The sequence below is a fragment of the Amphiprion ocellaris genome, chromosome 7 (genome assembly GCF_022539595.1).
Source record: "Amphiprion ocellaris isolate individual 3 ecotype Okinawa chromosome 7, ASM2253959v1, whole genome shotgun sequence".
Classification (NCBI taxonomy): Eukaryota; Metazoa; Chordata; class Actinopteri; family Pomacentridae; genus Amphiprion; species Amphiprion ocellaris.
Genome location: NC_072772.1, coordinates 6,371,903 through 6,432,850, shown reverse-complemented (window position 1 = coordinate 6,432,850; position 60,948 = coordinate 6,371,903). Strand labels below are relative to the sequence as shown.

Below are 60,948 nucleotides of genomic sequence, written 5' to 3'. Positions count from 1 at the left end.
CTCCCTCAGCCTGTGTTGCTCATTCCACACTTCAATTACACGTTCAACATTTGCCAGAATGTCTGTTGGCCCTGGAGTACGTCTCTAAACTTGTTGCGTCCAGGTGGAGTTCCATGTGAGGAAATACAACAGTAATATCATGTAACGTTTTGGGCTTTTTATAGCATTTGAGAAAGGGAAAACACAACACTCAGAACACAGTAAAGCTGGCAATTATGTGGCATTAAAGGGGAAACATGGGTACATAATTTGTGTGGAGTGCTCCAGAATGTTTGTTTTATATGACAGCAATACTATGAAAAAGGTCCTTTAGATTCATAAAAAGTGACATAAAGATTCAAGGTGTTTTTACTGTGAAACTATTTTTCTTATTGCACCTAAAATATTTTAACAAGATGTCATGTTTTACAGATGAAGACCATAAATTGCCATATAATAGAAAAGATTTGGTATTGCCATTTAAACATGTTTCACCATAAATAACAATGCAGCATTCAGAATATTAAAAAGTGCAGTAAACTGCTCCTAAGCATAAGAGTGCATTATGACAAATGAAAATGAACATTACTTGAATACTGCAGGTAATTTAGATGTAACTGCTGCATGCTGTTATGGCTTACTTTGCTTCCTCTCAGTCAATGTACATCTATGCCTACAGTCTGCAATTAATATTTAATTTCACTTTCAAATGAATTACATATTTTTGCCATATCAGCAAGGTTGTGCTTAGAGACAAAGTGCTTTAACTTTTTGGGCAGGAATCTGCATAAGAAGCTCTATGGGTTAGGTTCACTTCAACCATGTTTCTATCCAGGACTTCCTTTGCAATTTCAGACTTAAAAAAGAGACAGGGAACAAGTATTTACACTCTTCTGCCTACTTTAGGACAACTTCTGTGAGCTGAAATTGGATCCTGATGCAAGATTATTGTATTATTAATCAAAATGCTTTTGCTGTGGTTTGCAGGCTGCTTGTCTTCATGGACAGACTCAGGCGAGCAGGTTGTGAGTAATTTGAGTTGAATGCATATCAAATCTGCAGGTCAAAATAAATCTCAGCCATGTGAAATTCCTAGCACATGTTTTTTGGGTTTTTTTCTCTCAGTGCTTGTCCTCAGGGCACAAAAAAACTGCTGGCTCTCCGTCCTTCCAGTTAGTTAATTGCAATCACAAAGCATTCCATGTGCAAATTTGCTTATGATTTCATAGCAGGAATAAAAGCAGAGTTCTGAGAACTGCGAGGTCGGTTATTAAAAGTGAGGACACAGTTTTGTAATGGAGGAAAAAAAGCATAAAAGAATACCATTTTTGCTTTTATAAGGCAGAAAGCGACAGCGGGGGTGAGTGAGACACATAATTTTGTGGATCCACATGCACTGTGCGCCCCACTTATTTCTTTAATTTTCCACCATTTTCCAAGTCTTGCGCTGATCTACAAAATCTGTCACACTCAAGAATGGATGCATTTTCAATTATAAACAAACTATTTCTCTTTCATGTCTCCTGCATTCTACCATCAACAACTGAAATGCTTTAATTCGCACTGTGCCTCTTTTCGACACTTAATAGAAAGAGGTGTAGAGGTGTGGAGGTGTAATCCGTGGCGCAAAATGAAAAGTGCTATGTGGAAAATATGAGGTAAACAGAAGGGAATAAGGTGTCACCCATGCCGGTAACATTACTGTGAAGGAAGCATGCGTCTCTGCGAGGGATTAAGCAGATGTAACCCCGCCTTTATTTTCCACAGTTCTTTACCGTCGCCGAGTCTCCTGCCTCCGTCAGTACCGAAGGTAACTCCGCTCCGTGCGTAAAGCTCCTGGACACCACAAGGACACCGCGCAGTTTCATCCTCTGCTTCATTCTCTGAGATCCAAACTGATGAAAGGTTTTCATTGAGGATCTGGGGAACAGTTAGTGATTTTAGGTGTTTTTCTCTCATTTATGTGTAGGCTGTTTTGGCTCCCCGTAGTGCATTTTTCCCCTCACCACTTTGAACTAATGCCTCGCACCCAAGCCGCCGCACCGACTCGGTTAATTTACAGAGTAAACAATGTGCAAAGCAAATAAAGGATATAGTGGGAGCTAACTGTGGATGCTCTTGGATTTAACAGCCGGTGGGTGTAAAAAACAAAGATTCAGTCAAACTTATGGCGTGAAGGTAAGACAGTTAATTTTTGTGTGTGTGATGTATACAATTAGACAAAAACAAGACAATATAGATTATAGTTTCTGTCTAGTAGCTGCATAATGTTACTCAAAGCATCCTGCATGCATATGGTGTGTTTATTTCTGTGAATGAGTGAGTGCGCACAGGTCAGCGCACGGACAGTGTAGGTGCCACACGGTCAGCTTATAAGAAAGATTTACTTGCATGACAAGCCGCTGGTTTACATTATTGATCACGGTTGTAGGATAATACAAAACAGCTGAAAGCAAACCTTTACTCCCGCGGATAACCCAGCCCTGGAAAAGTGCTCCAAGTGAGTTATACCCCAGGTTAAGCTCTCCTTCCCACCCAGAGAAGCGTTGATTTAAGATCTGTTTGTGCTTTCCAGTTTGCAATTAGTGCTGGGTTCACTCCAGGCAGCCACACAGCGCTTCGTGCAGGGCAGGTGACTGCTGCCTTTCTGTACAACCTGTCCTGTATCAATACTGAGAAGCTTTCACAAGTTAACAGCTGGCAGAATACACGGGGTGAAGGAAAAAAGGAGAGGTTTCAACAGCAAGTCCTGTCATAAACCAGTTAGAGTCCACCTTTGCTTGTTGTGACCTTTTGTGATTTGCATGTTTTAATTGCCTGGTTATATTTGGAGATGTTGCTTCATCTGGATACAGATTTACTTCACTCCACACTTGACAACATATTGACAGTCGCTTATTGCTTTTTTCCTTTTGGGATCCTTATGCAAATGTACCCTTAGATTTGCCAATATATAAATAACATATGACAGAGTGATGATCATGATGATGGGGCAGTCAGCAGAAAGAAAAGGAGATGAACATAGTGATCATAAAAGATGCTTTGACTTTTGCTCAGCAGCTGCTCTCTAAACCAGCAGGTATGAATCTCTGGATTAGTCTTGAGAAAATAACACCTGGGTGGCAAATTGGTGCTGTCATTAAAAATGACACTGTCAGGCTTTATTTGACAATTAGGAGAATTGGTCATGCAATGCCACTTGGGCTGAATTAACTATTTGAATGCTGTGTGAGTGGAAGAAAGTGAGCAGCTAGTCCCAAGTAATAGCTTTAGTTAAATACCGGAAGATCTGCTGAGTGTGGATGTTGTGTCCATTTGGTGTGTTTCCAAGGCACATATTGAATTCTAAACCCTCTTGTCTCTGATCTGTCGCACCTCCTTGTGCTTAAAGCGCATCTCCACAGCTGCCTGATGCAACACTTGTCGAACCCAGCTGTTTGGCTTAGGCAGTTTCATTGTGTTTTTTATGCTGACGAGTAAGATTTGACGCACACATCCATCATTTGATTATTTTCCTGTATTACTGGGACTCAGATTCCATAACATGCAAAATACAGATCTGCTACTGCATTATATTGTGAGAGATCGGCTTACAAAAGGATATTTACATAAAGGTGGTTTACAGTCTTTAAGTGGATAAGGCACGTTATTTGCACAGTTGTTAAAGGGTTTAAAGCCAAGTCGCTTGATGCGGCTGGTCCGTCAATACAGACATTTAAATTCCACGCACTGCTCCCAAGAGAAATGACACACTGTGGAAAAGAAAAACAAAAAAACTACACTGTGTCATAGCTTAAATCCAATTATTCATGTGTTTACAAGGTTCTCCTGCTTGATCCAGTCTGTGAAATTACAACCTCATTTATTACACAGGCGCATTTGAAAGGCATTCACCAGGGAAATCTCACTTGCATGGAACTAGGGTGGTACAGCTGTGGACAGGATTTGAAAAGTGGAAACTAAGAGGCTTTTTTTCTATGCTAAATGAGTGCTACCTGTTTTCTAAAACACTACTATAGTTGACAGTATAAAATACTACAAAAAACGTACAATACGATAAATACAACCCATGTCATCTGTAAATCTTTCTATTTAATTATCTGTAGAGTAGAATTAAAGCACTGCTCTTTTGGGAAAGGAATAAACTCTGAAAAGTGAAGTTATGTTTGTTAATTAAATCCTACATGCAGGTAAAATGCTGTCTTGCACATTATGAAAATGACATAATTATGTGTGATAGTTACACTTTCACAAGAGATAAACCATATAAGTGTCAAGGTCCACAAACACTTTCTAATCACGGTGCTTGTATAACACGGCTCTTATCAGACCCAGAATGTTATAAAGCACTGGAAGCAGAAGAAAAACCACTTTGGAAGAACATTATTTACATGAGAATAAACAAGAAAAAAAAGGAAAGAAAAATAAAGTAGCACAAAGGGGCTTCAGTGACCTTGTGTTTGGTTCTGTCCGTAACACAGGCGAGCTAAGATTAAATATAAATAGTTTAGATTTTCAGCAGAGCCTTAAGTATACCATCTGTTCAAGATAACCTCCATGTTGCAGAGAATGTAAACATGTACTCCTCTGGAATTGTTGTGTATCACGGGCAATATTGCATGAGGCCCACGTGACATCCACCTAATGCAACACAGTCGCTCATGTCTATCTTACAACATATGCATAGTGGTCATGCAGCTCAAGCAGCCCTATTGTGTTTTGACAACTAAATCATTTATTTGTATTGGATCCCTGTGAATCTATCCAACTGGCCTACATTCTCTCTCTCCTGAAACCCATTCCCCGGCACATCAAATACGTCAACACTCTTGGGACTCGCAGCATCACTGAAGGGATGGAGGAGCCAATTAGGTCCAAAAGCCAATAGGAGATCTATCATGATCTGTTTATACTCCAGGTTACAGTTAGATGCTGACAAAGTTATGTCAGCCGGTTCGTTGGTTCGTACATTAATACTTGTCCACATTACATATTGATCTGCATAGTGTATACTGTATAAGCAGTATGATGCATTAGGAATATCTGGTGGTAGTGATTTGTTACAATGGGTAAGCTCTATCTGTTGTTGTATTTCATTGAATATAGACGTTTTTAACACATATTATATGTGCTATCACATTTATTTTGTTTTTAAGTACCTTCCACAGCCACATGGTGAGCTGTATATGCACAGCGCAGTATGTGTTTGCACTTAATTGCAGTTTAGAACATTTGACTATCACTAGCACCTTCACAAGTGCATATTTAGATTTAGAACACATGCACACCCAAATACACAAAGTTGCGGAAGTGACTGCTGTTTAAAAACAGGCAAAAATAACTTACACAGTCCCAATGCTTTGCTAGATACAAATGCATCATCACATATTTCTAATTTGAAAAACAACCTATTGGTCATGTGTTTTTTTCACACCTAGCAAACAGGCAGTCAGTATTAAATCTTACCTTGACTCTCGATCACACTGATCCACTGCAAACGTAGATGGTCACACAATTTCCCCTTGAGAGGTGTGAAGATGCTTTAGCTACTGTTAGGCTACACTGTCTGAGGACATCAGGACCCCCTTTTATGACCACATACGATATGTGTGCATGAATGCACATGTATGGTGAGCATCACTGGACAGGGAATGCCCTAACTGGTTGTAGCCCCTATAGAGCTTCATAAAATATCTGTAGTAAATGGCTTAAAAAGTACTTCCACACCCACAGGGAAATTCTTTGAGCGAACAATCTGGACCAATGGGATGAGAGACATTGTGCAGCGATTGACAGGACCATTAGAAGAAAGGGAAAGGATTCAAGATCAATAAAAAAACTAGAAAGAAAGAATTGAATTTCCCAGGAGAAATGAAATTTCTTCCCAGTTATCTTGCTGTGAGGTGTGTTTGGTCTTAATAGCCTCAAACAGGTATATGTGGTCCACTCAAAGATGTCTCTCTGTAGACTTTGAATTAGTAGCACTCATTCCAGATTGTTCTAACTCCAGCAGATGGTGCCTGACACATGCAAACCCTCAAGGTTGTGTGGAAAGAAAAATTATTTACCAAAATTCTTTTAAAAGCTCCTCTTTGGCTCTGAATCACAGCAGTTAAATGGACACAAATTAAAAGGTGAAAGTAACATGGAGTAGAGTGATGTGTCAGATTTGAAATTGGCATGATATGAGTCATGCATCATTTTTTCAGCCTCTTCTGTCAAGTGCTAAATAAAAGCCGACCTTGTACTAAACAGCCTTTCAGTGGCAGCTTGCTTGACATTTTCCTCAAAAGTCTGGTTGTCTTCTGTTTGGCGAACAGAGCAAGCGTAGATCCTGTATGACCTTTTAGTCTTAGCCTTGATCAATTGTCGTACAATCAAACGCTTCCTTTGCAACTGCTACTATCTGAATACAGCAAAGCCTTTAATATCACATAAGCCACAATCAGGAACATGGTCCTCAACAAATATGTAAAAGTACATGACTGGGCTGCAGAAAACATAACAGATTGATTTGTCCTGGTTATGTAAAAGATCTATTGTTGCCTTTCTCACTGAGATCAACCAACCTTAGAGTTTCATTATGCTTGGAGTAACTTGGATCTCATTGTTTGTACTTTCTGGTATAGACTTACTGGTTGCTTGCCAGTGGCTCTCAACAACCCCAAATGCAAAACTATAGGCATCTATTTGTAGCAGATTCAGATTAGTGAAAATTTGTGAAACAGCAGAAAAACAAAGGTAACAAGTGGCAAAGAAAGGAACTGTTCAAACATTGAGCTTCTTGGGATTTTCCTCAACAATCTGTAAGTTAAAGCAGGGATTTAATAAATGGAATATAAACACAAGGCTTAGGCTTGGAAAAATAATTGTCGTGGGCTGCTGAAGTGTCAGCAATAGGCAGTTGTTTGCTAACAAAATTGGATTATTGTTTGTTAGTTTACAGGCCCTTTTCAGATTTTCAGAGGGCTCTATGCAAAATTTTGTCTGCTTAAGAAACCTAGCTGTCAAACCAATAGTGCAAATTATTGAAAATGGACCAATAAAACACCATATTTCCTACACAGTTTTTAAGTGACATAATGAAACGATTGACCTCCCTGCACTCAGCGCTGTCTGAATATCCAGGGCGCTAACACCCTTGAGCACAACATCGTGCTTTATGCTGTGAAAAGGGTGGACGAGTGATGCACGAATACAAGGCAAAAAAGCACCCTAATTGATGTCGAGACTGTGGGAAAACAATCATTGGTAAAGAAACAGGGATCAAACTGGCGACCTCAACATTAGTGTCACACTCTAACCAAGTGAGCCAGCGGGGCACTGCTGTGAAATCACACATGAGCAGACTTGCACGATGTTTGGAGGGCAGAGGAACAATTGTTACTCACTGTGACAGTCCTGAGGTCCTTAATTACCAAATCTGTCAATTTCTGTGGGGAGAAGACAAAAGTATGTTGGCACAGTGAGGCCCCTTGGTCGTCATGGGACCCTTCACACATGCATAGCCCCTATATAGCAAGAAATGACTGTGACTACATAGATGTGGACAATTAAATTTGAATAGTTAGTGTGCAGCTGCTGTCAGACCTTTAGTACACCTCATACCCCTCCTCTTTCTCCCATATTTCCCGTGTTTCACTGTCTGTTAAAAGCAAAAATGTCAGCAAAACCTAAGAAGCAGATATGTAATTTCTAATGAAATTGCTCTGTATCATGTGATGCCATAAACAGTTCAAAGATAAACTGCTGCCAGAGGAATTTGAGGATTTTGTGCAGTAACTTAGCGCTATTCTCAGATGTTTTACCAGAAATCAGTTGAAGCCACTCTCCCAGCTTGAGTTCTGCAGTTCCAAATACTCCTTTTACCACTGGGACCACTTTGGACTTCCCCTCCCACATGTGTTTCAGTTGTTCCTTCGGCCACTGGTACGTCTCTCTGCCTTCTCATGCTCCCTCTTTACTGTCAGCTGGGATTGCCACATCTATCACAACTGCCCTCTTCTCCTCTTTGTCAACCACCACTGTGTCTGGTTGGTTAGCCAGCAGCTGCTTGTCAGTGTGGAAGTTGAAGTCCCACAGGATCGTGGCTCTGCTGCTCTCAGTCACTTTCGGTGGTGTGCCTTACTGGTACTTGGTGACTTCTTTTCATGCATTTTGTGTCCTATTATCTGTGGTAGATGCCTTCCTCTGTGGATCTGGTACTCATGGCCTGTTCTCGTGCTGCCATTATCAGGGCCACTGTGCTCTCCTTTAGACTAGTTCTTCCTAACCGCTAGGATTTCTTGCTGTTGGCCACCTCACTGTTCAGTGCTTCATCCTGAGTGCCTGAGGTACTTGCTCAGCTGTTCATCCCTGGGGGCCACCTTCCTGACTGGTTCATGGATACTGTATGGTTTCTGTTTTCACAACTACTCCATCTGGCCACATGACCTTTGGCAGGCTGGGTACACTGTGTGCAGGAAATTTGACAAAATTCCATTTTTAACTAGAAAAAGGAGTGAATTTTTATTGCTTGTGTTACGTAATAAAAGTTTATGAAGTGTGTTCCAGCTTCCGCATGTGATAGTAGTGATACTCAGACAACAAAAATTTTTAATCATTTGAACTTCAGTGCTTTCAAAGAAGTTTTCACCTAATGTAAATTACTGGTGCACTTTAGGAATCAGCTGATATTATAGGCTCCCTCTAATAATAACTTACTAATAATTGACATTTGTTTGGATCACACTGAGGCTTCCCACTCAGTCGTGTATGTCCACAACTAATGAAAGCAGTACAACTTTGCTGAAAGTGTCACAGTTGAATGTACTTTTCATTAAAGAATAAGAAAAGGGATCAAATTGTAGTGTTTTCACTCAAATATCACAAGGAATGAAGGCTAAAAGGTCACAGTTCAACGGAAAATAACTTGAATAGACTGTACCACTGTGCAAAAACACATGTTGTTTATATTTAGCTTGTAATATACTATTGCTATAAAAATCAATTAGAGAGATACACAGGTGTTGCAGTATTTATACTTTCAATATTGATCTGCTAATTACTAATGCAAACGTCCCCGGCTCAGTGCATCTCTGGCCTCGGCATGAACAACAGCACCCTCAGGGTTGCTGCAGGGACACACAGGACGATAAACTGCTCAAGATGAGTGCGCAGTAAAGTGAGCCATGGATCACACTGTAAAATCTCAGTTTTATTTACATGACTGATTTTATAAACAAGACAGCTGTTGCAGACATGAACAGTGGGGCCTGCAGGAGGACTTGATTTACCTGGAGCTTACAAGCCTCCGTTGAGCAGGCAACGTGTGTCAGGAAAAAGCAGAAATAGTGTGTGGATATTTGCATGTACACACACACCTGCATCCGTCTGCGCCTGAGAGTCTTTGTGTTTCGTGGTGTGTAATGGAAAGGTAGAGAGGGATGCGTGTGTGTATGTGTGTGTGTGTATGTGTGTGTGTGTGTGTGTGTGTGTGTGCGCGCGCACCATGCAACCCCACAAGAGAATAGACCAGTTGTTAGGTTAGAGCTTCCCTACAACTTAATGAGGTCGATGGAGGCTTGTTACCATCCTCCCTCTCCTCTCCTTGCAGTGGGTGGATGCCCTACCATTTTTACCCTCATGTCTTCATTTGAGTAGGTAATGGCTTAAATCGCCACTACAATAACCTTTATGTCTTACTGCATCAACAACATTGATGCATAGGTGGAACTTTGTTCCCTCGGGGCTTTTGTCTTTGTGCTTAATGCATTTGTGGATTTTATTTAGCTCTTTGTCTCCGTCTTCTTTTCTCTCAATGTCACTTGTCTTTAAGATTCCTTGAAGGTTTCCAATATATCATTTGTCTTCAACTCATTGTGACAACATCTGCACAGTGAAAACTCTCTTGTCAGCTTTAAAATTGGACTTGACTGCCATTTCCTATAGTATCTGTTATTGCGTATGTCAATCAAATAAATGGCTGAGTGGTCTCTATTGTACTTCTTTTTATATATGAGCCGAGAAGGGACTGCCACATCCTAAAACAATGTCCTGAGTGTTTCTTTTCTTCATCTGTTTAAACAGAGATGTTAATGAGGTGCATACTGTATCAAAAGATGGATGTGATTTATAATCACAGTCAGATATTAACCATAGACCGTATAATAAAGATGGACGTAGCGCCTGGCTCCAAAAATGAAGCCTACCCGGAAGTGTCAAAAACTTGCAATATCACATTGTACTGTTCTGTCTACGTGTTATATACAGCTTGTATGTCAACGCAGTTAAACAGCCAGCCAAACTTGGTTTTCACGAGCCAGGACGCGAGCGCCTTGCCCCTTTATTAAAATGTATGGATGACAGGTGAAAACTTGGGAGTGAAACTGCAAATGTACAAACAGAAAAGAGGAAAGGGTATTTTTAGCTTGGTTATAAAGTTGTCAGGTTGATATAAACTGCTAGCAAAGTGCTACCATCAGCCATTAAACATCAGACTAATGAATGAATGCTATGCTAACATGCTACATAACTTATCACGTAACGCCATTGATACGCTGATGTGCTCATTCACATGCTAACATAGTCGGACATTAGCTTAACACATTTCTGAGATCAAAACGGACTAAACCACAATAAATGCTTCTCTACTAATAAACAACAGCCAAATTAAGTATTTTATAGTAATCCTCAACACTAAACAGTGAAAACAGCCATTGCTTTCGCAGGAGGAACGCTATCACCATGTGTCTGCTTCTCTCTGCGTGTGTACATAATGCAAAGCACATCCTTTTTGTTTGTTTGTTTATTTCATTCATTCACCAAAAACAAATATAACATAAATACATATACATAAAAAGAAAACCTTTCACAATAAAATACTGATGAAATAGTTTTAACTTGCTTTTTAAACTGTATATTATTTAATTATAAATGATGAACTGTTATCTGCGGGCAGAACACACACTGTCCGCTAGGGCTGGCTCCAAAAAGCTCTGGCTCCATAGACCTCAATTCATCACGGGAAAAACTAAAATTTAATACACTGCTTTTCTACAGCTCAGGATTTTTTTCCCCTGTTAGCTGTTATGGTCAAAACGAGAGATCAGGTCGCCGATCTTAAAAGAAATCAATACTGAATTTTATACAGAGCATTCAAGTTTTGTGGAGTCAGGGGGCGGGGCTACTTGACTGACAGTCCGGTCTGGAATGATTGACAGGTCATATGGAGGAGGCAGCCCAGACGCTCATTCACCGTAAACTCTGTTCTCGTTTGGATTAACTCTGATGTGATCACTGTTGGTTTATTTATCGGTGAAGCAGCAGAACATTTTTCCACAGATAGTTTTTCTGCCTGTTGGCTTGTTTTAACCAGTTTTCTAGATTCGGCTGATTCTACCAGCAGACACTGAATGGAGTCTGATAGTTCTGTAAGTGTTTATTTTCTCAAGGGTGCTGGTTTTACTGCACTTTATATGCAACTTTAGCGTCACATATAATGTGTGCCATGCACTCCAGATGTTGGTGGAGTTTATTTCTGTGTGTATTGACCAGAGAAGAAAGTTTGCATAGTAAATATTAGCTTTAATGTTAGCGATGCTAACCGAGCTAGCTGCTCAGTCGTAGGTTTAGCTCGACTTTTGGATGCTACCGTTGTTAGCAGCAGAGCCAGTAAACAGCAGGTCCGAAAGATGTGGGCGGGACAGAGAAGCCTCGGCTCTCAGTCAGTCTGACCAATCACTGCTCTCCGGTTCCGCCCTTGTTGTCGTCACTGGCTTCAAAAGTCCAAGATGTCAACCAGGAAGTAGCAAAATCCAGGCTTCATTTTCTCAGTGCAGAAACCAACGGGTGACGTCACGGGTGCTACGTCTATCTTTATATACAGTCTATGATATTAACACATCTTTCAAACTGCAACGCTTCATCTTTCATTGGTACAAGAAGATACTTTATCTTCAAAAACACAGCAGATTGTGCTTTTGAAAATGGCTTGTCCTCTTTCATATAAAGATGAAATGCAGCCAGCAAATAATTTTATTAAGCAGTTATTTCCTTTTTCCACCATTGGCATAATAACTTTTACAGTGTGCCAATCCAATCAAACCTTTTGCACCTTTGCGGACGTTAACAGGAAAACTTTTGTAATGGTTAGTGCTAAAGAAACGGGGCATAATTTCAATGGCAAGGCAATGACATGGTAATTGCTCCTCTGAATGAGGAGGTTTATTTCCAGCACAGTGAAAGTCGTACCAGCTACCACCTACACAGCCAGAGTGTAGAAAGGGGCTTTACAATTGCAATCAGTTGCTTCTTTGCTCATGAAGCAACAAAAGGGAGCTATTTTCTGAGAAAGGGACTTCACAAGATAGTCATTGACTTTGCCAGCATTAGTCGGTTTGACCTGGCAACTAAGAGCGCTGTGGCAGATAGAAAACTAATTAGGATGAAGGCTATCACAACGTAAAATCAAACACAGTATTGACAGCGTGGTATCAGTTTGAGGTTTTTCTTGCCCTTTGCATGAGTGGATACTGGAAATTAGAAAAAAGATTTAATGATGCAGCAGGGTGGTGAAACTAAATGTTCCCGATTTGAATCTACAAATGCGTATTACCTTTCTTCATGAACAATTCTTTGAGAAAAAAATTGGCATCATGAATTTACAAAAGACAATTACCTTGACATGATATCAACAAATGAGTTTCATGCAAATTTAACTGGCACTTTCAGTTGGTCTCGGTTTCGAAAATTACTCTTTCAAATGGGTTTAAATGCAACATTTGGACATTTCAGACAATGTCAGGCAATGTTAAATTATAGCTCAGACTCACAGCAGTGCTTAGAATAATCGCATTCATTAATCTGTTGATTTGGATACATGGACACAAATTTTCTGGTATTTTCGTGTACATGGACATGAAAGACATGAAATTTACATAATTGGCTGGTGATTCAGCCTGGTATGATGAAATGACGTGTGATCAGTTATCTCCAACAAACAGTGAAGTGGGAGAACGTTTCATGTCAGAGTGGGTTTTTTTCTGTCAAGAGTCAACTACAAATAACCATAACCATTACACCTAACCATAACCTTCGAGTTGATAGCGTCCTAAATGTAAAATAGAACATTTAAAGGCTAAATTCTATCATTTCTCCAAGACCATGTGCTGATCTGAAGTGGCCACTGCGTGCTGAGACTGTATCCATCTGGTTGCAGGATGAGTGCTCAACCGCCTGAGCCATAGCCGCCGTAATGTTAATATTGTCAGTGTTGGTTATTTTGGTCTATCTTTTCACATTGGCAACAAAATGACATGAAATTTCATGCAAAAAAAAAAAACATTAGAAAGCATTGTTACACAAAGGTTCCTCAAAAGTGACATGCTATGGTTTAAAAGTCATGTTCAGTGTTAATCATTAGCACTAAACCAAAATCCAAAGCAATAGTATCTGTGGTTTTTGTGTCCATGTACACAAAATGTAAAATTCATGTCCATGTTCACAAAATGTAAAACTCACGTCCATGTTCACAAAATGTAAAATTCATGTCCATGTTCACAAAATGTAAAATTCATGTCCATGTACACAAATCAAAAGATTTCTCATATTGTTGTCAGTGTGATTTGGGCAGAACTGGCACATCAACACCAACAAGGTCTATTTTGTGTTGCAGAAAGCTGATGAAGGCATTAAATATTCTGTTGCAGATGTATCGGGCATGTGTATGCATTTATATGTGCGCTTCTATGCGTTTGAAGACTTTCAACAATCAAATTTAAGGGCTCTATAGAATAGCAGCAATTCAGTAAAACCAAATTACTAATTAAATGGGGTTTATTGTAAGATTATCAGCTCAGTTGGCTGTGTGGTTTTATAAACTGATGATGCAGCACTGCTGCATGACTGGATGAGATTAGTAGTCAGTATCAACAAGGAATCAGCCGTACTTTATTGGTTTTTCTCTGCTTGATGCCAGTTCAAAAACTATTGAAAATGTTGTCAGAGAAGTTTTTTTTGAATGAAGAGTATAAAGAAAGCTACTATTAACACACCATCGCTGTTGCATAGAGGTATGTTATATAACCATAGCAAGGTGACCACCCCAAAATAATGCTGTGTTTTTTTTCTAAAATAATTTGGGGCACAATGATGTATTGTAATTACAGACAATGTGTGTATGTATGAGGGAATTAAAAAGTTATTATGGTTAAACTGTTCTGAAATTTTTATAATTAGAGTGTAAAGTCATGCTTGTTTTGCTCCCTGTGATTAAATTATTGCACCTTGTAATTGTTTTGTAAGTGTCCCATTATTAAAAAATAATTGCAACATAATTTGCTGGCTGAAGCAATAACTGGGGAGCTGGAAAATTGTAACAAATGACACGTATATTCGTACTGTTGTTCGTATTCATATGTACAAATCAGTAGATTCAAGCTATTAATTAGCTTTTATTATAAGCTGTCAGTGTCTGTGTGAGATATGGCAAATGTCTGCAGTTTCATCCAGGAATAAAATTCTGCACTTTATCTGATGAAAGGAAGAAAGAATGCAGTCAAAGCGTACATAGAAGATATGCAGTAACTGGGTATAAGAGAAACATCCCCACTTGTGCTTATCTGATTTTTTTGGACAGTTGATGGCATGGAGTTCACAAGTCTGCAGAGAAAAGCCTTGTCACTACTGTGGAAAGCCAGGATAGTCAGATAATGCTTCTTGCTTCCATAGATCAGTAGTGGAGTCACTTGGGAATAAGGCGATGCTGTTAGATGCAAGACTGAGGGAATGCGGGTAGAAAGTGAGTTCAGGCTATTTAAGGATCATATCCAGGACAGGTCAACTGCTCACGATTCAGAGGTCACCCGGCTGGCTGCATTACTGTTTAGCCTGTTTAATGATGAGATGCACTCTAACTGCTGCTCTGTGACTAGCCTGTTTAAAAATGCAAACGCCCCATACGATTAAGAGTATGCAGGAAACAATATGTTATAGCACAGACGGCTCTCAGTACATCTGTAGTACTGAATTATACTGAATTATATAGTGTTTGCAGTGTGTGAGGATCTAAAAGTTTTTTTTTTCAAAATTATAGTGCTTCAAGTGCATAACAAAAATTGTCTCCATAATAGTTTTGTAAGTGCATTTTTATTCATCACTTTGAGGAACGTTCAACTGCCTTTAGTTTGCTAACGACAGCAGAGCATTTAAATGAGTAACATTTTTTTTCACTTTTGAGAGAACTTAACTGCTTTCTTCTTTGACAAAACAGCCTCAACTCAAGGTTCACTTGTAGAGTTTCTGACCGTATAAAACAGTCTTTATCAGCAAATTGATGTTGCTCAGCTGTTGTACACTTATTTTACAATATTGCCTTGTTTATACTCTAAGATTAAAAAAGATGAGTTGGCCTTAAGCATGTATCCTGCTTCCAATGTCAGGGATAAGATAGGCTACAAATGGATCTACAATGTATTTGAACAGTTACACATTTTTCTTCTTAAGGATTTGCACTTCAGCACAAAATTTGATACTACACTTTGTCATGGCTCAGCTTTAGTTTGAGCAGGTTTGCATAGAGCTGTGCAGGATATACAGCTCTTTTAACACAGAAGCTCCAAATTGCAAGGATTCAGAAGTAATTGGACGCTTGGCGACAACATGCCTTTGGGCAGCTGTGTGTTTTTGATTGTGCAAGTGAAGAAGATGATAATGAGGTTCAAATAAAGCAAAAATCTAAGAAACATCAAAGATGGGTGGTTTGCAAAGTCAACTGTTTTGTTCATTCAAAAAAAAAGCAGATACACAGAAAATTAACTGGATTAGGAGGCAGGTAGACTTCAGAGCAAAAGTCTTTTGATCGTCAACCATGAAACATGTACATGATGTTCTTGAGTAGCCGTACAATCATAAAGAGGTTTCTGTGTAAGCTTTTTTTTTTGGTGATGCTCCTTAGTCCACCAGTTCATTGGCTTTCTTGAGCCTTATTATTATCTCCTTTACTTGCATGGTGCATTGCCCTCTTTAATGACCTTGTACAAGACTTTCCATCATTCTAAACATTGTTGTGTTTTCTTAGAGCACTGTGATGTTTTCATACAGTTTCTCTGAAAAAGACCACGGCTTTATCTTTTACACAAAATCCTGCAGTCTTACTTTCTCCAAGAACAAGAGCCAGACACATCTTTGCAAACTTTCAATCAGTCTGTCAGTTATGCTTAAATAGAAACCAATAATTGAGGCTGTGGCATTTCAATTTGATTTGGTTTTTCAAGTGAGCATTTAAATGCAAGCACATTCTGTAGCTGCTGCTTTGACATTAACAAACATTAGTTGTGCTGTGCCTGATCAGTGAATGCACATATAATTTTGTGCAAGTGTACAAACCTTTATGTTTGTACATATATACTGGCGAGCATAAAGTTAAGCCATTATTTCAGCTGCAAAGTGGATTTCTTGGATTTAGTTTAACATTTTATGGCTGTGCAAGGCGTCTCAGTTCACCAGGTTACTGGCAGCACTGATCATCCAACAGAATGCAGCAATGCATGAAAAGGTCCAGCAGTTGACGTCAAAGCACACTCACAGCTGCAGTACACATTTAAGACTAATAACTGATGCAACTGCCGCAACATTTTTCATAGAATTTCATCTACAATGGGCTTTTTATCATTGTTTACGCACTTTGTTTACTTCTCCGGCTGCTAGGTTGGTTTAATAAGACTCCTGCTGGGCTATTTCAGCTTCTATCCGTGTTTGTAAACTGCACTTTGAAGTTAAAGCTCCTGGTCACACCCTGGTCGCTTAATGCATCTGAGTTCATGTGTGAGACCTTTCATACCAACAGCTTATTGACTGCTGTTCTTATTTACACTCCACAGGACACACAGCAGCCTCTGAGCCGAGAGGATGATAATGCGGAAGAATACAACACCGCTGACAGATATCAGGCAGTGCTTGCTGTGGCTCCAAATAAACATTACTTAAACAAAAGACATAAATATAAGACTCAAAAAAGCAAAGGCAGTTAGACAGAAGGCAAATTACTGGTGCACCTCAAACAATTAAACACCCCAATGCACTAGAAAAATAACGACGCTGTGTGCTTGCTTTTAGCCTTATCTCCTTTGTCTGAGAATCACAAAGTGTATATGTTTGCTGGGAAACAGAGCACAGACTAAAAGGTGTGTTTTTCAAACTGGAAAATAATGCAACCTGCAAAAACAATTACTGAGAAACTGATATTGATCAGCAGCACAGTTTGCAGATATGGAAACGCCAATTTGTACTCTAGGGGAGTAAACCTTATTATTCATTGCAAGTTTGCCATTAAAAGTGTATAAAAATAGTATATTAATTACACTTATAATTGAATTAACCTCATTTGTGTAGCATTAAAGACTTTATTTTACTAATGACATCAACAAGCCTTACAGGGAGGTTTCTAGTCATGTATTTATGCAGTTGTGGTTGTCTACTCCACAGTGAAAGACCTGCACAAACAAAAACTAATATAAATATCTTGAAGTGTGTTGACTCTAAAGAAAGCTTACATTTGATTTTTTTTTCTAAAACTGTGTGCTACAATATATTAAACATTGTCAACTAATAGCATGTAATACAACGTCCTGCAGCGCCTTGAAGACCAGGTTTGACACCCCTGCAATTATGTGAGGCAGCTTATTTTGCTCCATCTGCTTTGACATACACATGGAAAATGACTCACACCGGTCTTAAATCTATAAATGTTCTGAGTCGCTTCTCTGCCTCTGACATGAACTGTTCATGTACCTGTAGACTTTGGTGCGCCTGAATGGGGTCCGTTTAACCTGTAAGCTATAGTTCAACTCTAATCAGTTGCCTTTGTGCGACTTGAAGTTTTGGTATCAAGCCTTTATTCTTGGCTCAGGGTCATGAACTAATCACAGAAAAAATGACACCAGATTGGGCAGTAGGCTGAATGCTCAGGTATCCAAGAGTTTTGCTTCCTGTGACAGCTGTCAATTTCAAGCTTTTTCTTCCACAGCATCTGCAAAACTAAGCACATCCCTGTGCTTGGCATCAAAAGGCATAAATGGTTTCCTTCCCAACTTAATGTCCATATCAAAGTCCTCACTGATCCCAGTCATAACTTGTTCTTTGATGAAGACTGACACCATTCTGCAGTGTGGCAGGAGGCTGATATTCAGAACAAAACTCTTATCCTGTTCTTTGCCCATCCCAATCAGCTTGTCAGTTTGACAGTATTTTAGTTGAGAGTTTTTGAGCACGTAGCTTGATGACTGCCAAGACTATGGAGAAAACATGTTTTTCGGAATATGCTTTTAATGAGCAAAACCATTAGCAACTCTTTCATTTTCACTATGCACTTTGAGCTGGGTGACTTTCCAGCTCAGCCTCTCACTTTCTTTTCCGAAATGCTGTATCAAGGCAATCAAAGGTGAAACAATAACAAAACACTGAGACCTCATACTCTATTTGCTCAAGGAATACAGGCTTCCACTTGGTAAATTTTCCAGAACCCATGGAGACGACAGCAAAAACATTTTCTTTCTGTAGAAAAGCCCTCAGGTGCTTGCTGCTCCGTTCTGTGTACTGTTGTAAGATTTGTTATTTCCGTCCATCCTTTTATAAGAACTGTGTAGATTGATTGAATTCTGGGTTCTCTGAGCTGTTTGTTAAGATGCTTAACTTTAGTCCTGGGAAGCTGACTGGTTCTTACCCAACCAAGAAAGCAGCTATAACAGTTTGGTTAAAATTTGAGCTATCGGCAGTGATTCTGAGCTACTGAAAGAGGCAAGGAGAATAATAATCAGGTCTTTACATCATTCAACATGTAGTAGTTCATGAATCATATGTTTGTCCTTGTGTAACACTAAAAAGATCTAATAATGTAAAAGCAATTACACAAAGAAAACCATAGGTAGCCGGGACTGTGGACAGTACCCAGAGGAACCCCACAGCTGACAGCATTTAGCGAGGTGGAAGTGATTTTGGTTACAATACGCACAGAATTTGAAGTAGTCGTAGTAGTAGTCAGTTTCACCAAATGAACTAAAGCTCAAAAACAACTATCCAATCATCCATCCATTACACTGCTTAACCCTCATTAGGGTCGTGGGGTCGCTGAAGCCTATCCCAGCTAACTTAGGGCGAAGGCAGGAGACAACCTGGACAGGCTGACAAAGATCCCAGACCCAGGCTGGGACACAAAGTGGGAATCTTCTAGCTGTGAGGCGACTGTGCTAACCCCCAAGGCACTGTGTAGCCTCTAAAACAACCAAATAACCATTAATTTCACCTCTCTAGCAATGCTTATCACCTGAGTACGATTTGCAGAAATACTGCAGGACTGTAGCATTTCCATATTGACACTGCCTTTAAATAAGACACCCTGATTTATGTTTGTGCATTTGACAGGATTAATCTGCCAGAAGGACATAATTTTACAGAATTTCTAACAAAATGTAAAGAATATAAGATATTTAAAGCCACTGGGAGAAAGCAGAGATTGCTGTTTATAACCAAGCACCAGTGATCAGGCCAACAGTGAAAACGGTCTCACATACTGTAACTAAGGAAGTAGAGCGGGCAAATAAATAAGATTAGACAGCACAGGGCATCTGCAGGGTGCACACACAGACCGATGCCCCAGAGCTATGCTTACACATCCTAACGGGAGCACACTTCCCTCACTCCAATTCTCTTTATTCTCACTTAATCCTTCTTCCCCCTCTCCCTGCTCTGAAGCCTTCCTGTGCCCTTCTCTGCTAACTTTTCTTATTAATTTAGTTAGCTGCTGGGCATGAGAAAAGAAAAAATATGCTCAGTCTTTGGTGTTGTGCTGAACTGTACTTTACTGGTTGCATGAACGCATCACACTCAATATGGACACAACATACCGTCGATTCCTCTCCACTAGTCATATATTTATAGTCAAGGCCAGAACAAGGTGTGAACCTTTTAAAAGTATAAGTAATCTCATCAGTGCAGTGACATTCAGAAGTACTCTAGGTTAGATGTACCAGACCCTATTAAAAATTCACAAATTGCTCACAGTCTGTCCTTTGCAATGTCGTGATCAACAGAGGTTTTCAAGGACCTCAGCATAAGAATACCTGGGGCTCATATAAGGCTGCAAAGGACAAGGAAGAATCTCAAAGAAAGGTGTCTTATTCAAGTTAATAGTTCGGTCAATAGATGTAACCTATGGGGATAAACAACACTGCTGCTGAAGTGAATTGAAGAGCTGAATATTATGCACAAGCAGGTGTCAAAAGGCTGTTGAGTGTTTTCAGAAATCTGCAATGACAAGAATCCAGATGAAGACTTGGTGTTTAATAATGAACAGTGCCTAAAAACATAAAACATAGGTTATTATGTTAAATTTGGTACAGCTAACCTTCTTGTATGTTCCACATTGCCTTTGGCACTATTTTAAAGGTCCCATATTGTCTCCCTTTCCATCCAGTTAGTGAGTTAATAAGTGTCACATGTATAATTTGTCTTCCATTTTTTCCATACGAAATACTTCAAAGATGGTTGATTTTACCATGACTCCGTATACAGGGCTATTGTTTTAGTCCTGTATATGGACTATTTTGGTGGCTGTAGTTTTAATCCAGCCGACCTGCTACTGTCCATGCTCCTTCCGGGAAAAAGACTCTCTCTGTGACTGTGATATACTTAAAATGGTCCTTGGATCACAATATCAACATTGACAAATTTGCCTTAAAAGAAACCAGTAACTGCAACTGTAAAATAATGTAGCTGAGCAAAAAGCACAATATTCTCTCCTAAAATGTAGCCATGTAGAAGTATAAATCAGGACTTCAAGTATTCATGTCCTTTTCTTTGCAAAAATACATTTTAAACACAGGAATCTTTCCCCAAAAAAAAAAAAAACTAAACGAAAGAAGCTAAACTCTAATAACAAGATTTTGCTGCACTTCTTTTAGGTACAGGCAGGGAGTGACAGTGGCGGATAACAGTCATAACCTACCAACAAGATAAAGACAGAAACATTCTGTAGAAACAGTTACAAGGATAAGACGATAATTGTTCAGTTTTCCAAACGAAATTAGGCGCAGAGAGAAAAATTGTCAGATGCGAAGGATTCTGAGTAAATTCTAGTCAGCAGGAGTGTGAAAGTCTGTAGAACCAATTAGAGTGTGACTGATCGGGAAGGAGGGAATGAAAATGGAGCTTAGCAAGTGGAGGATAACATCAACATTAATCTAGACAGGTATGAGGAAACTGCACTGCTAAGAGAACTGTAAATTGGATGTGTCTGGGGTTTTTTTTATTCTAAAAAGATGTCATGCAATTTTATTGAGTTAGCAGTGTTCCAAATCTTTGTGTGACAATAGTTCAAATCTGAGAACAGGAGGATATTAAGTGTGAAATTTACTGACAAGAAGTTACGTATTCAGGCAAAGACATAATAATTATATCCAAGTAATCAGCCTTTTTTTTTATCATGTCCCATACAGTATAATGCAGTTTAATTTATAGCAAAAGCTCAGTAAATCTGTTCTATCCGTAGTATTACATAAGGAAACTGTAACATATAAGGTGATACTCCGTTGGACTGACTGTCACAGCGTTATTCCAGGACTTGCAGTGGTGACAGACGATGATGCCTTGTGGCTGGTTTGTCACACAGTTCCAAACCCCATCTTCATGATGTGTTCTATCTAATAAACCAAGGAACTGAAAAGTAGTCTGTTTGGTTTCAAAATCATCGATTTTTAGTGAGTTCTAATGAGTATAAGCGTTTTTATGTGTAGTGATACCCGTCATTTTGATAAAGCAAAACACACAGTGTAATGGAATGTGTTTTTCCAGCACAATACCATTAATAGTGCTTCCTAGTGTGATTTGTCAAGATATATCATCATATCTTGACACATGACATTGATGTTTTAATAGTAGTTAGTAGTTTATATTTGCAACACTGTGCAAACTGGGCAAAGGTTTTAGGCACTTTAGACGTTACATTCCTTCATTCCAGATGCATCACTAGCTATGGTTATTGATAGGATTTTTAATTGCTACCCCTGCTGGTAGTATTTGTACTACTGATATCTTTCCTTAATTTAATGGGAGTCAAAATGCTAACAAAGCACACAAGTGATCAGTTTTGTGCTTAATTGTATCTTCCTGTTAACCGATTCTCAGTGGGAGGGGAAGAAAATTGCTTATATATGGTTGTTGGGGATTTATTTGCTAAGTGTGAGAACTACAGATGACAACCTCCAGACTAAGTCTGATGTGTTCAGAGCAGTGAGTTCATTTGTGCACTGGTAGTTTATGTGCTTTTAAACAGGTGATATATCAGACGTGAGGAAGCATATGAAATGCATTTTTTACATTTTAGAACACAGACTTGCTTAATGTTGACAGGAGAATGGAACCGCTATGGTCAATCATGCAGAAATTAGCAGTATGCAAACTTTAGCTGCTGTTGTAACTTTATATTACATTATATTGTCATATACCATGGCCTCCAGAGAGCCTTCATCACAACATTGTCAGATCACTTAAAGAGACAAAACTGAGATATTGTAAACCGGTTAAAGAAATGGATTTTTGGAACTGCCAACTACTCCAAAAAAACAAGTAGAATTGGTGCTGTCGCACCAAATATTGATTTGTTTCTTTTTCCTTTATAGATTTTTGTATAAAATTGAACAAAAAAATACTCATGGAGTTATTTTTGAAAGTGGTTCCACTTTGAGTGCCCAAATCTTTTGCAGAGTTTCTTTGTTTGAAGTGAAGCTCTTGTGCTTGCAAACAGTTATGTTTTAGTCCTGCTTTCTTATTTGTGATACATCAAAATTCTTGCTCTTGCTTTTAGATGTTTGACCACTAATAGTCACATGGAGCAATATCTGAATTTTTTTGTATAATATGTTCTGCTAGCCTGTACATTAGGATCGATATGTATATATACACTCACAAACACATGATTGACATGACTGAAATTTGTGCCAACAGCAGGAATCATGAAGGAAAAGGTGTAGTTCATGCAAGCAGTACTTTTCTATTGATCAGCAGTTGGTGGGTGTCATGTACCAAAAGGGAAACTGCGAAGGGCAAAGAAGAGGAAGGTTGCTACCAAATCTGAACCTGCACAAACAGTACAACTTAAAAATGTTTTTGCAGATTTTCATGAGCAAATCAAAGCATTCATACTGTTTGCTAAGTCTCAAGGACATACACAGTATGTTTTGAAATGAAACCCAAAACTATTTACTTACCAAAAAATACCAACATTTCTCAATAAATATCCCTTTCCCTTCAAAAAGAATAAAGGTCATAATACTTTTTATAACAATACTGGCCAAGCAAATGCAGTGAAAAAGGTATTTTTGTGCTACGATGTTACAGTAGTTGTACAAAATAGTTCAGATTTCTGAAGAAAATCTTTCTCAACTGGGTTAAACACAGATCACAACATAATGTGGGGAATGGAAACTTGAAGGTTTGTGTCCTTTAGTGTTTGGATTTTTCTCTTTAAGTTCAGTTAAGACACCAGGGTTTTTATAAAGTTATAATCAGATCAGATGGAATGTAACGGAGACCTTTGACATTGTTTTATACACATTTGGAAGCTGCACTATAGTTTATGGCAATGATTGATCCATTGCCGAGTGCAGCACGGTTTAAGAGATCAATAGACAAACTGCTTGTCCAAACAATTACTGCAGGAGTACATATTATCCCAAAGAAATAACCTGTAACCATTTTTTCTGTTTGCAAACATGCAAGCAACAATATTAACGCGCTGTTTTCTTGTGTTTTGCAGGGCCTGTTCTTGGCCTTCGTCACTCACAGCTAATGGATGTCTTTACCCAGTATGCCTACAACGACAGCTTCTATGACAACGGAACATGGAGCTTCAACGAGACAGAGCAAGAGCAGAAGCACCCGTACAACTACTACGCCATGCTGCTCACTCTGCTCATCTTCGTCATTGTCTTCGGCAACGTGCTGGTGTGTATGGCTGTGTCCAGGGAGAAGGCTCTGCAGACCACCACCAACTACCTGATCGTCAGCCTGGCTGTCGCTGACCTTCTGGTGGCCACGCTGGTGATGCCCTGGGTCGTCTACTTAGAGGTAGGATATCAGCGATGTACACACACACACACACACACTCTTTACACACACGTAGAGTCTTTTTACAGATTCGAAGAGACATAAATAGCCTGACATGCCCTATACAGCAGACATGCCTTGTTATCTCTGTGCCTTCTTAAGTCTCTTCCCTCTGTGCTTTAGAAAACAGAGGAAATAGAAAAGTGATGAAGAGATGATTTGCTGGTGCAACAATTGTCTTTGTATTTCTTTTTCTGATATCACAAATGTGCATACTATGAACAAAACATCAAACGGTAGCCTCTGAAAGCAATTACTACTTCAGTTTTCCAAAGAAAATTACAAGACAAAACTTAAAACAGACAGTATTCCTGTATGGCGGGGATTTATGTAAATTTAATGCTAGTAAAATACTAGGATTTGAGCGAAGCAGGCTGCCCACAGTTATCTGCAGGTCAGAGGCTCAAGGTGAAACAAGGGTGAAGGCTAATGTGTTCACATCTGCCTTGTAAACATCAGTCCTGCGGTGGTTAAAAGCCCGAATTGTAGCCCGGCGTTGTGACAGCGCCAAAATGTCAGAGCAGTCCATTTCATCTGAGGTCAGTTGTTTATGAATAATTCCTCCTAATTCTGAGATACCTCATTTTGCATTCACTCCTGTGTGGGATAATGCAGTGCTATTTATTTTTTAAAAATAGTTATGACACATCGGCGCTGACCAACAAACCTAAAGGAGCGCCCAGACTTTGGGTCAAGCATAAAATCGCGTCTAATTTATCAAATCAATAGGAAGCAGGATGTGGACTATCTTTCTGAAAAATATCTCTCTGCTGCATCTCTCTCATCTCTTGTATCTGTCTTCTCTGTCCTGGGGTTATTTCTGACCATCAGGCTTTAGGTCACGCTGTCTGATGTAGAGAAAGGCAATCTAAGACTACAGGGACTCTAATCCCCCCGTGTCTCTCAGTGAGTCATGATGATTATCACTGTGATCAGATTACAGTGCATCCATAGAATGTCATAGTTCGTAGGTTTGTTTGTACAGGAGGCCCAGTGGTGACTGTAAATGTCTCACCCTGTATCAGTAATGTTATATCCACAGACAGTATAATAATCTACTGGAGGTGTATTTTGTCCAAACAAAGAAACAAAAAGAGAAATCATCATTGGCACTAATTGTCAGACTGAAGTTTGCAACCTGATACTGTTTGTTTTTACCAGAATGAGTTAACTGCTTTCTCTGATGATGTGTGCAGCTGGGTGCTCGCAGAGGAGCCCCACATCAAAGCAGATTGGATATGCGGGAGTTGAATTGTTATCGGCCATGTATCAAAGCCCCAAACTGGAGCATGAAACTTTCTTAATAAAATATTGAAATTGATATCATAGCAGAAAAGTGAGTCTTTGATGGTGTGAAGCAGTTTAATTGCACAGGTGCGTGCTGTGAACCGTGTTTGTGTTTGGATGACACATTTGGAGTGCAATGAGCGCTGGAGCCGCTTTGAAACTTCCGCGAGTCACAGCATGTCTCTGGACACAAAACTGACAGTTGTGTTGCCTGCAACTCTGAATAAATTTAGCATCAGATTACAAGTCCACTGACTCAGTTGTTTCTGCTGGCACCCTCGGCTTCTTTCTGTTTCTGTTGATCACAGTTTGTGTGGCAAATTTATTCTTGTGAGCTGTAGGTATTAAACTCTAGATGAAAGATTTTAAAAAAGTACTATTTTATTATTTACATTTGGGTTAAGACCTGATTACAATTTTATGTCTGTCTGGACACATATCTGGGGGTGTATGAAGTGATTTACATCCACTGCTGTGTTTATTGTTTCCCGTTAAAGCTCATTCTGCAACAATGAAGGGAAAATCAGTCCCATTTAAGCAGTTTTGTACACAGACAAAGCCTTAAATCTCTGAATCCCATAACGGTGGGTTTGAAATACATTTTTTCTGAATCACCAAAACTACACAGTTTATCAGTGTCAGAAACTGTAACAACAAAAAGAATAGTCGGATTTACGACTTTCTGACAGTCCTCGAAAAACTAATCTGTGATCTGCTGTTCCATTGGAAAACCATGATATTTAATTAAAAGCTGCTTTATTTTAGATGTCATATTTCAAATTTGGCAAAAATAAACATGCATGAACAGGATTTTTATAAAAACTAATAAATTCTGTGCTCCTCAGTACAACCATGAAGCTGTTTGTGGCTCAGCTGTAGCAGCAGTCAAGTGACTAAAATGTAGCTACTACTCAGCTGAACGACTACTATTTACATGGAGCATATAGGAGACAAGTATGGAAATAAATTAAAAATGTATGTAGTAGCCTAAGATATATGTAAAATATAGAGAATTGCCTTTTTTTTTTTTACAGCATTGGCAACACCTGTGGGTCTTTGGAAAACTACTGATTTCAGATTTAGTTTTTTTTTTCTTTCATTTTTGTAAACAAAATAATTAAAGGAAATAAACTTTTATTTAGTATGATTTATAGCATTATAACTGTGCCATACGTCACAAAAGAAATATTTGAGTTCTCTCTACGTCTAGCAATGGTTGTGCTTTTTCCATCGAGGTGCAGAAGTTTAAATTACGGTGAAAAGTGAGCACACAGTTAATAAAAATATAACTGGATCAGAAAACACCCAGAAACTGTTTGTTTCTCCAGTTTTTCCATGTTTTACAGATATTGTAGCCAAATTGATTAATATCAGCAGTTCTTGGAGGGGCAGAATAACATGCTGAGAAGTAAGTACTGGCTCTTTGTCAAAATCAGAATGGATTACACAGCATGTGTTTAGAGTGGGATGCTCGTCGTATTTTGGCGTCTCCCTCTCAGAATGTCAGGCAAATGGGAACAGTAGCAGTTGGAGTTGCATAAATCCATGCAAATCAGAAATGACTTGCTAGGAGTCTGAATGTTCATACAGCATTTTGGATTGCCATGCGGTTGACATCATTCTGAGGTAAACACCAGGCAGTTTCATAATAACCTCTATATTTGTTTGTAGAGTGATGACGTTTTAGGAACCACCGCTTACAACAGCCGAGCTTTGCCTGGAACGATTTTAAATTATTCACTTCTTCAAACATGCTTTTTCCATCAGAGACATTATTTAAAAGTATGCCTGTCTTTAGATAATGACTACAAACTTCACTTTGGTGTTTGGTAACAGTGTTGTGATTGTCTGTGATTCACTGGAGCTAGAATAGGCTTTCTATCCCACCTCATAAACCACACACTGCCCATTTTTCTTCATCTACATACAGACACTTTTATAGTTTAAATTCTGGTGTCACTGACCGTGACTGCGACTGACTTTCTTGTGTTAATAATGTATTAGCATGACGTACAGTGGCAGATTAGTCACAGAGTGCGGGCAGGGCATTCAACGTGCCCTTTATTATTAAATGCTAAATTTGCATTAATTACCACGATTTTCACTTTCTGCCAAGTGTGACTGATTTAGTGAGCATATGCAGGCAACATTCTGCATGATTTAAGGTTAAGAGTTTGTTTAAATTTGGTGTTTTTGTCTCAAATGCACATCTTGACCTGAAATTTGGGTCATTGAGTGAGACACAAAGCAAACCTGCGAAAATACACTGTTAATGTCAGTTTATTTTCTACATAGGTCATTAACTGCTTAATACATTAAACAATGTATTACATTTACCTTTCAAATGACCCTTTTAGCAGTTTAGATGCTAAGTACTACTACTAACAACACACCATTTAAGCTGTTGCCAATAACACATGAAATCCTAACCCCACTATAATTCTTCGTTTACTTTTTGCAATAAGAACAAGTCACAAAACATTTAAAAACACATTATTTTGACTATAAAAGGATAATTAAAGGTGATTTCAGTCGGAGACTGATTCATTCTCTATTTAGCAGGCTTCTGAATAACAAATAACATCAAGAGATCTCATTAATATTTACTACACTCAAAATATGATATTCTTGGAGTATTCAAACTGTAATGTAATAAATGTATTATACTCTTACTGCCATCTCATTGAGATAACAAGAGACCAAAGAAAAAAACATACAGTAGTGCAAATCCATAAGACTAATGTAAGGTTTGTAGATAAATAACATGGTGATCAGTAGTCAAATCCAGCGCTGTGAATGCAAAGATAAACTAAATTATAGTCTTTGTTATTTGTAATTATAGTGCTGACATGCAATATGTGCAAATGATGTATACTATGTTCTTCTTAATGACTTTTTTTTTTTTAAAGTGTCTTAATTTTTATAACATTGGTGTTTCTGCGATGAATGTTCCTGTATTAATAATTGCTGTTACTACGGCTAGTAGTATTTGTGCTATTGTTCTTATTATTAATGCCATAAAGACTGATTTGCTTGGGCTGGTAAAGTTTAGTTTCATTCTATTCTCTGATTCTAAGAGACTACTTTCCCCAGCCCTCTTACTGTATTTTCAATTTCCCAACACCTTGTTTTTTTGCAAATTAAATCAGAATGCTGATACATTCTAAATTATGATATGCCACGCACATATCCACAATCTGAATTATACATTAGGTTGGAAAGGTACTTTCTAGTCAATTTGTCATCATACTTATCCTTTTTAAAAGCATGTATTTGTTTTGATTTCATTGCCTTTGACATTATGCAGTAAAAAGCAGTTTAATAACCACAGAATGTGTCTGTCTGCACTGATATGAAAAGACCTCTGCTGCAGCCATTAGGACTAGTAATGGCTTTCAGCTGTTGTGAGCCTCTTAAATTTTAAACTTTAACTTTGTTTTGGGCTGCAGCACTAATGCGGATTTTAAATTGTACAGTTGTGTCTGAACAGTTTTGAGAGGAGCATCCTGTTTACTGGTAATGAAGGTGCAAGAAACTGAGGGAAGGCAGCAAAAGAGAGAAACAGACAGAATGAATGTAGAGAACAGTGTGGTGTTGTGGAGACACAGAGAAGACAAGTGTCAAGGTAAAAGGTTGAAAATTTGCAAAAAGAGCAGAGAGGAACAGGAGAGAGGCACTCATTCTGCAGTCACCGTTAGTGTTGTAGACACCAGCAATAACATACAGCTCTTTAATGATGGTGCTTTATTTTATGGAGACACGGCCTAAGGACAAAGATTAATCAGCTTCAGAGAGGCGGGAGTTGCACCTCAACACACACATCTCCTTTACCCTTGACAGCGCTGTGGGAGGAAGCAGTGAGGCTGCAGTGTCAGGCAAGGTGGGCGGCATCAGACCTGTCAGAACATCACTGATGATGTTCGTTTCATCATGGGATTTGACCATGTAACAGAGAGCAACAGCCGGATGAATACAAATAGGCTTGATCATGTCGTTGATCGAAAGGCACCTGGAGCTATAAGTTCAGGACGCATGCTAAAAGATAATTACCTCACTGATACTGAGGATGTCTATAGTTTTGAAATATTCCATAATATTTCATTCTTACTGCAGGCATTGAAAAGATCATCTGTCAGTTTGTCAGGTGTAGCATTCTTTTGACAACATGGATGTGACAAGCCACTGGAATTTCGTGTCTACTATAAAATATATAGTCTAGTTTATATTTAATCTCTTCATATGAGACCAGTCATGGGCTTTAATGTGAATTGATTTTACACTCCTGTTATGGTTCAGTTTTGCCCCTTATTACCTTGCTTGTGTTACCAGAGAGGAAATAAAATGAAGAGATATAAAGGAAAGCTTTGACTGTCAGGGCTTTTTTTCCTGCGGGGGTGCAACATATTATTTCTGCTAGGGAGCTGTCTTTGTTAGGAAAGTGTAGTGCCTTTGTTCTGTTGACTGCTCCTGTAAACTGTCATTTGTTGATGTTTTTCTCTTCCAGGTAGTGGGAGAGTGGCGCTTTAGCAAGATCCACTGTGACATCTTTGTCACTCTGGATGTGATGATGTGTACAGCCAGCATCCTCAATCTCTGTGCCATCAGCATTGATCGGTGAGTTTGCCACTGCACGGATTGTTTGGTCCTGCCTGTCATGGTTCCAGCATGGATTTTAATGGAAATCTTTACCTCCTGGATAACAGAAGAGAAGTGCTACCTTTTAAACACATGAGCACCAAAGCATACATTCATCTATTTACAAACTAAATTACTTTTTTTCACCATCCAGAACATGTTTATTTTCTGTATGTCTCTCATAAAGAGTAGCACTTTTCCTCATTACTGGCCACCAGATGTTCTGGGGTTATAAATGTGAATCTCTCAATATTACAAATTGGAGCAATTTTGGGACTGAAAAGTGTAAATAAACTGATGAACTCTATTAACACTCTGTTCCAGTTGTAGACATGTGCAGTAGTGTGTAAAACAAACCACACCATAGCAGTATCTTTCACATCTGTCACAAAAGTGCAGGAACCCCTAAAATGATTCCACATTCAGAAATTACAACCTAAATGCACGTGCGATCCAAAATGCATACTTCAAAAGTAGGTGTCCTGTAATAGTCATATCAAGCACCCAAGTGCTGAAGGAACTGTACATTGCTGCAGCACCTCTTTTCACCTTCTGTCTGAAACACTTCGTCTTAGCTCCTGTCTGTTTACGGCCCAAAAAGCCTAGTCTTCTCTTTAGTTGAGCCAACTGATCGGTTAGCTGGCCCAACTAAAGCAGAAAAATGTTGGTTATATACCGTTACCCCAGATCTATGAGTGTGGTGATGTATCCCTAACAGAAGCAGCTCATTCTTAGTTTAAGAGTATGTCTGACTAAATACAAGGCATTATGTAAATGTGATACACGATGATCGAGAAATAACTGGGGTAAAGCCTGGACTTCAAATATGGTTTATAAGGGAGGTAAGGAGCAGCATTTTATGTTAGAGAGGATAATTCCCTTTGGACTTATGATCTTATAAGTCTGCAAACCCTTCAACACTATAACACTCTAAACCACAGGGAAAACACTCTTTGAAGAGGAAAATAACAGAAGCTGCAAATGTTGTTTTTGCTGATCTGCAGTTTACTGTATCACTTTGGAGGTGTGATGGTGCAGATCAGAGCAAGCTTGTGACAATATGATGGTGTAGTCAGACTTGGCAAGTTTCAGCAAATGCAATAAAATAACACATTTACGTTGATTAATTACAACAGCAACGCAATGACAACATATGAAATCAGGTAACATCGAGGGTCTCAAAGTCTGCACAGGAAGAACCAATATTATTATATATAATAATAAAGGTTTTGCTATTCACCATGATCATTGCTTTGCTTTAACTACATTTATTATTGCAACCACAACAAAGTTCACAAGTTGTGTTTACTTCTGATCAAGTCTGAACAACAGCAATGTCCTCTAAAAAGGGTTACTAGTTTGTCAAAGTTTACATCAGGCATCGGCTATGCTTCTTGTGATAATATGGGTTGTGTGAGAGAGTAGAGACCAATCCAAACAGCTTACATGGTCATTAAGATTACAGAACTTGTTGATGTATAAAAACCCTTGGGACATGCTACATGAGTGCAGAGGAACTCTGTTAATCTATAATGTAAACAATAGTCTGGCACTGGAAAGTTGGCTTTAGGTTAAACTTGGAAGTACTTAATTCTTGGCTGCTTTGAGCCAATGAAAACAGTAACTCAGTCCATCTGTCTGCAGCTTGGTACTAAACTGGATTTTTTAGAGCCTTCTTGCTGAAAAAAAGCTTTGTTCTGCAGCTGAACATTAAACTATAAGAGCAATGAGAGTAAATCAAACAATAACGCCGTGGCTCAGAAAACCAAAATAATGAGCTGGAACATACTGAAATGCTCCAGAGAGCTGAGAGGATGAGAGTCTGATAGTAATTCTCTATGGGGTTGTCATTCCAAGAGTTCCTTGCACATAAATTGTTGTTTGATTTAACATAAAAAATATTGATTGCTGCAGCTTTAAATCAATAGACAAATGAGCAAAGTGGAATTAACAATGCCGTTAAGGAACATTACCTTATATCTTGGCTTATTTACAAAGTAAATTCACTGTTTAGTACAGTAGCTGGCAGGAAGACTTGGTGATTAATAGCACTCTGTCAGTTTCAGTTGAGACAAAGGAAACAGAGTTACACTGAGACAGACGCTGTTCATCTAAAGAGCATGTAAAGCTTGATCTTTCAATTTCAAAACTGTAGCAAGTAATCATGTAATATTGATGACCAGAATATGTGTTAGAACTCTAAAGAACATCAACATCATAATAATTCCTGTATTGTCATTTTATAGAATTCTCTCATGTTTAACTTCACGTGATTTTCTGCTTGGCTGCATTTTAATCTTAAATTTCTATGTAAAATTAATATCCACCGTGGTCACACATGGACACAATTTCAGCTCCTGTTGAATAAAGTAACTTACTTAGAATGAAGATGAGTCTCATATCTGGAGAAATTAATCTGAATAATCGTACAATGTTACAAGAATGCCACAGAGGAATATCATCCAAATTTACATTTATATATTATTTATGTGACTTGTGCTTGTCTGCTGCATGCTTGTGAATAGTAACCGCAGAGAGAATGAGGGTGACAGAATCAAGAATCCCTTTAGCTGGCTTTAATGCATGCCAGGGTCCAATCATATGGTACTGATTTGCAAAAAGTTCAGACAGTAGCCACAGAGAGATGTGCTTCCTTCTATTAATTCAGCAGTTCTATATAGCACTGCAATTTATAAATCAAAAGATTATTTCCTGCCCTGCTAACTTTGTTCTTATTCACTAATGTGGAGCAAATTAGAGGTTGAAGAAATTATGGGCTCTATTTTTATGAGTCTGCAAATGCAACGCATGCAATGTTGTTAGAGGGATGAATCCATTATTAGCAGCTGGAGTTGGGTCGCCCTCCAACAATGGCCATTCAAAACAGGCATGCCTTTCCTCTTTGCAATCAGATGACTAATGGGCCTCAGACAACACTATTTTTGTGTAGGAGGCGATATGAATGTACACGTGTCAAGAATTATTCCAGAGAGCTCTAATTATGTTCACCAAATAGCGGACATTTTCTAAGTTTAATTGGAAGACAGTTCTAGAAACACACAGTGAGCATTTTCTATGTTTTTTAAAAAAATAAATTAAGTTTTTTTTAATGTGTTCACACATTACTCAAAATGTTGCGTGAAAGGGGTGAAAAATAATGACTGTTCCATTTATTGTTAATAAAAGACCTTGGAATAAGTTGGCAGTCCAAAAGGAATCCAAGGCATTCTAAATTTTAATTTAAAAATCACATATTGGATAGATAAACCCACACTAACTTAGAGACTTTAATTGAATCTCTTTCTCTAATTGTCCCATTAATGGGATATAAAATGGAATTATCATATGCTGAGAAAAAGGGCTGTGGAGTTTCGCTTTAAGAAAGGATATCTTGAGATTTTCTCCCATGTTTCCAATTATTTGAGCTGTTTAAACAAGAAATCTGAGTGGAATGGCCTTGAAATTTGGTGTGCAGAAAGCATAGACACTTGTACACATACTTTGCTAGAGCTTTGTTGCAAGTTTTCACACAGTGGTTAACAACCTTTAATCTTGCGCAGCACATTAAAATTGCCAAGTGATGTAAAAATAGATGTATACATAAAGACACCCAATTTATGTATACATGCAGTGCCACTAAAAAACATCAGGCCTATTTTATTACTATTGTAACCATGCAAGTGCAAAGCGGTAGGTCTCTGGTGCACAAACCCTTTGGGTGTCGCTAAACGTGCTGCTTTGGTTCATGGGTGCAGCAGCTGGAGAAGCACGAGGGCTTGATGAAGAGGATTTTAAATCAGAGGGTGCGGTGATTAGTAAATATACTCTCAGCCAGTCACATCCCTGGCCTCATTGCTCTGAAACAGCTGTGCCAGTCAGTGACACATGAAAACAAATGCTTAATGAATGAAAAGATGCTTCTTCCAGGATTTATATTGAAATGGTGATTTTTTTTTCCACCCTCACTTTGTAAATAACAGAATCTACAGCTTTCCAGAACAAAATATGAAATCACTTTCACTAAAAAACTGATTGGAAAGAAGCCACTGCATTCTGATATCTCCACCCAAAACAGCAGAATGCCAATAATCGGCTGGTCTACTTTATGTGTGGCTATTTTAAAGCAACATGGTGTTAGTTTCAGGTGAATTAATGTCGATAAACACAGATGATTGTTGCGTATAGTAGCACTGCATTTGCAGAATTTCTGAATTCAGAGCCCACAGATTTATCAACAAGTCTGTCCTGCTGCCTTCAAATAGCTGCAGGGATTTAACAAACTGGAGGAGAAACATTTCATACAGGACAAAACAGCTGTGGACCAGAGATACTATAAAAAGCACCCCATGAACTCGAAGATAAACATAGAGTGATTTATGTGAACCCTTGCAGAAAACAACAATAATAATGCTATTCTTTGTTCAATTTAATCACATCTACTGATTCATGATTAATTAAAATTCACATTTTTAGCATTTGCTTCATGTATTATGTTTGCTCTCATTGATAAAATCACTGAAGGGGGAGCACCTGCGATGTTATACCAGAAACAAAGGCTAGTTCTGAGATAAAGTCTGAGTAACATTTTCCACCAAAACACCAACAACTCTCAATGCGCTGCCTCATTTTAATTAGCCTTCCACCTGCTTGTGTCTGTCCACCCACCTGTGCACCTTGTGCTCTGCGGCTGCCACCAAAATACCAGACAGATGAGAAAAGTACATTTTCAAGGTCATAAATTACCAAACTGTCTGGAAACATTTATTTATAAAAATACACAAAAATGACAATTAATCAAGGAAATTTCATTTAATATCATCTCAAAACATGCACAGCCAGAAGCACTGTCACTTTTAGTTTAATGTGTTGCCATGGCAGTACTATGATAACACAGAATAATGAAGTTATCTTTAATTGAAAACTGATTTTCCCAGCATGTGTTTTTATAAAGACACCTTTTCAGAATAGTCTCTTCAAAGCCTCAGCCACTTGACATTATCTCTAAAGTCTTTCAACCCACATAATGCAGAAATCAATGAAAGATACGCTATAAAAAGCTGCGCATTTCCTGGTGATTGCAGCAAGCTCACTAATAAGGTCAGCCACCATAGCAGGGTTAAATGTTAAGGTCTTTTCTTCAAGAAAGTGGGGGTGGGGGGAACATAGCCTGCCTAACAGTATCTTATGTTCATGTGAACTGCAGCCTACAGCACATAACTGTCTCCAAAGGGCCAGTCCACCATCAGGGAGACTCTGATCCAAAATGACAGGCAACATTTCTTCTTTAACCCATTTGTAGGCTTCATGTCCTTTGTTGTGCTTTAAGCTAAAATATTCATCGATGGATGAACTGGATACAGACAAGGAGGGAAATTTAGATGTTTAAATTTTTTTAAAAAACAATGAGTTTGAGCAGCTCGGTGTATGCAGACATTCAGTTGATCTTGTCATACGTGGCTGGTGCCTTGTACAAAGGTGGTTTTCCTGCATTCTACTCGGAAAGGTGTCATGTTTTCATGTATTGTAACCATTTTCTTCACAGTTACACAGCGGTTGCAATGCCAATGCTGTACAACACTCGCTACAGTTCCAGGAGACGGGTCACAGTAATGATCTCCGTGGTGTGGGTGCTGTCTTTCGCCATATCATGCCCTCTGTTGTTTGGCCTGAATAACACAGGTAAGAGAAACTACAGCATGCATCTGCTCTACAGGAATGTTTTTTTCATAGTACGAGAGACTATATTTGCAGAGGAATGATGGTGCTGTGCTGTACAGTGTGCTGTATTATTTATCGGTACATCCACAGCACAGTGCATTTGTAGATACACACCCTGTGAATAGCTAGGTGGCTTTTAAACGCTTGCCCACTTAAGCAGAGTGGCCACAGCAGTATTCAATTACAGCCACAACGCTACATTTTATAAAGTTTTGCAAAGACTTATCCATGCCAGTAGACTACTTCTTCCTACTAGCTTGGACTTAACTCTAGGAAGCTTTAGGTAGCTTATTCCTCAGAAGAGGTACTTTGACGGAGGATTGCTGTCACAGCAGTTCTGATTAAGGGCTTTTACAGAGGAACCAACTTGTTGCTGACTGGCTCCTGTGGCTCACATCCTGTCGCTTTGAAGCTGCACTCATCCCTTTGAGTGCCTTGATTTAATGTTGATTCAGCCGGGACTCAGACTTTTCAAACAAGCGGCGACTGCAGATCTGATCAGTGCAAGCTGCAGGAATCATGAAAGCAGGAACTACAAAAGCAGCAACCTTTGAATCTGAACAAATGTCGCAATAAATATAAACTACATGCTGTTAATATTTGTTTCTTAAATTTTGCGGCTTGCGTGTATTTTAAAATGTTATTTTAAACACACAGCACAGCATTTACAGCTGCACGTGTATGCATGTTTATGTAAGTGTGCAAGATATCTGGTCCAAACATCTGAATTGGGCTCGAGTGCTTTCAAGGATGCAACAGATGGACTGAAGATTGAAGAACCAGTTCAAAGAACATGGTTAAGATTGAAGCAGCAGAGGCCTTTTAGCTCTTAGTATGACTCAAGCACCAAACAGGTCTTGCATTTCCCATAATGGAAGCTGAATATTGCCTGCTGTAAGATGTTATAGTTGAAGACTGAACTGAGCTTTAAATTTTGGAAACATAAGAACTTCATCTGTAAAAGTAGTGGAGCTCCCATTTCATGAACCAGCTGTGAGCCTTGTTAGTGCAGGTATAACATGAACTACACAATGACTGTGACATCTTGCAATATATCCATGGCTTAGTGTTTCTCCCCATCTCTGTGGCAAGAATTGCTGCATTATCTGATCTGCTTTTAGGCTGCATAGTTCACTTGGTCCACTTTGGTCTTGACTCTGACCCATAGAGCCCACAGTGTGAGCTCTGGGGTGCAGGGAGTTATTTTTTTCTCTCAGAATTTGGTGCAAATGTATCTGACTTTGAAAGTAAATCAGCCGATTTCAAAATTAACAAGCGAACAGTGCAGAGTCTAAAACTGGGATGATATGATCTTCAAATCTGGCACCAGTATGAAATCTTAAACAGTAGCCTGGGCAACATTTCAACTGAGGTCCAGAAGCTTCAGTAAAGTGGATTTCTTTTTTCAAATAGCTGTGACTTTGCTCTTTTTCAATATTTTACTCAGGAAAATTTGAGACATGTAATTTCCTCTGTCACAAAAAGTATCTCTCGTCAAATTAGTCATAGTGATGGAGATGTTTGTAATATCTGTTACATGCATGTAGGATTTGCATAATGTAACAAGAAAAGTACTCAGAGAGCGCAGTACTCCGCCAAGGCTGCTTGGCCAAGGCTGGATTTTTCATAGGATCGCAATCACATGATCGTCAACAGGCAGCTGGCGTAGTGTTCACTTGTAGTCATAGTTACAGTGATGTTGTGTCGCTGTCTCACAATGATACAGAAATCTTTAACAAATCCATGGTTCCAGACTATAAGCCGCATCACTGCCAAAATCTAATGAGGTGGTCCTTGTGTGATTTCTGACCTTCCCTGAAAATTTCATCCAAATTTGTTAGTGTGTTTTTGAGTAATGTTGCGCACAGGCAAACAGATTAACAGAAGGACAAACGTATGCCGATTGTCACATCGTCATCCCTTTTATTACTCTGCCGTGTTCCTTAGCGGAGTAATTAAAGGTCTAACATAATACTAAGCAGGCCAATAGAAAAAGCCTTAACGTCATCTTGTATTGTAGGTATATTACATGCAGAATATTTTATCAGTGAGTTCTTAAATTAAATGTACCATCTGTCATTAGTGGCACGGAGATGTTCCATTGAAAATCTACTGAAATCAACATATCGAATGTAATAATGCCTAGAAGGGAAAATTAACAATTTAAAGAATATTATAATAGGCTGTTGTGTACCAAAACTGTAGGCTGTTTAATCATCTCTTCTTACTTAACCACCAACTCACTTTAAAGGCATTTTAAGACATTAAAAAAATCAGCTAAGCTTGAGCACTGCATAGTATCTGATATAGCAACACATTTTATCTCTGTTGCTATTATTTAAGGTTAATATTTACCAAAGGTGATCAGGTTTGGGTTTTCAAAGAAAGAGAACAATCGTAGCAGGCACTAAAATGTTGCTCACTGTGTGTAGGTTCTCCTTGTTACTGTACCTCTAGCTACCAGCTGGGCAGAAACACGGCATGTATCACTAAGGAATAAGTTCTAATTGGCTGAAAAAAGCCCTTTTGACCATAAAGCCAATAGAGAATTCCCTCAGATAGGTTCCAGTTCCAGTCCGTGCTGTACCAGTAACCTAGTGGATGCAGTGAGATTTATAGCAATGTCAAAACACTGGGGCTCACCAAATGAAATCAGATTTATTCATACACACATAATGCAAAATGTCAGCCAGAGAGGGAAAAAATATTACGAAGGTCCAGACCTTGGCGACCTCACAGCTATCTTTGGAGGCGTTTCAATATGTGGGGAGTGTAGAAATGATTACATTTTTAGATGCATTTTCAAATGAATAAAATCACCAAGCAACCTTTTTTTTTTTTTTTTTTAAAGTAAAACTAAGGTTTCAACTTTTCAAGTTTTCCTGGAGGCATAGTAGGGAAAACAACAACAACACTACAAGCACGCACAGAGAAAGAGAGATTTTTTTGAAAGGACAGAACATGCAGTCTGAAATCTTTATTCCCTCTGTGCTTGTCTCCACAGCTACTCGTGACGAGTCTCTCTGTGTCATCGCCAATCCGGCCTTTGTGGTTTACTCCTCCATTGTGTCCTTCTATGTTCCCTTCATCATCACTCTCCTGGTTTATGTGCAAATTTATGTGGTCCTGAGGAAACGCAGAAAACGTGTCAACACAAAGCCGAAGCAGCGAGTCTGTCAGGCTGCTGACCCTGACGTGGCCACTTCACTGAAGGTGAGCTGCTGAAACAATATGGCTCCTGTTTACTGCCAGCACTTTTTTAACCTCAAAATGAAACTGGAATTCCCTTAGACCTTTATTATCAGGGCTTTATGTCTTTTTGTACTTTTTAAAAATTTTAGAATAATTTGTTTTCAACCAGTTTGGGACAAAATCTTTTCTTGCCCTTTGAATTCAATTTTTTTTTTCATGAAAATGCAATCAATAATTCTTCCAACGCAGTTATACTTGATGGTTTTACAGGCAGGTATTCTATTACATAGCAACACACTATAAAGGGAAATGCTCAGACAAGAAGAAGATTGATTTTCTTTGAAAACACCAAGGACAACATTCAGCACAATGGATCGTAATGAGAAGGCTCAGTGACACCTAAGGCATTTTATTAGACTTCATTCAACTGTTATGTGAATTAAATGTAACTCCATAACCAGTTCCATTCAGGAGACCATTTTCAGTCTTAATGTTAGATTAACTGGCACATTTCACTGTCAGAAGCAGTCATGCAACACTAATTTTGATGGCCCTAAAGTGACCTTTTGCTTTTCTCATTATTGATTTTCCTGACATTGTGAAAAACTCAATGGGCTCTACACAGGAAGTTGAGTGATGCTCTTAATCCAGTGCACTACATTACTCATGTTTATGCAGCGTTTTACGTTGTGGTTTCGGCCATTACACGACAACATATTCACAGATTATGTGCAAATAATAGAGGATAATTTTACCACAATCTGCCTTATATTCTTAAAGGTCAGATAAGCTTGTGTCACACTGGTGAAAGGATCTCAGATGCCAATTTCTTACACTGTCAGGTTAATAGATTTGGTTTTCAGTAGCAACTCTACCTACAAATCAGATTGTTGATCAACAGCCTTTCTGTGCCAGAGCTCAGTGTTGCCTGATTCGACCCAGTAGGCAGTGGGACCTGTGCTGCTGTGCTTAGACAGCCCTTTTTTCAGTTGCTTTGACATTGTACCCCCTCCTTGCCTGACACAGCTGTTTTCCTTTCAGGATAAGTGCACTCATCCAGAGGATGTGAGGTTGTGCACAATGATTGTTAAGTCTAATGGGAGTTTTCCTGTCAAAAAGAAGAAAGTGGTGAGTGTTCTATTTTTTTTATTTAATCTTTTTCACTCTCTGAAACTTTAATTGAAAGAAAAAATGGTTTTCCTGTAAACATTTAGCAAAGTGTCACTTGTGTTTCCATGTCTTAGAGAAAATAAAGCTTACAGCTTTCTGTTTCATTGAGGACACTAAGGCTAAAATAGAGACTCAAACTGTGATCATTTGTTAAATAATTATTACCTATGATTTCAAACGTCACTCCTTAACCTAAATCAAAAGTGACTGTCTGAATCCATGTTTTGCTGCTGGTCCCCATTTTGTTCAGATATTCATCAAAGAGGTAGTGAATGAGGGGGAAGATCTGGAGCTGGATGAGCTTAACAACAGTGGCTGCAGCCACAAGCAGAAGCAGCAGACACAGTGTGCTCTGGGAGACACTCCGGCCACCAGCCACCAGCAACTGATGCCCAGCAAGGCCAACGCTAGCCCCACCTCCACACCTCCCACACCACCTGAGGAAGGCCAGAAAACGGAAAAGAACGGAGATCCTAGCAAGGAGGTCCTGGGGGATCCAGCACCCATTGTAGCAAAAGCCTTCCAGACGCAAGCCTTACCCAATGGCAAGACTCAGACTTCTGTGAAAACCTTGAGCAAGAGGAAGATCTCCCAGCAGAAGGAGAAGAAGGCAACTCAGATGTTAGCCATTGTCCTTGGTAAGTTGGTTCACTCAACACTGAAATTTTGTTCAAATATTTTGCATGTATCATAAAGTGCTGAAGTAAAATCAAATGCTATTTTGAGTTGGAATGACACTAAAATGAAGTTTTTTTTCAACTGAATAACTACAACAATCAGCCACAACATTATGACCACTGACAGATGAAGTGAATGGCATCGATCATCTTATTATAATGCAATGTTCTGCTGGGAAACCTTGAGTCCCAGTATTCATGTGCATGTCTGACATGTACCACCCACCTAAGCATTGCAGGTCAAGCAACCCACCAAACCCCCACCCCCCCATGGCAACAGCAGTCCTTGATGCCAGTTACCACCCTTAGCAGGACAACACATCCCAACATACTCCCCAGATCTAAATCTTATTGAACATCCGTGGAATGTACCAGGATAAGCCTGATCACAGTAGATCCCACCCTGCAACCCACAGGACCCACAAAATTCACTGCCACCAGCCTAGTGCCACAGGACATCCCAGAGGTCCTGTGTCCATGCCCCACTGGGTCAGAGGAGTTTTAGCAGCATAAAGGGGACCAACACAATATCAGGCAGGTGGTCATAATGTTATGCCTGATTGGTGAATATTCTGTTATCATCCTTGAACCTGCAAAACACTATGCAGTGATCACAGCATCAAATCAGTGAGAAACTCTGCTTATACTTTTTAAGGACAAATTGTTGTTTCTATTGTCATTTTCCAGAGTTCAAATGAATAATGTGCAATGTATTCTTTTTTTTTTTTTTTTTTTTTTTTTTTAACATGAGCTCCCATAATAGGTATTTGGTCCTTCCCCGCCTCCCTTTGCATGGGTTTTTGTTGCCATCTCAAATTTTCTGATAGTAACTAAAACAGAACTTGCAAAACAAGTCAGGCAGTGATGCAACAGACAGAAATAATCCTAATGCTTTACAGTCCGACACCTTTGTATCCCATCACATTTAAGTCTATTATCAGAGCCTCATTCTTTCCTCCCTTTTTCTGTCTTTCTCTAATATTTTCACTTTTTTTTCTTGTATCTCCTCAGGTGTATTCATCATTTGCTGGCTGCCGTTTTTCATCACACATATCCTGAACACCCACTGCACCAAATGCAAGGTTCCCGCAGAGATGTATAACGCTTTCACATGGCTGGGCTACGTGAATAGTGCTGTAAATCCTATCATATATACCACCTTTAATGTCGAGTTCAGAAAAGCATTCATTAAAATCTTGCACTGCTAAGCTGCAACATCGCTTATCTGATCAGACTAAGGGAGGAGTGATAAATAAAAGCATCTCTTCTGGCAAATACCTCATCCTGTTAAGGAAACGCATCACATGGGGAAACTGCAATCTGCTTTTTAAAGTTACGGAGTTAAATAACTGAAAAAACTGACAGTGTCTTATGGAAAAGGCATGTTGGCTCTATATGTGAATTGTTTGTGGAGTCCTGTTCTCCAAATCACTGAATGTAAAACAAGAAATGTCTGTAACAATGACCTGTTTCATGGAAAAAAAAGTAACATTGTTCTCTAAAATCATTGTGCTTGTCACGTCAGGAGCCATCTGTGTATATCACACACATTCAAGTTGCAAACTGCTATTTATTGTGTGTGTACCTTATGTTTTGATGATGGACGTTTTCTGCAAATCTTAATGATAACGAGTCAGTGTTCATTGCAGTGTTAAAATTGATACGTCAGCTCTTGAAATCTATCACTGATTGAAAGGTGTGTTAAAGGCAAGAGAGGATTTTCGCAATTTTATAAATTGAAGAATCTACTACAACTACTAGTACTAGTATTATTATCATTAATATTATTATTTGCTGTATTGTACATAGTTTTTTTTCTTCATAAATTAACTGTGAATATATGCCTGCGATGGAAATGTGATGCATGCTACATTGCTCCTCTACTTGACTTTTCATGACATGTATGTTTAACAAAAAAATTGCAAAAGATCTCCAATAAATGAAGTTAAGATACATCGTTAAGTGCCACATGAATATCAGTGTTTGCTGTGTGTGTAAACAGATACAGCTTCTCCCAGGATTGGTCTGCAGTTTGAGTAATGTTGTTTACTGGAAGTAAGTCTGAGCAGTGCTGCAGTGGAGTCGTTCCATAGCAAACTAATAACCTGTATGTGGACTTGGCAGCTTCCAGGTATAATCGTGTGGATGTGTATAACCCCTGAGGCCACTCCCTGGAGCCTCTACTGAGTAAGAATGAGGAGAACTTTGCAAAACTGGAAAAGTTACAGCAATACATCTAGTGTCTGTTGGTTCAGGTGACAGATCTTTCATTTTGTTCGATTTAAAGACATTATCAACAAAGACCTTCATGTTTTGGTGAATTCTGTAGTTTTAGTGAAATCACAACATCTTATATTCAAATATAGACAAGAAAATCAAATCATAAAGTGGAACATTTGTGGGAATCAGTGTGCAAAACAAAAGCACATCTTTCTGCTTCCCAAAGCTCCCTTTAAAATACATCTATATAGATATGTCTATGTATAATATATATGTCTCAGGCCCAAACTGGCTCTTCATTAGATACAGAGGTATAAAACTGACTCAGATGTGTGTCACTGAATAAATAGTCTCATCCAGGCAAAGTGTGATGAATGCAATGATGCTATCAACCAACAGTGAAGTGGGAAAAGAGGATTTTAAATCTAATTACAAGATCAAAATGAAACCCAGACTGTAAAGTTACACCATGGAAGCTTATGTTGTCTTGGTCCTTGTCCACACTGATACAGATATTTTACAAAACAAACATTTTCCTCAACATTTGGGCCTCTCATCCACACAGCATTTCAGTCTCTCAAACAGAGATTATTTCAAACTCCTTACAAAGTGCAATTTTTTAAAACAACTTTGGTTAATGTGTATCCATGTGGAGAGTTTGGGAAGCAATGATGTTACACCTTAATTCATGCATTCCCATTGTAGCTTTGTGTAATGAGCTTGAGCCTGAAACAACAACAATAGTAGATCTTCCTTTCTCTTTCTTTCTTTCTTTCTTTCTTTCTTTCTACATTTAGTTAGCAGAAATTACAAATTAACAATTTAACTGTATTGCTGCGGCACAAAAGCTTCAGTATGTGTTGTGCCCTCTACTACTTGGTACACAGCAGCTGTGGTATAAAGTCTGCAAAAAATGATGAAATGACTGTGTTTTCTAGTATTTGATGTGTGATTGATGTAGACTGGCCAGGCATGCTTGTTAGAGCTTTTGTGGTCGTTTTTGAGTTCTTGTGTGCACAGAGATATTTTGTAAAATGACCGTGTAGACACAAATATGTATATAGGGTATATAGGGCTTTTTACATAGCATCAATTTCTTGAATATGTCTTGGCAAAGCTTCTAACTTAATCTTTATTGCATTAATGTGACTTTAATGATTTACTTTGTTTCTTTGATTGTTCTTATGCATAAGAACATTCTTATGCATATTTATTTATCTATTTATCGGTATTTATTCAGCAACACATACCTGAGTCAGTAATTTCTGTGCACCTAATGATGAGGCAATTTGGAAGTGTGGTACTTTTTGTAATAAAGTTGATTTTACTTTGAAGGGCACATTCTGGTGATGTGAGTCATTGGGAAACAGAATAGTTGTGAGATTTGTCTGCAACCTGTGTGAGTGAGTGAGTGAGTGAGTGAGTGAGTGAGTGAGTGAGTGAGTGAGTGAGTGAGTGAGTGTGAGTATGAGGGACAGAGAATGACAAATGGAAATAAATGCATGAAATGAAAATGTCCTATGTGGTGTCATGCATACATATACACATTACAAGTAAGAATACACTGTGATGTGATGGCGTCCTGCCTGTGTTCTGACTGTGAAATGCAATCTTTACACTCTGACACTCTTTCACTGAAGCTTTACATCAGTCTTTGTGATAACCAAAGTCAGACCAAAGACGGTCTAGCATTGCATCACTTTCAGGGAAAAAAAAAATAACAGCAAGTTATCTTGAAGGGCAAGAGCCAGCAACAACTTGTTATAAAATTCAGTTTCAGTTAGCAATTCCCAGCTTGTGACAAATGTAGCAGAATGAAAAGCTCTTGCGTTTCAAGGCAGTTTGTCACTTGTGGTGAGTGCTGCAGCATCTGGCTGCGTACTGGATACTCTGGAAAGGATGATTCACCTGTTTTTGTTGTCATATTGTGTCTGAAGACTTGTCTTTCTGAAATATTAAAGACCTTGCTCCAGTGTGGAAAACACTGCTTGTAAGGGTGAATATTCACATTAAAAAAATACTGCTTCATTCTATTTATTTTCCTTGGATAATACAGTTTGGAGGTAATATGTATAATTGTGCTGCCTTTGAAGGATTAAGTTGGCAATTAAAGAGAGTTGAAATTAGCAGTGAGAATGGAAACAGATAAAAACAAACTACCCTTGTTATGTCCAAAGTAAAAAGACAAAACATGTAATCTAACACCTATAAAGATGAGAGCTTAAAAATAATGTTGCAGATTTAAGGGAATTTCCGAGCCAGACTCTTTCTTGGTTGAAAAAAAAAGATATAGTAAGTTATTGGTTGAGCTTAAGAGGTTATTTTCATTGCAAGAGCATGTAAAAGCATATTTTCATAACGCTCTACCATTCCTTTAATTAAGCACACAGATTACCATTCCTTTACAGTGTAGTTGTAACAATGGTAAAGGGAATTAAAATTGCTGTAAATTCCTGATTGTAGCTCAAAAGTTTATCACACAACAACAAAATCAGTAAAGAGAGTGTTTTGTCAGTTTCACTGAGTCCCTCCAGGCAGCAGCTGACTGATGTGAGGCACTTGGTGACACAGCTTAATGGACTTGTACCATCTCCTAGGACATTTGGATTTTATTTGCCCTGTGGCAAACACTGTCAGAGCGAGGTTATTATAGAAAGACCCTGACACAGTTTGTTTTTTTTTTTTTTTAACATAAGGACAAGAAAAAAACAATTATTTCTCTTAGCACATCAAATGAAATCCACTTTGATGTCTGGTATTTCAGTGTAGTTGCTCAAACTGTGACACCAAGATGAATAAAACTAATTTATGTGTAAAAAGCATGTCATATTGTACTATTCAGTCACACATAATCCTCTTATAGCCATGTTGATGTGCCTGTTTTACTGGCTCAGATCCATATGTGATCCATATGTATATTCTCAGCTATATATGGATCTTCCATAGTCCTGTGTGACACATGCATATATGATATTCCCATAATAAAATCCCACAGGGGATTTTCCCACACCGACAAACTGGACCCGCACCAATCATGTCTGACACACACTGTGTGTTGACACCGTTTCTGTCGTCATAACAGGTACTGAATCATTTTAATTAGCAGATGTAAAGCTTAAATATTAAAAAGTATGATTATTTATTAATGCTGTTAATTCCCGCTGTTGTCATTTAGCCCAAATCAATCATACAGTAAAATAAAATCTACAACTATAAGATAGTCTTAATATATAGCCCATAGACTCAATTTTTATCCTATTAGGCTTTTGGATGTTATTCATTTTTATTTCTTTTAAAGCACTGTTTTCTATTTGTGGCGTCTTCTTGAGTAGGTAAATAAACAACACATAATCTGACATACTGTGACATACCACCGTTAGCCCACAATGTTGCAACCACTGACAGCTGAAGTGAATTGCATTGATTATCTTGTGAAAATGGCACCTGTCAAGAGGTAGGATATATCAGGCAGCAAGTGAACATTCAGGTGTTGAAGTTGATGTGTTGGAAACAGGAAAAATGGGCGCACATGGATCAGAGGATCTGACTTTGACAAGGGTGAAATTGTGATGGCTAAATGATTGGGTCACAGCATCTCCAAAACAGCAGGTGTTGTGGTAAACAGTGGTTAGTGCATACTAAAAGAGTTACAGCGTAGGATAACGGGCAACAGAGTCATGGGGGTCCAAGGTTTACTGATGCACGTTGGGCACCAAACCTGGTTTGTGTGGTCTGACCTCACACAAGAGCAACTGTGGAACAAATTCCAGGGACGTAATGCTGGATGTGACAGAAAGGTGTCAGCACACATTGCCAAAGTGGCTAAAGTGGCTACATTGAACATATAGATCAGAACTGGACAATGGAACAACAGCAGAAGGCAGCCTGGGCAGATCAATTATGTTTTCTGTTAAAATGGTGGCGAGATGAGGACCTACACAGTATGTATTAAGGGGTTTTAATGCTGATGTGTGTATATCTGAGTTTAGCATCAGTAAAAAATGTATTGGAGATATACATTTGAATTTATGTATAACTAATTGCTTCGTACTGTAAACACGGTGAATAAAGGGCATACACACAATAATCTGCACTGACAAACATGGGCATACAGAAATGCACACAGCTACGCATACATAAGCATCTTAAGTGGTTGCCCGTCGAAGCGCAAAAGAACTTTAACTGTAATGCAGTCTTGTTGTAGTCATTCTTTTGTGCCAGTCTATAAACACCTATGGTTTTGATCTCTCCTTTTTCCATTGGAGCTGCAGGGCAGCACCATGTTTCTGATTAAATTTCTGATTATATCAGAGGAAATGCCTGAATGCTGGTCAGCTGGTCACAATGTCATTCCTTCTGCTGGTCCGTAAGGCTCCAGTTCAAGGATTACTGATATACTGAAGTTTCATTCTGCTTGCTGTTACCCACATTCAAGGAAATGCTTTGGAACATTCACACACCCTCTATCTTCCCCATCAGTCAGTCATGTTTCTCAATACATCTGACAAGACACATGGCCAAGCAGTGGTACTCACCTTAGATTTATGAGGTTACACACCATATCACGGATTCTGCCATAAGAAATATCAAAGACAATGTCAATAACCAACGATGTAACCTTGGCAGTCAGCTGTGCATGAATGGAGATGTGGCAGTATGAAACATGAGATCTCAGAGGAGAGATTTCATGTTATGTCTGTCTTCCCCCTCCTCTCTCTTCAATCTCCAGTGGGATTTTTTTATTTTCTCTCATCACCTCTATGCAATTTCCAGCTCTGCGGAGATTAGTGACAGGCATGCCCAAAAATAGTTCCAGAGGTTGGAGAGTTGAAACAGCAGCACTGTTGTGTAGACTGCATGTTAGGAGGAATCTTAATTAACTGAATCATGATAATGGTCCTGCATTATTCAAATCTTGTGATACCTATCAAATGAGTCTTTAGATGTGATTACTGCTGGACCATCAGCCACAGTTTTTATTTTCTGCCCACGTAGAGAGGAACACTAAATAAAATCTGTTCTTTCTCCAGCCTATTTCTCTGAGACACAACTGAGCTTCCTCAAACATCAATGTGAGATTATGAACATTTTCTCATTATTTTTAAATTCAGCTCCTGAGACGTAGCCTTACTCTTGTCTCAGCCCATTTCCAGTTTAAGAACTTAAAGAAGACTTCTGGTGAAAATCTAATAATATTTTCCCTCGTTAACATGTCCATATGGTGTTTTTATATGCTAGAAGATGCCGAATGAGACATCAGTCTTTTAAGCACAAATGTAGACATTCAGGGCTTCATACATAACAAACCTAAGGAACTAGTCCTGTCAGCTTGTAGTGTGAAGCTTTCTGTATGATCTTCAGAATTGGTTTCCAGCACTAACATGTCTGACTAAATTATTCCAATATTACAACGTGCCACTATGTAACTGTGACTGAACAGAGTCTGCGCATTATAGAGAAAGCACCTCTGTAGAGTTACTTCTAAAACATTTCTATGCAGGAAAGCATTATTTTGACAGATATACTTCTGAACATATAACTGTAATACACAGAGATGAGTTTTTAAGGGCTGAATCAACGACTGGAGAATTACTTTAAAATTCTCTTTCTTTCTTTGACTGCACTGATCTTTAGCTGTCTGAAATAATCAGCTCTTCATCTAAAGGCAAGATACAAAAGGAAAATTGACTGGCTTTTAAATGAACCTGCATGATATTAGAAATTTGTCCTGGGGATCAAGTTTAAGTCTCAACTGCAAGTTGTCAGAGTTGTGTTTCTTCCAAGATCTACATACAAACTTCAGTTTCTCATTAATTCATCACAAATTACAGACACAAATATCTTCTAAAGAAGAGGGGGGCAGATGCACTGGTGGACCTGCTGATGGCGCTAAAGGGAAGGTTATGGGGTCACCAAAAGTGCTCATACCAACATGAATGTTGTCATAAAATATCATAGTGATCCAATAGACATACTTTGAACAATGCCACTTTGGACATATCTGCTGATAAACCGACAGATCTTCAACTTTAAGAACTAAGATTTAGTACCTTTAGACTTTAGACCAGGGTTTGCCAACACGGTGCCTGCAGGGACCTGGTTGCCGGCAGAGACCATGTGAGTTGTCTGCCACCATGTATATCTTTTTATACCAGACATAAGTAATCAGTGTACTTTCTGTGATTGTGAAGGAGAAACTGTTGAGCATATATTTGTTGATTGTTTTCACTCCACTTCCTTTTGGTTCCATTTAGAAAGATATATCTCAAGAATACTTAAAAAAGAAACCATACTCAAAAAAACAGATATTTTATTTTACTTTAACAACCCTAATTTCTCTGTTGATGAAATATATATTATTAATCTGATTTGTATACTAGCAAAATTCTTTATTCATAAGATGATTTGGCTAAAGAAATTACCCTCCTTTTATGTATTTGAAACTACAGATTTCCAAAATTACCTAAAAACTATTGAAAAATCAAATCAAATGAATAAAAAATTGATAAAAACATTAAGAATCTTAGAAAAATACAAATTTATTACCCCATCCTAGCAGACCCCTTATTTTTATTTTTATTTATTTATGTTATTGTATTTCTACGTGTTGTTTTTTTCTTCTTTGTGTTTTATGTATGTTTAGCGAAATGCAAATTTCTAAGATGCAATATAATTATGTAACGCTTTGTTGAAATGAAAATTTAAAAAAAAAAAAAAAAAGTTGTATTTAGCCATGAAGTGTTGAAGTTTTAAAGAACCTGAATTAGTTTTTCAAACGAAAAAAAAAAAAAAAGAAAAAAGTTGTCTGCCACCATGTTCTAAGAATAACACTAGTCACCATGAAATTCCCTATAAAAAAATATAGTTGCTCTTCTTTTTAAATCAAAAATACTTACATTAATACAGGTTTTAAATTACAATATTTATTATAATTTTTTTAAAAACTAAAATGTCTTCGGTGTAAATGAACTTTGACCATGTCCGAGTCAGAGTTCACTGCGCATGTCAAACCACCACGTCACTGCTGAAGCGTCCGGGCGCAGACACGTTGGGAAGCTAGATGTGGTTTTTACCCCCAAAACATGGCAGAAAAGTGAAAGAGAAAACACTATTTTCACGATGATTGCGGGGAAGTGTTCTTTTTCACCACAGTGAAAGATAAATGTGTGTGTCTCATTTGCGGGGCGACTATTGCGTCGGCAAAGCGGCACAATGTGGAGAGACGCCACTTTAGCCGCTACAAAGCTTCCATGCTAACTAGCCACCTGCTAGCGCACATAGACTGGATGCGCACTACGGACAGGAAAAACCCGGCGGACGGGTTCGGACGTACAGAAAGCCTGCGGACCTACAGGCAGCTTTGACATCTACGGGGCGACACGTTTCTTCGTGGAGAAAAATGTACCATTAGAAAAGCTTGTTTTAGTGACGACAGATGGGGCTCCTCCATGACGGTCGCCATGCAGGCTTCATTGTACGATGCAGAGGTGATCCAGACTTCCCAACATTCCTACATTACCACTGCAGCGTTCACCAGCAGGACAGATGTATGTACAAAAGTGGCCGGATTTGATCATGTGATGACTCGTGTCGTGAAGATCATAAATGGCTCCAAAGCCAGACAACCAGGACATTGAAGGTGCTGCTGGAGGAGCTGCCGGCTGAACATGGTGACCTGTTACTACACACAGAAACCCCATGGATCAGCAGGATTGCAGCGTTTTTTGTCACTGTTGGCCGAAATCAAAGAGTTGATGCAATCCAAAGGGGAAGACATCTCGCTGCTTGAGGACACTGAGTGGATTCTTGACCTTGCATTTTTAACAGACATCACTGGGAAACTGAACCATCTGAACTGTGAGCTGCAAGGTAAAGGTAAGACATGATAAGCTCTGCAATACCAGGCTTCCCACTAACACACATTTACAGACAGAGAAAGAGGTAACATGTTGTCATTAAAAACACCGTGTCGTTACACAAAAGTGTGAAAAATAATTTGTTGAAAACATGTAATGATTTGTTGTTATGATTTGTTAAAAATGTTGTAATGCTGGTGAAAAATGCTGGTGATTAGTACTAATGTGACAGGATTCATTTCAAAATGTGAAAGAGTTGATTTTTTTTCTTACACAACTGATAATTTATACAAACATGGGACAGAGTTCATGAATTGTTCAAAAATGTTACAAAGGTAGTGGTTTGTACAAATGAAGCATGATTTGATGACAGTTAATGATTTCCTAAAAATGTTAGAAGTGATAATTTGCACAGAAATGTAACTGGTGTGATTTTGAACAAAATGCTGCAAATAAGCTGATTCATACAAAACTGCCAAGAAAGATATTTACAAAAGTTTCAGAGATGGGATACCTCTGACTTTTAAATATTGGAACACATTTCCGTGTGTGTGTGTTTCCTATCGTCATTGTTGTGGAAATCGTTGTTAATAATTATTGTAAGGAATAATTAACATAAATGTGATCAGACAGTCTTTTTACATATAATTTTCATTATTATTATTGTTTAAAGATGATGGCGTTTGCTATTGAGGAATTTTGTATCAAACAAGGTGCCCTTCGTACTACTCAGTACCCTTGAAGTTGCTCTCAGGTTCAGAAAGGTTGGTGACCCTTGCTTTAGACTGACTTTATTAATCCCCAGAGGGAAGTTCAGTTGGTACAGCAGCATGGATATTCAGTAAAGGGATAAACAATAAGACAACATAGAATATTATGGTAGAGTATAAAGTGGAGGTAAAATAAAAATAAAACAAGATAAAATATAGAAAATGTAATATCCAAAAAAATCGACAGAATACACAAGAGTGATACAGAAGGGTGAAAATGAATAGAATGTGCAAATAAGAATGTACATAGATGTGCAAATGACATAAGGTGGTGCATATGAGTTTACAGACATAATGAATGATCTTCAAGATGTAAAGTAGTTTCATCAGCAGCCAGCGTGATAGAGTCCTTTTGTGATCTGCCAGATGCATTTGGGCATTCTTACAGGAAGATTACTGGTATGTTCTATGTGTATTGTTTGTTTTCCTTTTAGCATACGTCTGTCTGGATGGAGGTTTTAGCCTTGTATCTTTCCATCTCATAAAAAAAAGAGTAACATGAAGCCCAGTGGTGTAGTGGTTAGCACTGTCATGTCACCAAAAAAGGTTCTAGGTTTGAGCCTGTTGGTCAGCAGGGTCATTTCGCTGTGACTTTACATGCTCTCCCTGCGTAACATGCATTTTATGCTAATTGGTGAATTTAAATGAGCCATAGGTGTGAGTGTGAACATGCACAGCCGTCTGTCACTTCGTGTTAACCGTCCGATGAACCGCTCACCCCTTCCAGGAAGCAGCCCCCCAGGGTACCGCAGGTAGAACTAATGGATGTATGATAGCTTTATGTTTTATTTATATCTCCATCACCCCCCACACAATGCATCAGGTATATGTAAATCCTATCAACGTTAGACTGTACTGACATCTGAAATATGCAAGCCTTTTTCTCTTATTTGTCTATGTATGACTCAATAAGGCTGTTAAGCAGAAAGCCCTGAGAAGCCTATGAGCAGAGAAAAAACAAAACAAAGAAAACATATTTTTATGTTTCTGCTGTTATTTTCAAAGTGGACAGAATCATTTGTCTCAAATTGATTTATTATTTTGCGCCTTATTTCTCCTGGAGGCAGGGTTACAAGAAACTGATTTGAATTCAGTAATCTCCAAATCAGAAGATGATTTATTTCTGATGAGCCAAAGACTGTTGCAAGCAGCGAAATCTTCCTCTGGGCAGACCCCAAAGACCACGTTCTTATTGAGACAAAGTGGCACAATATGGTAATACCTTGTAAAGAAATTGCTGTTTATTTTCAAAAGTGAACGCTAAACATTCTTCCTCTAGGCCTGTTCAAGAAAGAAAAAGTGGGGAAAAAAGACAGCTTCATCTGCTTTCCGAGGAGCACATTTTAGTCCTTCTAGTCACATCTAGTCCTAGCTCATTTCAGTGCCTGTTTGTTTAAATCATTGCAATCATTTTTTTTGTTATTTCAACTCCACAATTATCAAATGGCGTGGTCTGTAAAAACAATACTACGAAATCATTCATTGGCACAGAATCAGTGTGTTAATTAGCCCAGTTATTGTCCTTATTTACTTAAGCTATCAGCCACAGTAATTAGTGTTGATTGATCTAGCTTCTATGTGGGAATCCTAAATGATAATTAGATTTCTGAATTTTTAATGATAAACTATGTTGGGAGTTGAGCTTACCAACCTTTTTGAATTTTATTTTCAGTCTTGTGTACTGCATTTGCTAAAAAAAAACACAGTTTGTTACTGGATCCTGTGAATTACTGGAACAATAACCAGAGCTTTCATTTACAACAAAAACAAAACATAGTAATAGTTAATGGATACTGTTAAAACAAGAAGGTTAAAAACAAATACATAGAGATTTGACAGCTTAAAATGCACAACCACCATACTGAAAGGCACTACTTAGACATTTAATTCCAAATTTCAACAAGTTCCACCAACTCAGCATAAATTAGAGATAGAAATCAATTTAAAATCTGGACCAGTTACCTAGGAATAAGTAAAAGAGCATGCGGGCAGCTTATTTCATGCTAAAATTACTGCTACTTTGTGATTCACAGCACCATCAACACTAATCTGTAGGTTTTCTGCGTGAAATAAGGAAGATGGATAAGATGTATTTGAAGGTGCAGTGAAGTGTTCTCCCTTTATGACTAATGTCTTCAATAGCAAGTGGATCTTTGTCAGCTCATTTAACTTCACTTCTTTTTTAGCTAAATAACATACAAAAAAGACTAAAGGCTTGGAAGCATTAGAGTTGTTGTGCTACAAAACAATCAGTAATTCAAGTATAGCCCCCTATAAAAGACACCAAAAGCAGAGTTTTGCTCTGTACTCTTGATACAAAGTCATGTATGTGCTGCTGCTGCTATTGCTGCTGCTATTGCTGCTATTGCTGCTATTGCTGCTATTGCTGCTGCTGTTGCTGCTGCTATTGCTGCTGCTAGGATTGTTGCTGCTGCTGCTGGGATTGTTGCTGCTAGGATTGTTGCTGCTAGGATTGTTGCTGCTGCTGGGATTGTTGCTGCTAGGATTGTTACTGCTGCTGCTGCTGGGATTGTTGCTGCTAGGATTGTTACTGCTGCTGCTGCTGGGATTGTTGCTGTTGGGATTGTTGCTGCTAGGATTGTTGCAGCTGCTGGGATTGTTGCAGCTGCTGGGATTGTTGCTGCCAGGATTGTTGCTGCTGCTGGGATTGTTGCTGCTGCTGGGATTGTTGCTGCTGCTGCTGGGATTGTTGCTGCTGCTGCTGCTGGGATTGTTGCTGCTAGGATTGTTGCTGCTGCTGGGATTGTTGCTGCTAGGATTGTTGCTGCTGCTAGGATTGTTGCTGCTGCTGCTGGGATTGTTGCTGTTGGGATTGTTGCTGTGGTATTGGCATTGTAAATGGTTTGCACTGTTTGAATCCTTTGTGTTTCCCAACGGCATGTATCTTTCAGGAAGCTGTACCAGAATTACAACTCGTATTCAGGCCATCGAGTGTTAAGGAGCGCAAACCTGCTTTGCATATTACTTGGATACCAAAAGAAAGTAAAAAAACAAAAGAAATTTTTAAAAAGGCATTAATTAAAATGTATGCCATGTCGAGAGCTAAAAACAAAAGAACCTCAGAGGAAAAGAAACGCTTAAAGGAATAATTACAGTTAGTTAGCATCACTGTTCAGTCCAACGTATGCAAATCACAGTGTGTGGTGGTTACATGGCACATTTAAAGAAGCTGTTGTTCTCCAATAATAAAAAAAAATAAATCATGACTAAAATGACAGTAGAGTTGACGAGTGAGACATTAGCGCAAACCGTTATGCTAGGTATAAAAGGAGCATATTTAGAGCATCTAATTATTCATCTGTTATTAATATAACTGAGTTAATTGTCATTGTTATATTTTGTATGAATCACCTGCTGTTGTGAATTCCTTACCTACACTGTTGCTACTCGTGAAGCGCTCCACTGGTCGGCTTTCATTAACTGTCAAGGAGCTGATATGCCATTTGAAAACAGACTCTTTGAAGCGTTCTGCTATTATCATTCAGGCTCCGATGAGGCACTTGCAGCACGATGAACAGCTCTTATCGTGACCTTTTTGAAATATGTTTTTGTTGCAGCAGCTGCCGAACAGCTTAAGCACCTCTCAGAGATATCAGCGATAATCAAATTATTGCATTTATTTTAGTGTTAAATGAAATGCATGGTAAATAATACGAATAGTCTTCCCTTTGTCACAACTCTCGACTGCGGCAGATACTGCTTTAATCAACCGGGTGCTTATCACACAATCATTTGATTCACTTTCTCTGAAATAATTAGGACAGATATAAGACGGTTCAAAAACATGGAAAAATATGTAACAAGATTCAGGGAGAGGAACCTTGAGACAATCTTGTTAAAAGCTTTTTGAAGAATGTCGGTTGATAATGGCTAGTAAATCATATATCTGAGTGAATATTATTTCACAGTCGCTGAAGGGTCATGGATTTTTGGCATTGCCCTTGATCCATATGTAGAGCTGACGTGTCGGTCCGGTCTCGTTATATAATGTGCTGTCAGTTTAGAGGAGCGTTCTGATACTACAGAAAAGAGAGATGATGTGACACTTTGGAGTAATGCTTTTATTACTCCTTTCAAAAGGTCAAACTCCGACAGCACACAGCCACAGGCAGCAAGTACAGCTGCTCCGCCTGGCTGCGAAGGGTGATGCTGCAGCAGTGGCTATGGTTTTTGTCTGGATTATGACTTTGTTTGTGGTTGAATCTACGGTACTAAAGATTTGTGTGCAGTTAATGTACCGCAGCTACCTTTTACTGCTTCTATTGATATAAGCCAAGAAAGCTTCCACAGCAGATATAAGCCCAGAGTGTTTTTATTAGATATGCCTAATGGGAATATAGGAGCTTCAATACAACAGAATCATATCAATTCACTGCCACATAATCATAACAATCAAAGCGCACTATCTATAACCAAGGCTGGAGTAATTATCAGTCAGCCTTGGCAACTATCTATGACAGAGCTAGGTTAATTAGCTTCTCTAGTAATCTAACTCCAATCATGCAGATCCAGCCAGAGCTGAGAATACACCCCCGCATTCTGTAGCCACAGCAAATCTACTACAAAATGCATGGCACTCTCATAATAAAGCTATGTCTTTCTCTAGGGATCAGAGAGAATGCAAAAGTTTTCTCAAAGGAACACAAACTATCACAATGGAATGCAAAACTTATTGTAGGAGAATGCAAAAAGTAGTCCAGAAATTTCCACCGCAACTCTTTTAAGTCTCTGTGAAGATGAGATATGAATGTAAATGTGTAAAAAAGACTATATATAATTGGATCTAAATTATCTTAATCTAAATGTATGACAAACTCAATTAATTTCAATAGTCAATCATTCGTGTCCGCAATGAAGATTCCCTGCTTGAGGTAAGGTGTTTCACAGATTGTTGCAAGCTGCTCATCAAGATAAATAGTAATTATGATGTACCTATTGATCTGCCTTCACACTGAATCTTTTGCATCTTTATGAAAGGTGAGTAGTGTCAGTTATAATGCCTCTATGGATGAAGCAGTTTCTCTTCCAGCGTGGCTCCAGTAAATCAATTGCATGGTGGAGGAAAGTTAAAAATGTCAGAGAGGAACTTGGTAAAGCTTCAAAATACGGAAGTCGTTTAATCTCAATGTGCGCCGGAGGGCAGAAAATTGTAAGACAAGGAAAATATTGCAATGGTTATGATTGATTGGATATACTTCAAGTCTTACCTCTTCTGATTCTGCAAACTTAGCTTGATATGCATGACAGATTGATGTTGAAAGCAAATTTACTGAAGTGAAGTTCAGTAAGCCGAAGCTTTTCAACAAAGACCTACTCCCCTTCTCACATCTTTGAACCATCTGATTTCACCTGGCTCCCCTCTGCCTAAGTGGACGTCTGTGAAGACGGGCCCGAATCATTGATAATCATTTATCCCCCTCGGGCAGAGTATCAATCTAAATCGTAACACAATCTATCACATCAGAAGCTTGAGGTTATTGGAGAGTTGGGATGTGTTGTTAATTGAGCTGGGAGTGAAAGTGAGAGATTGAAGGACTCTCTTGGTGCAGAGCAGAGAGTCATAATCACATTCTTGGTGAGGTGAGTCCTTCCTTCTCTATCTTTCTGTATCCACTTTAGCTCAGTTTAATGTGTTCCACTTTCTGTTTTTGCACCTTGCTCTCCCTACTTCCCAGGAGAAGCATTAGAGTGCAACACCTTACCTACAGAAATAGAAAGAAAAAATGTGTTAGTTTTTAAGTTAGTTAGTTTTGGCAAATGCTCCCAGAAGATGATGCACAGAGGGAAAACCATTGGTATTTTAAAAGTGGATATCTTTACTGTGTAATATTAAATAAGTAGAAATTAGCAACGACTCCCAAGGTGCATATTGGTATAAACCTTCCAATCTCAGAGATAAAATTCTGTCACGTGCTGCTACAGCGGGGAAGAAGTTTACAGTAATGCTGTTGAAAAAATAGATTTTACAGCCTACTGCTTGTGTTAGTTCACATTCTAGATTTCTAAGGGAAATTCAGCATCTAGGCTGCTAAATTGAACATTTTAGCCAATGCCTGATTAAAAAATTGGGTTATTGTAATTCATCATCAGGGCATCTTGGGTGTTTGGTCAACATTTCATGGCAATTAATCCAATAGTTGGAACAGCCCAAATAAACAAACCAAACTGACAGATGGCTCCAAAGCTGCCAAGGAAATGATTATAAACAGTTTCTAAATCAGAAAATATTGCTAAATGAGGGGGAAAACTTAGCTATAGAGACAGTCTTTTTTTAGTGGCTGGTCAAAATAAGTGCTGGTGGAGTGTGTTGGCTTCGTTGGATTCATGACAACTTCATCCATCCATCCATACATTATCTATACACTGCTTAATCCTCATTAGGGTCGTCGGGGGCTGGAGTCTATCCCAGCTGACTTAGGGTAAAGGCAGGGGACACCCTAGACAGGTCACCAGTCTGTCACAGGGCTACATATAGAGACAAACAATCACACTCATGGACAATTTAGAGTTACTAATTAACCTGAACATGTTTTGAACTGTGGGAGGAAGCCACAGTACCCAGAGAAAACCCACGCATGCACAGGGAGAACATGCAAACTCCATGCAGAAAGATCCTGGGAAGGCCGGGATGCAAACCGAGGATCGTCTAGCTGCAAGGCCGAAGTGCTAACCACCAAGCCACTGTGCAACCCATGATGACTTCAGTTTATCTAAAATGCGATGGCTTTGTCTCCTGTATAATATAGTATATTTAGAGATTAATATGTTTGACATTGTGCATCAAAGGCAACTTCATCTATTTCTACACTGCAAAACTTTTTACATCATTTACTTTTCCTTCCCCAGTTACGCTCCGCTGTTCCACTTCAGTGTGATTCAGGGAGAAGTTCACTAATCATCCCTATCTCTCTGAGGGTAAATTATTGCTTATTCATTCTCTGATCATAAAATACGACAAGTAAAACAGATGAAAGTGAGAAAAAGTTTCCACTTTTGTTCCCCTGCTTAGGTTGCAGTGTTATATCAAAGACACTCCCTAATATATTGTACAATCAGCAGAATTTCAATATAGAAACCATAGTTTTGCAGAGGTTTTGAACATGCTTTTAACTTTTACTCCCCCTGCCTCCCCTCAGCATCTTCAGCACCATCCTCTGCTTGAGAGCTGTTCCTCTATTGTCAGCTATCGACCCAGCAGACCACATCAGCATTCCTAAAGCTGAGGCACTGCAGACACAGAACAGCACTCATTAAAGTTGTCAAGCTTCATCTGTCTCTTACACATGAATCTAGCTGGCAGAACTGTCACATAGATATGTGCCAAAGTAACATCCTGATACAAAAAAAGACAGATACAAATAGAGAAAGATATCCTGATTATCCCAATGATTATTTTTCAAATTTTTTTCTACTTAATGATGAACAAATGATTATTAAGGCATTGTTTCCATACCGACTGTGCATGTAGAGACAGAAGTTTTTTGGCACTTTCCAGTAGTCTAAGACACAATTCTCACCTTAGTCTGCACCTTTGAATGTATTGACTCATTTTCTGTTCTGGAGCCTAACTGTGTGAATGCGTGTGTTTAAGGATTGTAACAGATAATACATTCTCAACTCATATTTTCTACCTTGGATCAAGGAATGTACAAAGGGAATTTCAGTGAAGCTTTTGAGGAGGCTAGTTTCAATAGTATCACCTGTGATCTCTTTAGGATTATATGTGAATTTCAAATAGGAGGCTGAACTGTTATCAGCACAGCTAAAATAAGCCACAACGTGTATTGGAGACAGCTGGAAGGTTGTAAGAAAAACAATGACTCAGTTCTGTGCTGCTCTATAATGGAAGTGGGAAACTCACAAATGTCAAAACAATCATTCATCTCTTTTCTCTGACAAAACCAAACACAGACTGATTGAATCATCTCGTTGTACAAACATAAAACCAAAATACTTAGGATCAGTCAAATGTTGTATAAGAGGTCCAGAACTTTGCTTGGCCAAATGTGAGCACACACCATCCAAACTTCACATTGCAAAGCCGCCAGAATCTGAACTATTTGGATCGTCATCAATGCCAACTGAACTCCGTTCATTTTCTAGATGAAAAATGATTTATAAATATTTGCTGTCTGGCCAGCTGAATACACGTCAACTACATAATTTGTGCTCTGAGCTTGCCAACTTATAACAGTAAAATTATGTGTTAGCATTAACTTACTAATTAGGTTGGCCTTCAAAACGCAAACTGTAAAAGCTCCCCCAGATGCCTCAGAATATCGATTAGTTTAGGCAACAGCCCTTTGGCGTTTTTATATATAATTACCAGTCAGAAGTGCCTCTGTGACTGCTTTATTCAGAGCATCTGTCAATTACAGCTGTCTGTCATGACAAAATACATGCTTTGTGTAGCATCAGAAAACTCAACAAAATTGAGGACTTGATATTCTACAAGTAGTATTGCTTTTCACATAAATCACATTTGAAGAACATCTACTGAGGTGTAATTTAATTTTTTTTAGACTGGGTCATCTGTTAACAAAAAGAGGATCAGCTATCTTTATATACATTCTGTGGTTTGGATGCACTTGTAACAAAGCATGAACCCAACTTCTGTGTTGCCTTTATGAAAATCAAACTCTACAACTGCAATCTCAACAACGGTTTAGTACCAGTGTGGGTTTTGTCACCTTCTGGCAACGACAGCAATGCAAAGATAAACTGTAGACTGCACGTGAATTAAGCAACACCAGACTCATTGGCATAGATGAATTCATTGTTGCTGTGACAGTATGCAGCCAGTTAAAACAAGTGTAGGCCTGTAATAATGGGTAGAATACTGGTGATAAGTAAAAGCCTCACCAATATATGCCCATCCAAGCGAAATACTTGAGGTATGCTGTTTAGTTGCACAAATTCAAGTCCTGAATTCATCTTCATTTTTTTTTTTATTGTGGCTATTATAAACTGGTGTAAAGTAAAAGCTGTTAGGATTGAAGACATTTACTTCTGCCATTCGGACTGTCAATCACAGATTCCGTTTGTTCTTCCTGAAGTGGGCGGGAACAGCAGCAGTTCGTTAGTTTTCAGAGCTAAACAGCCTGTTTAGAACAGCCCTAAAACCAATCATTGTACAGTGATAGTGAAACAAAGTATCTTTGCAGCATTTTGAATTGAGAGACTGAACTGTGAGAAAATGAGACTTTGATTCATTTGCTTAAAGGAGGCACAATATAGGACCTTTGAACAACACACTCTTTATCAAAATCTTAGATGAATCATGCT

At 38.6% G+C, this 60,948-nt stretch overlaps 1 protein-coding gene across 1 annotated transcript; it reads left to right on the top strand.

Annotated features, from left to right (window-relative positions):
* Nucleotides 1-1,608: 1,608 nt before the first annotated feature.
* drd2a (dopamine receptor D2a) lies at nt 1,609-42,751 on the top strand. The gene is made up of 8 exons (XM_023264845.3): nt 1,609-2,157; nt 23,768-24,078; nt 29,909-30,018; nt 35,582-35,718; nt 38,762-38,970; nt 39,991-40,077; nt 40,370-40,757; nt 41,808-42,751. Exons 2-8 carry the CDS (start codon nt 23,800-23,802, stop codon nt 42,002-42,004), a joined length of 1,407 nt encoding a protein of 468 aa, XP_023120613.1. The 5' UTR covers nt 1,609-2,157; nt 23,768-23,799; the 3' UTR covers nt 42,005-42,751.
* The last annotated feature ends 18,197 nt before the right edge of the window (nt 42,752-60,948 follow it).

Bases quoted from the DNA above. Each gene is read 5' to 3' on its own strand.
- drd2a (XM_023264845.3), top strand. From the start codon at position 23,800: ATGGATGTCTTTACCCAGTATGCCTACAACGACAGCTTCTATGACAAC. The intron at 24,079-29,908 runs GTAGGATATCAG...TTTCTCTTCCAG, and splicing joins CCTGGGTCGTCTACTTAGAG to GTAGTGGGAGAGTGGCGCTT. The intron at 40,078-40,369 runs GTGAGTGTTCTA...CATTTTGTTCAG, and splicing joins CTGTCAAAAAGAAGAAAGTG to ATATTCATCAAAGAGGTAGT.